Here is a 69321-nt window from a genome sequence, read left to right on the forward strand (position 1 = left end):
AAATCTGAGAGGCGATTGATTGTTGGCCTGGGTTTGGGTACAGTGGACCTGGATCCATAGACAAGGGCCCTTTTAATGAGTGCAAAAAGTAAATGTGAATATTTTCAGCAACTCCTTCACAGGTTTGTAATTGGGCTTGATCTGGTTGTTGGGTAATTAGGGCTTCTTGGGCAATACATTTAGGTATCTGTGTATCTTTGACTTTCAGACAGGCCGAGCATGAAAGTAAGAATTAGTGATATGTCCAGTAGGTATTTCAGATTGTCCGCTACCGTTGTTATACAGCACACCAGAGCCTGCCGAAAGACTGTGTCCTGTCTAAAATCCTCCAAGTTCAGCGACTGGATGACCTTGACATTGAAGGACTCTATCCTCTGTACAAACGTGTTGAGCGGCACCTAGTGGAATGCCCTGAAGAAAGGTATGTGGACTGCAAGCTGAATTTATCAGGGTACTGTAAGCATTTTGAATTGCCTCGTCTGGCTTGTAATGAGCCATTTGCTCCACTGGGGGGTAGACAAGTGTAAAGTTTAAATCGGAATTGTGCTGCATTTCAAAGGGTTCTTCGAATGTATCTTTTAATGTTTGGTCTCCTCATTTTGAGTGACTGGTCTCACAAATTTTCTCATAACTTCTCAGGACCAGATTGCAAATAGATGGGCCTTACAATGAGAAGTTTCTGGAGAGAATGAGACACTGTCCATCTGAAGATAATGGTTCCATCGAATATGCAGTGGGGAAGGTTAGTAGGACCTGACCAGAATTACAACACTGGCCCAACTGGGAATTTCAGAGTACCCACTGTTTTTACCCCTCGTAAACCAGCAATTTTAACACTGAAGATGCATCACTTAGAAATTGTTTTTTCTTGAGGTTCTCATTTGTTTAAATGTAAATCTGCTTGACAACCCACAGGTTCACCAGTACAGAGTTGCCATGACAGCCAAAGACTGCTCAATCATGATCACGCTTACCCCTTGTGAAGGGGATGAAATGTGAGTACAGCAGTGGTGTAACGGATCATGGTTGATCCTGATCCTGATCCCTACGGATCCTCCCATGAGTCATTTGGTTTTGGAAATGAATATTGAAAAACAAGTTTTTTTTTTTACTTTTGGTTTTATTTGGAAAAACCAATGAATGAATGATACAGATTCAAAAGTCATCAATATGGAGTTGGTCCCCCTTTTGCAGCTATAACAGCTGCCACTCTTCTGGGAAGGCTTTCCACAAGATTTGTCTGTGCAAATTTTTGTCCATTTATCCAGAAGAGCATTTGTGAGGTCAAGCATTTATGTGGGATATGAAGGCCTGGCTTGCGGTCTCTGTTCTAGTTCTTCCCAGAAGTGTTTGATGGAGTTGAGGTCAGCGCTCTGTGTGGGCCAGTCAAGTTCTTCCACACCAAACTCAGCAAACCATGTCTTTATGGGCCTTGCTTTGTGCACTGGGACAGAGTCATTCTTCTCCAAACTGTTATCATAAAGTTGGAAGCATAGAATTGTCCAAAATGTCTTGGTATGCTGATGCATTAAAAGTTCCCTTCAGTTGAACTACGGGGCTTAGCCCAACCCCTGAAAAACAACCCCATACCATTATCCCTCCTCCACCAAACTTTACAGTTGGCCCAGTGCAGGCAGGCAGGTAACATTCTCCAGGCATCTACCAAACCCAGACTCATCCATCAGACTGCCAGACAGAGAAGTGTGATTTGTCACTCCACAGAACATGTTTCCACTGCTCCAGAGTCCAGTGGCAGTGTGCTTTACACCACTCCATCAGACGCTTGGCATTGCACTTAGTAATATGAGGTTTGCATGCAGCTGCTCGGCCATGGAAGCCCATTCCATGAAGCTCTGTGGTTAATGCCAGAGGAAGTTTGGAACTCTGCAGTTACTGAGTCAACAGAGCATTGGCAACTTACACACTATGTACCTCAGCACTCTGTGACCCTCCTCTGTTACTTTACATGGTCTGTTACTTTACATGGTGTGGTAGTTTTTGTTCTCAAACGCTTCCATTTTGCAATAATACCACTTACAGACCATTGATTATCTAGCAGGGAAGAAATTTCACAAACTGACTTATTGCAAAAGTGGCAGACCATGTAAAGTACCACGCTTGAATTAACTGAGGGTGCTTTTCCACTGCACCAGGTACCATGCTTTTTGTATTTAAAGAAAGACTCAAATGTACGGTACCTTAAGGTGTTGGCTTTCGAATGGTGTAAAAACTGGTACTCACACTGAATGACATCACAACGTGAGGCGGGTATTTTTCTTTTTACTGAATTTGAAAATGGCTGTAATATATAGAGATGCACCAATACTGATATTCGGATCGGTATCGGCGCCGATCAAGACCTATTTGACGGATCGGGTATCGGCCATGCGTGACCGATCCACGTCCTATACTTACTTATTTAGTTTTTGGCAATCAATCGCACGACAGCTCTTTCCCATTTTGCATGTGTTTTTTTTGCGGCATTCAAATCGAACGCTATCGCTGCTCCTCAGTCTTTTTTTGCTACTCAGTGGGCGTGAGTACAGTGACTTCCGCCTGCTCTGACGTCATGCACATACCCTTCGCAGTACGAGGAGCGTAAAGATGTGATGTGACGATCTGGGAGTATTTTACGCGTTTAACAGAAATCAGCAGCAGAGCGATTTGCAATCTATGTAAAATGAAGTTTTACGGAGGGAATAGCGTTTAATGGACAATCCCATTTAAAAAAGCGCACGCAACTGCGAAACAAAACAATGCAATGGATGATTTGGCAGTCGCTAACTTAATTGGACTGTTTTGCAAACTCGCTGCAGCTTGTGATACAAGAAGGGCTGCCATCGCAACAAAAATGTAACTGCGCTGACGCCACTTGTCTATACTTCCTTTGAAGATATTCATATTGAACTGCAAATGCCTCAAAAACGCTTAAAACAAACGAGGTGGAACAGTACGTTATGTATGTTTGTAGTAGCCTAATTAAATATTTTTTGTTATACATTTTTTTCCATCTGTATCTACTAGCTTAAAAAAATAATATATAAAGTATAAAAAAGTAAAAAGACCTCTTGTATCGGAATCTGTATCGGTTTCGGCAGTTGTGTATCGGAAACGGATCGGAATTGAAAAAATGTGGATCGCCCATCTCTAGTAGTATATTATACGGCTGGACTATGTACAACATTAATACTAACATTGCATGTTATGTACATGCAATTCTTACATCACTAGTCATCTAGATATAGCATTTTCATACCTTCATATTGTATGGACATTATAGTGCAGGGCATTATAGTGAGCATTGCATGTGCTCAGACAAAACTCATTTTCATTCTTGCCGTTTTAAAATCACTCCAAGATGAGTTTGTGAGAAAATTGTATAAAATGCACCAGTATTTATTACAACAAAATCCACATCGCGATATTTGGAATTTTTCCAAAATCGTGATGTCCTACTGTATTATACAAAATACCTTTTATTTCTTGTCATACCATCATGATCTTGTATCGCAATTAAAGCTTGAATCTTATTTGACATAACAAGACAAATAAGATAATGATGGATGTCCTTTATGGACTTCCATATGAAAAGAGACAAAGCAGTTATGTGTTCACTTAATGGGGCATGTTAAAAGTGGGAATGCACATCAACAGAAAGAGAAAGCTAAGGGAAGGCTGCCCAAAGTCCAGGAAAACCCTGTTTAGTGGAAAATGTTGGTGACCTGTGTCTGGTATGGAAGTAAATTAATTAATAGAAGGGATTTCACAAGGGATAAGTTCCTGAATTAATAAAAGGAAAGCAAAGTTGTATGTTCCAGGTTTTTGTGATGTAAAAAACGAGAACACAATAAATCATTTTAAAAGTCTTCCCACCTTTAATGTGACCCACAAACCTGTACAATTCAATTTAAAAACAAACAAATCTGTTAGGGGGAAAATATTTTAAAAAAACATTCAATAAGCTGGTTGCATAAGTGTGCACACCCTTAAATTAATTCTTTGTTAAAGCACCTTTTGATATAATTACAGCATTTAGTCTTTTTGGGTAGGAGTCTATCAAAATGCCACATCTGGACTTGGCAATATTTGCCCACTCTTCCTTGGAAAAGCGCCCCAAATCTTCAGATTGCGAGGGCATCTCTTATGCACGGCCCTCTTCAGGTCATCTCACAGATTTTCAGTTGGATTTAGGTCTGGGCTCTGGCTGGCCCTTTCCAAAACTTTAATTTTCTTCTGGTGAAGCCATTCTTTTGTTGATTTGGATGTATGCTTGGGGTCATTGTCTGCTGAATGGTGAAATTCCTCTTCATTTTCAGCTTTCTAGCAGACACCTAAAGGTTTTGGCCCAAAGTTGACTTATAATTCCCTCCACCTTGACTAAAGCCCCAGTTCCAGCTAATGAAAAATGGCCCCAAAGCATGATGCTGCCACCACCATGCTTCACTGTGAAGTTGGTGTTCTTTTGGTGATGCACAGTGTTGTTTTTGCGCCAAACATTCCTTTTGGAATTGTGGCCAAAAAGTTCAACCTTGGTTTCATCAGATCATATTTTCTCTACTTCTTAATGACTGTGTTCAATGTTCCATGGTATATCTAATGCCGTGGAATTTTTTTTGTAGCCTTCTCCTGACTGATTAGTTTAAGAGATTAGAGATTAGTTTAAGGGTGTGCACATTTTATGTAACCAGCTTATTGTACATTTTTTATATATTCCCCCAACATATTTTTGAATTGTACAGGTTATAGGTCACATTAAAGGTGGAAAAGTTTTGAAATGATTTCTTGTTGTCTTTTACATCACAAAAACCTGCCATTTTAACAGAGGTGTATACACAGCCACTGTAGGAGACTATTCTAAACCACTGTATATCAACTCTCTGTACCCTTGCATTTGACATTGAGTATTTTGGATTGTCTTTCAGCCTCGGATCAACTCTGGAGATTCCACACTCGAAGCCCAAGTTTAGAAGCGCTGTGTCAATCGTAGACTTGGACCCGAAGCCATACGAGAGCATCCCTCACATCTACAAACTGGACTCTCAAATTGTCAGTAACTACGTGAAGAGCATGCAGTCTGAACCAAAGCAGGGGTTGCCAGAACTCTTCCTTGACGACAAAGACTGCACACTGGTGTTTCATCCTGTCTGAAGAAGCTTTCTATAGCCTGGGTTGCTGCACATCTTGCTTCAGAGATATAGACTATCCAGTAATGTGGCTGCTCTCCTCACAGCGAGGACAGGAGGCTCAATGCCAAAAACAGAGTGCAGCTCTGCTGTTCGTAGGAGGTTATGGGTGCTTGTCTTGGCAATTGCTATTTTCGTTTTGGGAAATCCTTGTTAAGGGACCTTCTGGAACACAAGGTGCTTTACTTTATGGGTTATAGCAGCGTTTCCCAACCCGGTTCTCAGGGACCCACAGAAGGTCCACCTTTTTGCTCCCTCTCAGCTCCCTGCCAGCCAGTCTGCAATTTTTGCTCCCTCCCTGTTCCTGGAGCTAAAACATGGACTGTCTACGGGTCCCCGAGGGCCGACTTGGGAAACACTGGGCTATAGAACATGGTCTGGGCATGTAGTTGCATAGAGCCCCCTGGTGGTACAGCATAGTTCTGTGTCCCCAAACCACTCTGTGTGCATGCATGCTTCATTGGGTGAATAAGATTGAAGGTGCAGAGTATATTTTGTTAAATGGTCGAACTGACTGTGTGTCTCAGATATTTAATGGTTTGAATTTCAGGTTTTCTAAGTAATTTATTTAAAAATCTACTGTTTCATCATTTGTACCTTACTGGGCTGGACCTTTTAGATAACCTTGTATCACTCACTAAGCTTGGGGAAGATTAAAATGCATCTTGGTTTCCTGTCTGAGGCAGACTGCAAAAAACGAGCTAACCTTTGTGCCCCATTAAGAGCTGGCCGGTGTTCCCACACTGCTTTGCTAGTGTGTTTATATCTGCATCATCTGCAGTGGGAAATTTTTAAGTAGTGATGCGTTTTGGCTTTTTATTTTTAAAATGTTTACCTTTAATGAAAGTTTTCTTGCCCACTCACTGTTCCTATTTTATCTTCCTGTTCAACTACATGGCATTTTGTGTTGAATGATGGTTTTCCAGTCTGCTGACTTCAATTTACACAATTCCTGTACAGTGCAGGTTAAACATTTTCAAGTTTTTCACAAAACATTTTTATCATCCATTGCACAGCACAGTGTGACAGGTTTATGGTCGGTTTCAGATTATGAATATTAGGAATTTTCTGATGATTATTAAATTATCGGCAACTTATATATTCTGTGTGGAAGAATGGCTTGCAGGTCCTTTTGTGGGCCAACAGTAAATTCACCTGAAATAAAAAATAAAAAAAAATCATTAAACATTTGGCTTAAGTGTTTGTGGTTTCATTGTCTGTGTGTCTTCTTTTACTGAGCATGTCACTGGGCGCAAAGACACCAGTCTCCTTCTGTTCAATAATTTAGCACTTTCATAAGAAAGAAACTTTTTATTCACTGGAAATGTTGACTTCAGTGTCTGTGACTGACTGGTCGTTTTATGTGTGTCTGCCTGTGATCTTGAAGGACCAGCTATTTGAGTTTACGGCGACTAAGTTCCACTGAACAGAAACGTGTGGTGTGGTCTCACTCCCCATCCTCCCCATACATTTCGACGCTGAGCTTAGTCAGTGGCTTGGCGTTCTGTGTGTAGCCAGTCACTGGATGCTGGAGAGGATCTTACGGTGTTCTGTTTCCTCATTTAACTAGATTGAAAGTGGTTCATGCTAATGAGCGCAGACACTTGGCCAGATCCTCTTGAGTATGAATATAGTAATTTTCCTTTGTGCCTGCGATAGATGGTAGGTATCCCTCTCCAATGTGGCTTTTTCCCAATGAATAAAGGAAAAACAGGATGACCTTTCCGACCTACGTACGAAATGGAGACATACTGAAGGTATTGTTGGCTTTCGCCTTTGTTTCCTGTTTGCCTGCTAACTGACCCCCATGAACCCGTAAGCTCTTCATGAAGGATGCCTCTGCCATTCCCCGCTCATGAGGATTTTATCACTTCAGCTTTTAAAACTATTGCCTGTACTTGTGCGGCGAGAGGTCAAATGTTTTTTTCTCTCCCTCTCCCCATGTTGGGGACTTGCCGCTGATTTCATCGGTACTTTCGAAGTTAGCATGTATGGGAAATAAGCTTGGATAAATTAAGAATGTGCTGATTTTGGAAAATTATAACAATTTTTTACACTTCAGGAAATGAGTTGTTTTGCTAGGAACAGATGTCTGGTCATAGCCAATTATTATGAATTATTGTAGAAATTGCTGAGTTATGCAAAATGAACAAAAATTAAGCAATGCATATGCCTGTTACTGGGTGTGTTGTGCGTGACACTATTGCTCTCTCTTGTTAGCAGGACTAAGTCTTTTAAACTCTTTGTTCTTCATTGCAACATTCAAGTTAGAAAACAGGTTTGGGTCTACTAGTACTGTGTGTTTAATAAATGGGGGATCTCCAATAAGGCCAGCAGTGTTAAATATGTGTGGTGAAAGTTTTGCAGCCAGGGATGCTGGCTGTTAGCATTTCATGCCCATTATCTCTTATCTGCCTGTATACACAGAAATAGAAGGGCTATACGATGAAACTGAAGCGCTTGATTTTAGACGACGACATTTTATTAGTGTGGCGTTGGGCTTCCTTTTGTGGCAATACAACATCAATTTTTCTTGGAAATCACAGATACAAGTCCTACACATTCTTGCATAATAGTGATAGTATGTGATGCTGGTGGAAGAAAATGTTTCCTGACTCCTCCAAAACACCCCAAAGTGGCTCAATAACACTCAGGTCATGGGACATGTTCAGCTTCACTTTCATGTTCATCAAATCACTCTGGCACCAGTCTTGCTGTGTGTATTGGTGCATTACCATAAAGGAATAGCATGCGTCTCATTTGTAAAGGAAAAAAAAAAAGTACGGAATCCAATTCACCGCTCAACTAAAGGCCAGTTTCCCACTGCACCAGGTACCATAATTTTGGTACTTTAAGAAGGTACCAAAACACGGTACTTCAAGGTGCAGGTTTTCCACTGGAGTAAAAACTGGTACCGGCATCAATGACCATCACAAAGCGAGGCATGGTATTTTGTACTGAATTCAAAGAATGGCTGTAGTAGGACTGTACGACGTGCGATATTATGCACGTTATGCACATCCAATTCTTACATCACTATAAACCTTCAGTTTGCTATGGATATTATACAGCAGGAAGTTTACATTTCGCTAAAACATTTTTACTCTGTCACTTGAAAAAAACTTTGTTTTGCAATTTTAATGATTATTCCTTTTCAAGATAATCGAGTATACACTCACCTAAAGGATTATTAGGAACACCATACTAATATGGTGTTTGACCCCCTTTCGCCTTCAGAACTGCCTTAATTCTACGTGGCATGGATTCAACAAGGTGCTGAAAGCATTCTTTAGAAATGTTGGCCCATATTGATAGGATAGCATCTTGCAGTTGATGGAGATTTGTGGGATGCACATCCAGGGCATGAAGCTCCCGTTCCACCACATCCCAAAGATGCTCTATTGGGTTGAGATCTGGTGACTGTGGGGGCTATTGTAGTACAGTGAACTCATTGTCATGTTCAAGAAACCAATTTGAAATGATTCGAGCTTTGTGACATGGTGCATTATCCTGCTGGAAGTAGCCATCAGAGGATGGGTACATGGTGGTCATAAAGGGATGGACATGGTCAGAAACAATGCTCAGGTAGGCCGTGGCATTTAAACGATGCCCAATTGGCACTAAGGAGCCTAAAGTGTGCCAAGAAAACATCCCCCACACCATTACACCACCACCACCAGTCTGCACAGTGGTAACAAGGCATGATGGATCCATGTTCTCATTCTGTTTACGCCAAATTCTGACTCTACCATTTGAATTTCTCAACAGAAATCGAGACTCATCAGACCAGGCAACATTTTTCCAGTCTTCAACTGTCCAATTTTGGTGAGCTCGTGCAAATTGTAGCCTCTTTTTCCTATTTGTAGTGGAGATGAGTGGTACCCGGTGGGGTCTTCTGCTGTTGTAGCCCATCCGCCTCAAGGTTGTGCGTGTTGTGGCTTCACAAATGCTTTGCTGCATACCTCGGTTGTAACGAGTGGTTATTTCAGTCAAAGTTGCTCTTCTATCAGCTTGAATCAGTCGGCCCATTCTCCTCTGACCTCTAGCATCAAGAAGGCATTTTCGCCCACAGGACTGCCGCATACTGGATGTTTTTCCCTTTGCACACCATTCTTTGTAAACCGTGAAAATCCCAGTAACTGAGCAGATTGTGAAATACTCAGACCGGCCCGTCAGGCACCAACAACCATGCCACGCTCAAAATTGCTTAAATCACCTTTCTTTCCCATTCTGACATTCAGTTTGGAGTTCAGGAGATTGTCTTGACCAGGACCACACCCCTAAATGCATTGAAGCAACTGCCATGTGATTGGTTGATTAGATAATTGCATTAATGAGAAATTGAACAGGTGTTCCTAATAATCCTTTAGGTGAGTGTATGTTTAAGTATCAGTTTAGCTTACCTCCACTGCTTTTGCATGTGCTACAAGTGTTCTCAGAGACAATCATAATCATTTTCATCCTTGCTGTTTAAATCACTCCACAAATAGCCCAATATTTATTTGATGAAATCACATTGCATTATTTGAAAAATTTCCAATAGCGCGCTGTCATAGTATATTATACAAAATACTTAATTTTTTTATGCTGTTCTGATCTTGTTGTATCTGTTCTTCCAACCTGATCGCAATTAAAGCTTGTGTCACTTCATTTGTTCATGCATTATTATTATTTTTACGTCTGTGTCGTAATAGGTCAATTGGAAGAAGTCCAATAATAACAATCTGAAAGGATTCATGTCACCACCTATCACAGCAGAGTTGGACAATCTTCAGTCAATAAATCGATTCTCCTCCCATGCATGTATACCAGGACAAAGACAGTAGTTCGATTAAATGACGTAGTCGAGCTATAATCGCAGCTTGACTTAGCTGTGCATGTAAACGTACTGAGTAATGCGCCCATCTAGAATAAGTAGTGGTCCTGGGGAATGCCATGATATTACAGTTACACCATCACTGATTCACCCCCATGCTGCAATCTGGGTATGCAACAGTACAGGTGGTAAGACTCTTTGGGACTTCTCTGTACTGTAACTGTCCTGGATGTGGAAAAGACAACAAAAGTGGACTCGATACATGTTTCTCATTGTCGAAAGTCCAATATTTGTGCTGCTGGCACCATTGAAACTGACGTTTGGCACTGACAAGATTGACTAAAGGTTTGGCTATAGCGGCCCGACCATGAACATTGACCTTGTGGAGCTCCAAAGGAACAGTTTTGGTGTAAAGAGGTGCACATTTAATTCTGCAGTGAGTTGGACAGCTGTGGTTTAATGTTTTTTGGATACAATCCGGGTTAGTGCCCGGACCTCCCTTTCAGACAACTTCCTCTGGCATTCACAGCTACTCCTGTTGGATGTGGTCCTTCCATCGTGGTGGTATGCCGACATTTCCCAGGATACCGTGACTCTCAATTCACCACAAAGACTTGCTGTCCTGGTCACAGATGCGCACCAACAATCTGTCGGCTTTTGAACTCTGTCTCCCTTTATGTTGTGTGGACTGGAATACTTTATATACAGCTGTGCTATTGCTCTGCTAATTCTACCTTCACATTCTGCTCATACTGATGGAATGTGGAATCAGTGAAGATTGGCCACCAGGCCGCACATATATAAGTGTGACACCTCAAACACTATATTGGCCAGTGTGTCAATTTCATTGTGCAACCCATGTACAGTAGGTACATTATGTTGTTTTTTCATTGTAATACTTAGATCACATGTTACACATCCCTAATCCTAGCTCTACCCCAAAGAAGGTGGGAAGAGCTAAAGTCATGTCCACTTGTCTGTTTGCCTTTGAGAAACTTTCTCTTTATTTTACTTTTTCCAAATTTTCGAAACCAGCTCACCTGGACAATACACTTGCGACGCCTGTTGAGATCTGGCTAATGCGGATGACATAACATAAAAGTCTAAAAATATATTTGGTTGGTAGACATTTATTTATTTATTTTGAGAGGTGTATAGTAACTAATGATTATTTTTGGTTTGTCAAAAAAAAAATTGACTGTGATAAGTGGCAGGACAATGGATGGATATTACATTAATGCTCTGACATCTGAGTCACGGTGTTTTCTGGCCGTAACTGCTTGGAAGGTGATTGGATGTGTAGAAACTGTAGTAAATGAACTATGAACACTTTGGAATTGTCTGAAATTTGGCATGAAAGTTACCTGACTGCATCTTGTTAAAAAAAAAAAAACTGTAGTGGGTCTCGGTTTTAATGCTGGTAAATACAACCAATGATTGGTTATGTTATTAGTAGAGAGGGCACAGGTTTGATTTCAACACTGGTAGGAAACAAGTCAGCACAGAACCTCTCGCCCCCCCCCCCCAAACACACACGGAACTTCTACAATATTGGTAGGAACATGTCCATACCGTCCACACACAAATCTATGCCGTACTTGCATATAAAGCACATAAAGGTCTAGCTCCTACCTACTCGACTGAATTACTTCAAGTTTACAAGCCGCATCGTCCACTCAGATCTCAGAATGCAGGTTTCCTTGTTGTTCCACATATAAGTAAAGTGACAGTTGGCGGTAAAGCATTCTGCTACAGGGCTCCAATATTGCAGAATGGTTTACCAGCCTATGTTTGGGATACCGATTCAGTCTCAGTATTCAAATCTGGACTTCAGTTTAGCTTACCCACAACCTAACACAACACACCGTAACTATGGCTGCTGGTGCTGCTGTACATGCCATTTTTTATCTACTATGTCCATTAATGTGTCAATGCATGTTCTGACCATCCATGCTCTCTTCCTTCCCACACGTCTGGGTGGTGCCCAGGGTAGGCACCATCTGAACTGGAGTCCTGGTTCGATCCCATGGAGGGGTGACATCGCGAATGGGATCTATGGACTGAATCATTGTGGGTGCTGCCTTCAGTCTGCCACCCTACACAGGCCAGCGTGGAAAAGACCCATTGATGGACTTTGTCTTGATCCTTAGTCACAGCTTACACCTTGCTTTTGTGGGGGGGGGGGGGGGGGTTTGCTTCCTCGCCTCCGTTGTTATCTGGCTTTCTTTATTTAATTTCTGATGTTGTAATGTATCACAACACATCCATGTAAAAAGCCTTGGAATGACTTGTGAAAGTTGCTATATAAAAATGAATTGTATTGTATTGTATTGTATTGAATTGAATTGATTAGTACTATGGTTTTATACAGCTGGAGAAATAGATTGTGAACCTTTGGGAAGAGTCCAGATTTCTTCATGGATGGCTTACATGAAAATCTTCATCTAAGTCATAAAATGAAGTCCTAACAAAAACATTTCACAGTGCTGTATTGAACAATTTGTTTAAACAGCCAAGGTCAGTGATGAAAAAATATGTGAGCCCTTATACTTCTGGAACCTTCTTTATTGGCAATAACCTCTATTTTCTACATATGCTGTTCAGACCTACACAGCAGTTAGGAGGTATTTTGACCCATTACTCTATATGAAATAGTTTCACTTAATGTATGTGTTTAGTATGTGTTGGCGTTGGCTTCCTTCAGATCACACCATAACATTTCAATGGGATGGAACTCCAGACTGTGACCTGGCTGGTCTATAATATGGAATTTCTTCTGTTTGAAGAACAGAAACCTGCTGTTTACTTCTGCATTTGGGATCAAGTTGCATGGCACAACTTATTTTGAATTTTACATCACAGACAGATGCCTTTTTCTGTAGAATCCATTAGCCCTTTATTGATGAAATCACCAAAGGTCAATAAAGCAGCAAAGCAGTCCTATGCCACTACGCTTCACGGGTGCAGTGAGGTCTGAGTCATGATGTCCAATGTTTTGTTTTCTCCAAAAAAGAAAACAAAAAAAAAAAAATCAGGCTTCTCACATCTCCGCAGAACATTGGTCCAGCTACGATATGGAGCGTCCAGGTGACTTTTAGCAAACACAAGAAGGGTAGAAATGTTATTTGAGAGAACAGTGGATTCCTCTACGGTAAGTTAGCATGAACACTGGTCGTGTTCAGTGTTTTTCTTGTGGTTGACACATGAATTCAGATGTTATCGGGTATTTCAAGAAACGCCTGAAGTTGCTTTGCCGTCACCCTAGGGGTCCTTGTCACTTGTTTCACTGACCTTTGAATGATTCCCACTCCTAGTCATTGTTATGACTTGAATATCCAATTAGTTTTAGGAGCCATTCATGCAAAAATCCACATAATTCTTAAACTTTTAATTTCCTCTCAGTTGCATTTTAATTACTCCTTTTTTATTTAAATGCTGTTTGACACAAAATCTGTTACCTTTCTTTTCTTGAATCGAGGGGTCACACGTAGCATTAGCAGTATATAAAAGTGGAAACAATGGCTCATTTTAACATTACAGGAGGCCTGTATTTAACACCTAATTACCACAATGCAAGCTCAGCCATCGGAATTGGTCCATTGACATTAAGAGCTTAGGTCGCTTCCTTAATCATCCAAATAATACATTGGGCTGGTAAGATAAACACGAGGAAGTGAACTTTGGCTGTGGAAACCTCAGGACTGATGATGGAGCAGTTTTGCAGTCTGAGACAGAGTGGAGGCTAACACAGCCTTGTTTGTTAGTGTTCTTAATTCATTAGCTTGAATGAATAAATGCAAATGTAAATGATATTGCATTAAACCTTATGTTAAATAATTTTGTCAAATATGAATAGAGAACATTGATGCTAATGAAGAGCAAATTTATATCACTTTCCTCTTTGACACTAAATTTGCATAGATAAATACAACATTACATAAATTATATAAACACTATAAACATAATACAAACCATGGAAATAAATATTCGGTTACTTCACTTTTTGGTAGAGCTATTATTTTCATTCACTTAAATAACTGTCTAGAGGGTATAATCACTTAGATATATAAGAAAACACAAGGGAAATGGGAAAATTAGAATACAAAGTGAAAGCCTTGACCCACTGTGCAAAGAAAATGAAGTTTTATTTCTGGGTAACAAATAGCTGACATCTCGTATGTCCTGTTGTTACCCCGTGCCAAGTTGTTCCAACTATTTGACTTGGAAGGATATCCGGTCTGTCACAGAGATGTTACAGAAGAGGAAACCTGCAACATTTCCCCATAAATCTCCTCCTGCAATTCACAGAAAGTCATCACATGTACAGTACGACTCAGCATCTAGCAGACGTAACACCGGACAATCCAAGCAATGCACAGTTAGACTGAAAAGACATCTTTCAATATTTTGGACTACAAGGTCTCTGACTCTAGCCTAGAGGGTGTCTTGGAGAGTGCTTCCACTTCTCCACACTCTGTCTGTTGCCCAAACTGTATGGAAAACAAACTGCATGCTGACAAGATAAGAAAGAAATGTTCTTCTTCATCATTCTGGGATTGATGGTGACCCATTCTGCTCAGGAGGTAAGTGTAAAGAAAATTCTGAATGATACATTTTTGATAGTATAATGTTGGAATCACTTCAAATCCCTCTTCATGAAGAGAATCAAGTGAATCAACTGGTTCCTTAATTCGCATCAAGCAAGAGACAATGGTCATGGTGGCAAAATGCACTTGAAGCATGAGAATATGAGGTAAAATGTAAATTTTATGTAGAATGAGGTACAGTGCCCTATAACCCTGTGCATGACAGATGGATGGATGGATGGATAGGTGGGTGAATGGAAGGATGGGTGGGTAGATAATCTTTTTAAAGATTACCATTTAAATGGTGTGTTTCACAGCTGTATTAATATTAAAAATATTACAACTGGCTTGTGTTTTTGTTCTGATTCTGTCTGATTTTTTCTCCCTTTTAATTATAGTTTGATTAAAGGATAGAAAATTCCTGTGTTTTGCAGAAAAACATTATTTTTTCATTTTTCTTTTGGCTATTTTGTCTCATCCATCTTAAGGCAGCCAACTTTTTATACAGTATGGAATGAGTATCAAATCATGCTCTTTATATTGTTTATATTTTGTATTATTTTCTATCCTTAATTACTCATCAGGGATTAACAAAGTCTATCTATCTATCTATCTATCTATCTATCTATCTATCTATCTATCTATCTATCTATCTATCTATATCTATCTATCTATCTATCTATCTATCTATCTATCTATCTATCTATCTATCCAAAAACCAATACTATAAAAACAGGAAATAAAAGCTGCAGCGTGTCATTTGGAATAATAATCTTTCATTGCCAAGAAGTGTAGTGAAACCAGTTCTACCCACAATGGACGTGAAAGTAAGTGTTGTAACCCAACACTTCTCTCTCATTCTCTCTTCCAGACGGCTGCCAACCGCTGTGATGAGCTGAGCACTAAGCGTTTTTATACACAGTGCACTTCCTGTGCTGCATCTCCCGGCATGCTTTGCCCCAGTGGCTCCAGAAAGATCACCACGGACATGGGAATCAAAGGCTGCAGGTCCATTGTTAGAAATGTCCACCTTGGAAAGGCTATCTCTGTCTGATTGGGCCCTGATGTGCTAATAGTATTTACTGACACTTACTTTGCCAGAACTATGTGTTTTTACACAGTGTAGCATTTTTTGTGACAGAATACATTGCCACAAGATATTAACTTGATGACCAAGCATCACTGTGCATGACATGCGTGTGATTTGGCCATCATGCAGCTCTGTGGGTTAGGACGTGTGATCGGAAGATGGCTGGTTCAAATCCTGTGGCTTTCAGAGTGATGCCTCTGCTGGGCCCTTGAGCAAGGCCCTTAACCTCAATCACTACAGGGAAACTGTCTGACCCTGTTCTCTAATCATCACTTTTTCACAAATGTAGTATGTTTCAGCATGAAGACCTAGATTCAGAATTCATGTCCAGTTTTTACCTTGTGGCTACAAACCTGCCCTTCTCCTTTTGCTATCTTTTCAGTTATGGTGTTGAAATTGGCGATGGGTGGGTTTTCCCAATTGGTTGCCGACACTCCTGCGAGACCCAGGTCATGGTCCGCAAATGCTGTTCCAACTTTTGGGGTCCTCTCTGTCTTCGTGAGTGCTGCTTCGTTTCTCTGATTTGGTCATCCGCGTTTGAGCTGTAACTTTACCAGCCAGGGCTAATGTGCATCCTGTTTTTCTCCCCAGCGTGTCCTAGCGTTTCCGATAGGATGTGTAACTGGCTTGGTTCATGCATGGATGGGATGACAGGAAATGGAACTTGCATTTGTAATGTAAGTGACCTTTACCCAAAATGATAGATAGTACATTGCTTTACTGCTGTATAAAACACCTTATCTGCATATTTTACAAAATCCATACTTCTGTTTTATCTCATTACAAAATATCTAAGATATTTCATAAATATATATTTAATAAGTATTAAACATACGGGTGGACAGTCAAAAAACTTTGAAGCCTCTTTTCTCAGTGTGACAGTGTAGTTACTGTGTTTTATCTTTGTAGGGTAGTATAGTACATCAAGGTAAATATTGGTGGATCACAACAAATGAACTTGGATGCTTTAGGTTATACTTGATGGGTAATGAGGTGCTTGAATTATTGTATACCGTAATCCAAAGTGTTATGTAAAGCAAAGTTGTCTCTTAGTTTTCATTTACTTTAATTATTATGACCTTTCAGGAAGGAGTAACTGGCTTCGCATGCGAACACTGTAAGAAGCAAGATGTTTATGGTTCGCAGTGTGCCTCTGGTAAATTTCCATTTCACATTTGTGTGGAAGACATTCTTCTGCAAAGCAACATACAAACAAGGCAGATAGCACATCAACTTTGAACTGCATGCATACTGTTATACAATAACCCAGGGCTATTACTAATTACTAATAATATTTTTTGTGATTGCGTTATTTTCCATCTACTTCCACTGTAGAGTGCACCTGTTCCAATAAAGGGCAATGCAACTCCGGTCCCAATGGAGATGGACAGTGTTACTGCCAGCCTCCATACACTGGATCTAAATGTCAGGAAGGTGAATGCTTCCCCCATTAGCCACTGTTTGGTTTGATGGTGTACATGCCAATGAGAATGAACAGGATAACATGTCCTGGTTGAATTAACCTGTTTTTTTATGGGAGATATATAGCAGTCTGCTCTGATAGCAAACAAGGAGTGCAATGAAAAAACACAGCACACATTTGAAGAGCGTTCAGATATAGGCTCTACATTAGGGATCCTCATTCCTGTTCCTGGAGTAAGGGATTCTCATTCCTGTTCCTGGAGTAAGGGATTCTCATTCCTGTTCCTGGAGGCCTACCCCCCCCGCAGAGCTTAGGTACAGCCCTAATTTAACACACGGGATACAGATAATCAGGTACTTCAGTGGCATCTCAGTATTAGAACCAGCTATGTTAACAAGTAAGGCTGCACCTGAGCTTGGCAGGGGAGCAGATCCCCAGGAGCAGGAATGAGCAGCCCTGCTCTATAAGTATTTGACTACCTGTGGTATATGTATATCCAAATGATTTAACAGATCTAACGTTGTTTAAATGAAAGTTAAAGAAAAACATTAAATAGAGATAAAACTGATACAATTTTATATAAAAAGTTATGTGTGCATCAAATTTTAATGCATCATTTACAGACTGTTTGTATGGCAACACAAAGAATCAATGATAAGAATACTTTACATTTGTTCAGAAGGGCGCCCAGAAAAAGAGCTTTCAAGCTACCTGGCCAGACACACTTCCTGGCTGCACTTTATACCTCTGCAAGCCTGCGTTGAGGTAGTTAGAATAACAGTAGAATGGCAATTACTGCTAACCTCCTTCTGCTCATGTTCATGCTCAGTGTCACATGACACATTACAACTCACTGGGCTTCCTCATATAGGAGCTGCTGTTGGATTTCTATCAATTTTGTCTAAGGACTCCCCTCCCCCCCCCGTTTTGTCCACTATCTAGTGAGCCAATCCTGCGCAAACTGTACAGGCTACTCCTACTGCAAAGGTAATGGTGCAAGTGCAACGTGCGAATGCCTCCCTGGGTTTAAGAGGACTGGCACCACCTGTTCAGGTAACAGTGACTGTGACTCTTTATGCTCAACTGGTTGGTTGAAACAAAACCTTGGTCTGGATTTGTACTGTCCACCTCTGTCTGTAATGGATGACTTTTTTGAGTAACTTCAACACTGCTGGTTGGATACACATTATGATCTAAGCCAGGGGTGTCAAACTCAGTTGCACAGGGGGCCAAACCTCAAAGCGCACTTTAGGTCGAACAGGATAAACATTTACTGAACAGACTAAAACTAAACATTTTTTGAACATAAATATGAATCGAAACAGACAGGATACAATATTATTCCAAAATAAATAAAACTTAAACTTAAAATAACTTAAAATATTTTGCTGTCCATAAAAATATCTCCTGTCAAAATTATACAAATTCAAAATATGAATATGCTACAAAAAAACCCTGAAAATATAAATAAAAATTGTGCTTTTAAGTTAAAGTTAAAATAATAACAAATCAAAACATTCCATTGTCTTTGCTCTTATGTTATTCTGTCAGAGTTGGATGCTTGGCATCTTTTCTTGGCATGTTTGGGGTAAGGTTCTGTGTCATGGAGATTCTCTCTCAGTCATATTTTAGCTCCACAAATAAGACACACGGGTTTTCCGGCAATGTCAGTAAACATAAATACATTTTTTAAACTTTTAAATTGCCCCTCGGGGACAAATAAAGTTTTTTGAAATTGAAATTGAAATATACTCAGCCACCCACCGGTTTAGAAAGGCTCTGTTTTCAGAATCAACTTTTCTCTTGGCCATTGTTAGGGTCTAGCTTTCACTTGATATTAGGGTTGCATACATCAAGAGACGCTTGATTGATCTGACGTAGTTGACGCGGGAATGATCGCAGGTAGCCTATCATTCGGTAAGGTAGCTGTTGCGATGCATTGTGGGATTTGTAGTTTGTATGTTATTGGCACTTCATATTACCGGGCCATTAAAAAGATAAATAAAATGATCTTGCGGGCCAGGTATAATTGTACACCCGGCCAGATGTGGCCCGCGTGCCTTGAGTTTGACACGTGATCTAAGCAATTTAGAATGTGCTGTGATTGCTGGTGCAAGGTGCGATGATCCAGCATCTCAGGAATAGCCACTTTCCTGGGATTTTCACACACTACAGTGTCTAGAGTTTACATGGTGTGATGAAGAACAAACTTCCAGTCAGAGGCAATTCTGTGGGGCAAAAAAAAACTTGTTAATGAAAGAAGAATGGCCAGACCTGTTAAAGTTAATAGAAAGGCCACAAGTGATAAAATAACAGTTCAGTACAGAAGTGGTATGCAGGAAATATTCCCTGAAAATACAACTTTTCTACTCTTGAAATCGTTCTGGCGGTAAAAGTGGGTCATATCCAGTGTTAATGTGGCTGTATACTTCACACGATGTACAGTACAGACAAATCAATCAAGTCAGCGAGAACATACTTTGGCATACTTAACAATATGGAGAGGCATATTACTGCAGCCAGGAACCGAGTGCTGAGTGGGAGGGGCAATGTCAAATAGGAGGGGCAATGTCGAGTAGGAGGGGCAATGTCAAATAGGAGGGGCAATGTCGAGTAGGAGGGGCAATGTCAAATAGGAGGGGTAATGTCGAGTAGGAGGGGCAATGTCAAATAGGAGGGGCAATGTCAAGTAGGAGGGGCAATGTCGAGTAGGAGGGGCAATGTCAAATAGGAGGGGCAATGTCGAGTAGGAGGGGCAATGTCAAGTAGGAGGGGCAATGTCGAGTAGGAAGGGCAATGTCAAGTAGAAGGTGCAGTGTGGGAGAGGTTTATAACTGTTATTATCTGATTCCTTAGCCCCAACCATACACCCCTCCTACCCCTCATGATAAACTCCCCCTACTCAACATTGGCCCCCCACTCGACACTCGGCTCCTGGCTGCAGCAATATATACTCGAAAATATGCCACAACCTTCTTCGTTCTATGTCATATAGATATAGAATGTTTCCGATGCAACAAACTCACATAGGGAGCACAACTAAATGCATTGTAGCATGTGCGTGAGTCATTTTAATAAAGGAAATGACAGCATTTTGAGATGGAAAATGCCGTCTTTATTAACAGCCACTATTAGTCTAATACTAACAGCACAGACATGGAAAACAACAATTTAAACAACATCCATGGTTACATACTGACGAAACGTGCATTCTATTGTATTAAACAGCTACAACACGTATTATCAACATACATACACAAAGACACATATTGATTTACACAATTTAAAGATACATGTGGTGCAATGCATAGCATAAACATAATTAGTCCTGTTGACCAACCTCACAGCGTCACATCAGAACAATAGCAAATGTTTGCCTTAGGGAAACTGCACAGACGATGCGCAGAAACAGTGATCACCGCAGTGTTTTTGCATCATACTGTGTTGATGTGGTGCTGTGTTGACAAAATGACGTTGATTTCGTCAGATGTATACGGCCTGCTTTAGCTAGGTGTACCTAAGAAATTGGCCACTGAGAGTATATATAAAACATGTGTTTCTAAATAAATCATATAATTGTTTTTACCAGGGGATGTGTGCTCTACAAACGTGTGTCACCCTAATGCTGAGTGTATGAACCTGGACGGGAGGAATTACCAGTGTACGTGTAAAGATGGTTACCAAGGAGATGGAAAGCTTTGTACCCCGATCAATCCATGTGACATGAACAATGGAGGCTGCCCTACCAATTCCACCAACTGTGTCTATGTCAGCCCTGCAAAGGTAAGACACATTCAGAACAAATGCATGCAGTTCACCCTCTAATAACAATGGGCATTGACTTCGAAGGCTGAGCCACTGAAGACAGACGTATATCATTGACACATGGACAGTGTTTGGAGGGGGGCAGTCCCCCATTGCCGAGTTGAAGTTGGAATTAATTGGCAACACGAGCATTGCGCTATGCTCTATGCTGGCACTTTGCATCTTTGCAAAAGTGATTTATTGGTTCCCAATAGGTAGACAGAATAAGAGGCTATGTGTGCATCAGATACGTGCGTTAACACATAAAGTAGGCATGATGTGGGTTTTTTGCCCCCCCCCCCCCAAATGCAAACTTCAGACTCCGCCTATGCAGTGATGGGTAATACAGCATCACAAAGGAAGTTGTCCAGAGTTTGCCAGGGAATTTTTAACTTTCATCAAGGGCGTAACTTTGGTATCATCATTGGGGAAGTTGAGGTCTCCACCCATTTAGGAGGAGATTATTGGGGGGGGGGTGTATTGGCCAGCTTTGATTATTGGGGTGGGTTGTATTGGCCGGCTTTGATCATTGGGGGGGGTCGGGTTACAACTCCCCCACCCCCCCCTGTAATTTACGTCCATGTGTACTATATATCACCCATACTTAACTGGCAAATACAAGCCTGCTTTTTACATTGGCATACATCTTGCCTACATTTGAATGAGATTCTGGAGACTGACAAGTGCACTTGACTTATCCCCTGAAAGCTCAGTTTTGCCTTGAGAAAAGAATAGCCCATGTATCTGCTTCACACACCCGGCTGAGAATTCTGTAGGTGTAGTTTGACATCCGCTCTGTAGGGAGGTGACAGTTTGATCAGCAGTGTATGACACATGACTGTGGCAGTCTTTCCTGATATGTTATCACTTCCTCTTTTCGCATGTCCTCTGAAGTCTCGATGTGAATGTAAAAGCGGAACGGAGGGCTCCTCTCCCTCACAGGGCTGCAGGCCAAAGAAAGGCTGTGATGGCAGCACATGTCACAGTACTGCCAAGTGCCAGATCGGTGCAGATGCTATCCCCATGTGCGTAGACGTTTTCTCCCATCAAACAGACTCTCAATGTCTTATCTCTGTTTCTATTATCTTCAACGGCGAGACTACAGTTTTGTGCCATTAGCTGGTTCTCTTTGTGTATCCCCCTCTTTGTTGCTGATAAATTGCCCAGTATAGCTTTAGCCTGTGCTCACTGGAGATCTCACATAAGTTCTCTTGCAGATGCTCTTGTGCTAAGGAGCAAATTGGCAATGGCAGACGTTGCTATGGCAACATCATGGAGAGGATCTTGGAGCTGGACAGAGGCGAAACCCTGAAAGGAAAACTCTCTGCCTCCATCGCCACATTCGGTAGCAACTAAGCCCTTGAACCAATACTAATCCACTCCTGTTGATTCCACATTTTCATGGTACCTTGACTGTCTTGTCAAGGACATCGGTGTCCTTTTGTCCTTCCATGTTTGTTTGCAACCTGCAGTGAAAATACAATCACATTTTGCATGGGGTCAATGTCCCTTCTCAATCTGCATCTAGTTTAAGGGCTGTCGTAGCCTTCGTATGTGTTTTGAGCTGATTCTGAGAACACTAACGCAGTGTTTGGTGGTCGTAGAGAATGGATGCCAGCTTATACTGACAAAACATGGACCATTCACTGTCTTCATTCCACTTCTCAGCTTGTCACCTACACAGGTAAGGATCGATATTCCAGCTGGTGCTATTCATCGCCATGAAGTGCCTTTGTGGAGTGGAGACGGAAGGAGTTTGACATGGGTGGCGTGGGGGGGGGGTGTGATGTATATTGTGACATCACAATGGGCACACATGCAATAGTTACATTGTGAAAGGATGCCTTGTAAGAATAATTTAAAAATAATTTTATAATAATAAAGATTTCATCATACAACAACAAATGAACAAAATAAGGCTAACTCTTTTTTAGCGGACAGTTTCACAACTAAGCATAAAAAAAACAAAACTGATCCATATGATAAAATGTGTTTGTCTGATACAGAACTACAGTCAGTACTCAGTATGAATTCATAAAAGATAAGCAATACATTTTAAATAATTTAATTTTTTGGGGTAGATGGGGTTTCCTGATGCCCCTGCCTTTGGGTATCCTTGTGTTGTTTTTTTTGGAAGGCTGTAGGTCTCCAGGGATCATCCCTTCATTATCACTATTAGTTTTTTAATTGCTAGTCAAAATAGATTTTTAAAAAGTTTTTAGTATAGTTTAAACATAATAAAGAAACAATGACACCAGAAACCAGGATGAACAAAAAGCTTTACAATAATTTTACACAAAACTGGATGCAAAAATTGGGTAACCTTCATAACGCATTCATAAAGCATTCATAGAACATTCATATGTATACCTTAATAACAAATATATGATAATAACAAATATTATAATTGTATAATTATATAGCATTTGTTATTAATGTATATTTAAGTTGTTAGGCATGTTAGGATATTAAGGTACATGTATATGCTGCTTATGAATGTTCTGTGAATTTTTTATGAATGCATTATGAAGAGGCACTGAATGTTCTAGGAATGCATTATAAAGGCATTTTGAAGGTGCAGTTTTTGTACCAGTTATCAAATATTATGTGGACGGTTCTCTACTTAGATTGCAATTTATTTTGTTTTTCTGGCCTTCATAGAACTATTTCTCGACTTAAAAAAAGACTTGGATGTTTGAAAGAATGTGAATCCTTAATGTTCTATTTGACTTGGACAAATAATCGTATTTCTGATTTACAGTATTTGATGAGGGTATCTGGAAACTATGTGGTTTCACATCCTTATTACTGAAGTAAATTATTATACTGTATATAAGTAAATCTCATGTTTTGTGCAGTTTCTTGTTTGAAGATCTGCTTCACCTGCTCGAAATATATAGGTTGACTTGCATGAACGACCAATGAAAAACCTTCTTAATACCCTGCCTTAGCATTCCTGTTGGGTTGAGGGCTACATATAGACCTCTTCTTTGTCATTTTAATAGAATATTTAGGATATTTGTCACTCTGGCAGAACCATTTTAGCCGAACATCAACTCAGAGCTTGACGTAATACTTCAGAATACCAGTACATAACTCAGTGTCAAGTTTTAAGTGCATATAGGCCAAACATAGCACCAGACTAAAGTCCTAACACCTCCTTGTATGATAATTATGACAACTTTAGAGTTATTTTTGGAGTTATGTTTTGATCAAAACTAACATTATCAGCTGTGGTCAAGAGGATTAACTCAACTGTCCAGAGAATTTTTTTCTAAAATCTGTAAGATCATTTAGATGCTTATTTTCTACAATGTTATTGTTTGAAAGTGAAGATCCAACCTAGCCACTTCTCCCATTTATGCCGTTATTATTCAGTTTACATTGTATGCCCCATATCCGTCTCCCTTGCTGATTATCTGGTGCATTGCCATGGTGATGTGTTGTGTTGGTGAGATATAAACTTGCATATCGGCGGCTGACAGGGAGGCCTGCAGAAGTTTGCATTTCTTATATTCTGTGGGATAATTTTGAAAGACATCCACATTTAGGTAGACTTACCATGGCACATTTTTAAACTGCTTCCTCTACAGTGGACATAGGAGTTCACTCACCTTTGAGTGACACTGTATCATAGAACTTCACAAATGCTTTAAGTATTATGGTTCTTATGGGGTAACATTTCTCATTTGCTTTACATTGCACATGTAACAATTTAACATCAAACTGGACCTTAATTGTTATAATGAAACAATCACTATATTATAATGTACATTATAATTATATTATAATGAAACAATCACTAAACAATCACTATAACAATCATTATTTCTCCATCAGTATTTAACTTCACTTCCCCTGTTCATTACTTACTTTTGTGAATTCTGCTCTTCTTTTTTGTGCCTCAAGGATGTCCCAGATGCTGTCTTTTGCAAGAACCACATAATTCTTGGGCAGTATCTCATGAGTGAATTGCAAAGCAAGGAGTACTGGCTGCTTTCCGGAAAATCTATTAATTTCCAGAATAACAAGGTACTCTGAGACAGTAAACAAGCTGGCAATTTTGAAGATATGAAATGTGTGTGCAGGATACTCCGATATAGTTATTTTGTCCTTTTGTTTAACAGAAATTCACCATTGCACAGGCTTCGTTCCAAGATTTCAGTGTTGTGCACAGTGACATTCCAGCAGCCAATGGGATTATCCATATCATTGACAAGCCAATCATCAAATCGTACCCAAACAGGAATATTGATGAGAAGGTATGGTTTTTAATCTGAACTTATTGACTCTGTTGTGACTTGATTTCATGTCTAGTGTTTATTTTATGAATGTCTTCATTTTCAGTATGCTAAGATGAACATCGGGAGTATTGTTGCTTCAGAAAATGATTTCAACCGTTTTCAGTCATTAGTAGATGTAAGTACCTCTTAGCTGGAAATTAAGTATAGGTGCATGGCATTGTTTCCAGACTGCACAGTCTTACACCACATTACTAAAGATGCTGAGCTGTGTATTAAATTCATATGTGTGGAAATTATTTCACATATTTTCTCTTTTGTTTTGCATAACTGATGTTTTCAAACAGTGCATAATAAGTTTTATAATATTCAGTGCAGTCCTTAAGTTTTTGGATAGTGACACATATTATACATTACAATGGATTTGAAGTGAAACAATATTTATATACAGTGGGTATCAAAAGTGTACACACCCCTGTTAAAATGCTTTTTGTGATATAAAAAAATGAGACCATGATAAACATTTTTTTTTTAACTTTTACAACCTTTAATGTGACCTATAAACCTGTACAATTCAATTGCAAAACAAACATTAGGGGGAAAATATAAAAAATAAGGAATGTACAATAAGCTGGTTGCATAAGTGTGCACACCCTTAAACGGCTACTTTGTAGAAGCATCTTTTGATTTAATTACAACATTCAGTCTTTTTGGGTAGGAGTCTATCAGAATGTCACATCTTGACTTGGTAATATTCCTTGGAAAAGTGCTCCAAATCTGTCCGATTGCGAGGGCATCTCTTGTGCACGGCCCGCTTCAGGTCACCTCACAGATTTTCAGTTGGATTTAGGTCTGGGCTCTGGCTGGCCCATTCCAAAACTTTCTTTTGGTGAAGCCATTCTTTTGTTGATTTGGATGTATGCTTGGGGTCACAATTTCTTTTTGGAATTGTGGCCAAAAAGCTCAACATTGGTTTCATCAGATCATAATACAGCTTTTCACTCCTTTTGGGAGACGATATATTCTTTTTGTAAAATTGAGCTGAGCCTGGATGTTTTTCTCTGTAAGAAAATGCTTCTGTTTTGCGACCCTACTCAATAGTCCAGACATATGAAGAATATGGGAGATTGTTGTCACATGTAGTACAGAAATTCCTGCAGCTCCTTCAGTGTTGCCTTGCTGTAGGCCTCTTTGCTGCCTCCCTGACCAGGTTTTGTCTTGTCTTTTAATCAATTTTGGAGGGACATCCAGTTCTCAGTAACATCACTGTTGCCCCATGTTTTCTCCACTTCTTGATGTCTGTCATCACTGTGATCCATGGTTTATCAAATGCAGTGAAGTAGCCTTCCCCTGATGTCTGTCATCACTGTGATCCATGGTTTATCAAATGCAGTGAAGTAGCCTTCCCCTGATGTCTGTCATCACTGTGATCCATGGTTTATCAAATGCAGTGAAGTAGCCTTCCCCTGATGTCTGTCATCACTGTGATCCATGGTTTATCAAATGCAGTGAAGTAGCCTTCTCCTGACTGATACCTTTAACAATGAGATCCCTTTGATACTTTGTAAGCTCTCTGCAAACCATTGCTGTTGCTGTAGGATGCAGCCGAGTAAAAGTCAGGAAAATCCTACTAGGACAGCTGAACTTTATTTGGGGTTAATCAAAGTCACTTTAACTGATGGCAGATGTGTACCCAAAAAGACTGAGTACTGTAATTAAACTGAAAGATGTTTCAACAAAGTATTTATTTATTGTTGTGCACACTTATGCAGCCAGCTTGTTGTAGTTTTTTTAAATATTTTTCCCCTAACAGATTTGTTGGTTTTTCAATTGAATTGTACAGGTTATAGGTCACATTAAAGGTGGGAAATGTTTTGAAATTATTTATTGTGGTCTCATTTTTTACATCACAAAAAGCATTTTAACAAGGGTGTGTACACTTTTTATATTCACTGTAAAGTGCAGTCTGTCAGTTATAATTTAATACTATGGATAGGATGTGTGCAGCAATTATAGCTATTTTTATACAATGTTCCCTATTTATACAATTACTTTCATAATGCAGTATACAGCATTATTAATTCTTATGTTGAACATTATAATGCATTATGAAGGTATCTATAGTGCGTTATAGGTGAGTGATTCAGATGACATTCATAATGCATAATAAACATGGCTATAATGTGTTATGCCTTTTTATAAATAGTTATAGCCGTGTTTATACTTTTTGAATGCATTATAATGCATTATGAAGGTATCTATAATGCATTATGATGACTTTAAGTGTTACCAAAAGAATATACTTATGCACTTATAGACTTAAAGTCTACTTATAGACTGCGCTGTTCTTTGTTTAGTAGTGGCTATGTTCATACGATGGTCATATGTGTTCATATGATTTCAAGCCAATTAATTTAAACTCATGTTTCACTGGTGCTGCAGAACTGTGGTGCAGATATTCCATTAAAGGGTCCTGGGCCCCTCACCGTGTTTGTCCCCACAAACGAGGCTATAGACCGTGCCAGGGATGGGAGTTTCATATACATGCTGTCACAGGTGAGAAGGTCAGGGGTCATCGGAGCTATTTGATACTGACCTTCACAAACCGGTATTTGCCACAGTCAGGTATGATGGATGGTAATCTGTAATAACCTTCCTTCTGACCTTCTACCTGCCTTGAGTGATTCTGCAAACCAGATATGTGTCTAATCTTGATTAAGGGATTAAAAATCAGTACTTATCTGATTTCAAATGATACTTGTGAGATGGACTTGCCTCCAATAATGTTAGTTCTCTTGTTGCAGGCCAAAGACAAGCTTCAGAAGCTTCTGAAGCATCACATCTTCTCCATGGCAGCGGTAAATATTCCAGCTTTGACCACACTTTAATTGGCCACCCGCTGAATAAGTGTGATAAGCATTTTAAAAGCTGTTCTGTGCTCCAACTGAAATACCATATATCAAGTTTAGAAAAGTGCAGCAGCAAGACAAAGAAGTATGATACAGGATTGGACCATGATTGAAGGGTTCATTGGCAGGTGTGATGCTAGAATTTTTTTTAAGGAGGGTGGGCATAAGAGGGGCCATAATTCATACAGAGGAGTCAGCCTTACCAATAATTAACCAAGGGTACGTTTTCGAATGATTAGTTACAGGGAAGGGGGCACTCCAGCGGCCAATCAGCTTTCAGCCGGGGCTATTTCCCCTGTGGCCTGCTCCTGTATACCCCCGTTTATTTGGCACAGCAGGGGTTTTCTTTGACAGGGATTGGGTAGGCGTTTTAGTATAGCATGAAAGGTAGGCATAAAAAAATAAAGAAGCTATTTCAGTAGGTTTGGGTAAGACTCTATAGATAAGACCTCTATGGACTAAATCAAGGTAATGTAATACAAAGATTTGAGGCAGAGGATCTGTGCAGTTATGAGGCTAGCCTGACATACTGAATAGCTAATCTTAGCCCGGCTGTGAATGATTACGTGATGGTACTGAGAAGCAGCTCTGTGGTCAGATCTTTGACAAAATGAGACACATTACTGGACGACAGCAAAGCACAGAGCTCTAGACTAGCAAAAATTCTTTCAGAGTCGTGATAAAAATGGAAAGATTGTAATCAGCCTATAGCAAGACAGGCTGCTAGATCCATATTAGGCTTCTTGGACAAGGTCTTTGAATACAGCTACTGTAAGTTATCCAGGAGATCAATATAAATTTATTCATTCCTATCAGTGGTGACAAACCAATTAGGAAATGAGCATATTCAGCAAAAAGATTGCATGACACATAATGCATGATAATGCATTAAAAGAAAATCTACTGCTGTGTGATATATAACGGTCATTAATTATATTGGGTATATTTCATACATTGACATGGAAAAGAACACTACCATGAGGAATTATATTAATTGGTATCCACAGAAACTTTTTTATGTTTGAATTTTTACAGGCTTGGAAAATGCTGTTCTAACTTTGGATGCTATAAAATGTTGATGAAAATGGTTGGCGTTTGATAAAAGAATGCAAAATGTCTATTAATATCAAGCCATTTTCCTCTCTTTCCAGGTTACAGTGGAACAACTGGCTACCATGACAGAATTCCAGACCATGGCCCATGAGACCATCACAGTTAACATTGCCAAGAATGTAAGTCAATGACCCATCAATCTGATCGCACCGCGTCATGGACATTACAGAGATCCTCACTATTCATTTCCCAGTGGACAGAGGACACATTTTTATGGGTGCCCTTCTGAAACTGAAATATGGTATGAGGTTTATATCATCTCTTGCATTTATTTTCCAACAGGCAAGAATCTTTCTGACTGAAAAAAAGATCAATTTAGATTACAGAGAAATTGTAGCATCCAATGGAATCATCCATGTCATTGACGGTGTCTTCATCCCTCCATCCATCGTTCCTATTTTGCCACACAGGTGTGATAAGAATGAGAGCCAAATACTTGAGGTAGGTTGTGTTGGCTGTGGTCTGTGATGCCACATGTGAACTTTCAGAGTGTTAAATAGTTTTTGCCTTCATAGAAGTACTTTTCCATGCTTTGTTTTTTAGGGAAGCTGTACAAGATGCAGTCACCTGAATGAGACTCACTGCCCATCTGGAAGCACTGAACTGGTAATAACAAATACACTTGGACTTTGTGCAGTGATTCATTGTTATTGTTGTGTACTGTTGTCTTGTTTTATTTTTTTAATTTACCCCTCCAGTATTTATTGTCAGTGGTTATTTGTTGTAAATGTCTGATTCTCATTTCATATGTGTGAGATATCAATAAAGTGATGTGACTTGACTGCATCATCAATGTTCCTATTGCTTGCTTCTACAGACAAGTTATCGAAGGGACTGTGAATACTCAACCTCTCCTGACTTTCTGATGCTCAGCAGTGGGGGCTGTGCCAAATACTGCAATACGACTCGAGTGGTAGGCCCTCTGTTTGTGCTTTAACATCATTGCCTGACTTGCATTTGCCGTGACCTTGTTGATCACGATAAATACTGCATGACACTTCTGCGTGGTAGATTCTGACCAACATTGGGGGTTTTTTGCAGCACTGATTTTTAGTGACAGGCTTGGTCCTTCTTATGTTTTCCTAGCAACCAGACTGCTGCCCAGGCTTCTACGGACCTGACTGTAAACCTTGCATCGGTGGTTTTGAAACCCCTTGTTATGGCAAAGGGACTGTAAGTAAGACTACCCATTTGGGTAAAGATACTCAGCCCAGAGTTTCTGCCTATTTGAATTCTGTGGCAAGAGCAACTATAACTGTATCTAGTCTAGGCTCACTTGTCTGTGTTGTGGTGGTAACTTTGTCTGGTTTGTCCATCTGGAAACTCTGACTTGTTTTCCCAAAGTGCGATGATGGCATTAATGGCGATGGCTCCTGCAAATGCATCCCAGGCTTCACAGGAATTGCTTGCCACCTCTGCTCTGACCCGAAAAAGCATGGAGAGAACTGTAATGAAGGTACGTGAGATAGATGTAGCTGCATTAGGTCACCACTAAGAATACGGCACGGTTTGATAGCCGCTGAGCGCGTGTGGCATCTGTCCACAGACTGCCGATGCGTGCATGGAAATTGCGACAACAGGCCGAACAGCAATGGGGTGTGTCGGGCAGGGTCCTGCCAGGAGGGGTACCATGGTGATTTCTGTGAGCAGGAGCTCACTCAATGCTCTGCCACATGTCACCCCAATGGTTATTGCCATCGTTTCGAGAATGGGACATCAAGGCAAGTTCACGTCAAAACCAACAGATCTTTATTGTCAGGTCATCAAGATAAATGTATACATCTGGGATGTCAGATCATCTACCAGAGCCCAATGCTGCATTTTACAATTTACTGTACTGTGCAGAAGTCTTAAGCAAAGAAAATGATGTTGTGTTGGTGTGCAACTATGATATTATGTCTGTAAAAGTGTGGCAGCCATTTCAAAACCTCTCATAAAGTCACTCTAGTATTTGCGGGAACCATCCAATATACACACGTAGTTTTTGACATGACCACTTTCAATCATTGTTTAGCTAATAAATACGTCAAGTTATTTAACTAATTAAGGTACTAAAATAAGAGAGCTGGTGGTGAAATTTAACAAATACATGGAACGGCTCAGGTGCCGTGGGGAGAGGTTGGGAACTGAAGTGGTGTTTATCTAGCCATCCAACACCAGAAGAAATTCTTGTTGGTTTTTATTGCGTTTCTGTTCATTTGCATGTGCTCTAATGTTAAATTGTGTTTTTGTCGGAGCAAATGTACACATACTACTCCGATAAATACTGTAGCTTTTAGACAATTTCTTTGCCTAAGACTTTTGCACAGTACTGTACTTCACATTTACACCGTGACTAGACAACATTTGTTCCGAATCGGAATGGCTGTGGTTATGTCCCTCTGTACCATGATTCTCTAATGCCATTTCCACATTTTGTGAATCGCAGCTGCATCTGTGAACCAGGGTTCGACGGCGATGGATACTCCTGTCTCCCTAGCAACCCTTGCCTCAAACCTGACAGGGGCGGCTGTAATCTAAATGTAAATTCATATAGCCGTACATGACATTACAAAATAGCACCTGCTGCTGTTGTTCCTTTTAATTTGCACCAATCAGACTGTATCTGCCCCCCCCCCACCACCCCCCACCAGGCCAAGTGTGTACATGCTGGCCCAGGGAACACCTCGTGTATTTGCAATGAAGGCTGGATGGGCGACGGGCTGGTCTGCACTGAAATAAACAACTGCCTCCTGAATGACAGAGGGGGCTGTCACCTCCAAGCGGACTGCAAGCCCACCGGCCCCGGTCAGGTACCAGCTTCAGGGACCAGCTGGATTTCCTCCTTTTCCCACTTAGCCCTCCTTGTGTCACCACCCATAGCAAAACCTTCACCTCTCCACTTCCAAAGAATCTGTTATGTAGTACATTTACATTACTGTCCCCACGACCCCCAAAATAACAGTGCCAGCCATACTCAGCCCCCAGTTTTGCTGACCAAATGGGGGTAGAGTCCCACTCGATAGATTTCTCAGATTGGAAGTGGTACCCCTCAGTTGATTTCGTTGATTGAAGGGGGTCCCGCTCAGTAGTTTTCACTGATTGGAGGGGGGGTTCCCCCCAGTAGATATCACTGATGGGAGGGGGTCCCCCTCGGGAGAGTTCACTGATGGGAGGGGGTCCCCCTCAGGAGAGTTCACTGATGGGAGGGGGTCCCCCTCGGGAGAGTTCACTGATGGGAGGGGGTCCCCCTCGGTAGAGTTCACTGATAGGATTGGGTCCCCCTTGGGAGAGTTCACTGATGGGAGGGGGTCCCCCTTGGTAGAGTTCACTGATGGGAGGGGGTCCCCCTCGGTAGAGTTCACTGATGGGAGGGGGTCCCCCTATGTAGATTTCACCAATTTATCGCAATTGAATGCTTGCAGTCATAGTTAAAACATTTGAACATTTTGCAAACATTATCCGAAAATTCTCTCCCCCATTTTAGAAATCCCAGTGAGGTATTCTTAATAAAAAATTGGTTTAAAACATCCAAGATCAGAGGACTCGTTCTGGATTGTCTAAATGTGGATATGGTTATTTTGGTGCTTCAAAGCCACGGGAGAATTGGATTAGCCATGCTGGATTAAATGATCCAAGATAATTGCTTGATCCCATGGACACTGACTAGGCTATATTTATCACCACTTGAAACCATGATCCACCAATCTGTGATTCACTATCTAAAATGGTGAGAACGAGGGTACAATTCTTACGCATTGTTGGGACTTTGCAGACTCTGTAAGAGAATTGTTAGAGCAGGCCCAAGATGACATTTTGTCAGGGGGCCCAGACTTTCTAACCCTGCTCATGTACATTTTGTCCTGGGTGTGACGTTCATCTACATCCAGCCCTGCAAGCAGGTCCTCCAACTTCCAGGGAAAATTTGGGCGCTGGTGGCAGGATTGGCACTCCAGCCACCAGAGAAAAACTTTACACTGTTCCATTCCATTCTAATTATTCTGGTGCTGAGGTACCGGCCACCCCACAGCTGCGCTCAGGTTCTCATGCCTGAGGTGGTTCGTCGTGTGATGGGTGCAGCAACGTGGTGTAATCAGCGCACACTCCTTATCTCTCTCTTTCTCTCTCTCCTCAAGTACAAATAATGGTGGCACCTCTAGGCAGGTTGCGTTTTCTTTTTGTGTCATGCAGGTTTCTTCTGCTCCACTGGCTTCTTCATACAGTCCTTTGGCATGGTATTAGGCTAACTGGCATCTCTAAATTGCCTATAGGGCACGATTGTGTGTGTGTGTGTGTGTCTTTTGATGAACTGGCATCCCATTAATGGTGTATCTCTGCTAGAGATCGGCTCCAGACCCCCTGTAGTGGGTGGATGATGTTTGGTTGTATGAACAAAACAAAAATCATTATTTATAATATCAGTTACAGTCCTACAAATGTAATGTTATTGTATTATTTGCTTGAATATTCTGACATTCTGACTATCATGTATTGTGCAGGGTATGTTGTACAATACATACGCAGTGTAAGCGACATTCCCCTCCACATTCTTTGAATTTTTCAGAACAAGTGCACATGTAAGTCTGGCTACATGGGAGATGGGCGCAGATGTGACTTGATCAACCCCTGCCGCACAAACAATGGAGGCTGCCATAACCTGGTTTGTATAAGATGTCCACCATTTCACCTCACCAGAATAAATACTGCTGATCAGATTAAACCTGAGAATCGGCTCTGTCTATTGAAGGCATTACCATCTACAGAGAACCTGACTTTAGCATTTAGTTCTGTTCAACATAAAACCAATATTGACAGCAGCTGACAGTGAGGACCACATACGCAGGTGTGATAGATAGGGAAATAAATGGAAATAAATGCCTTTTTATGCAGTTGAGCAATTCTAGCTAAAAGTTTGCAAATGGCTGGAAAATGCAGGCAATATATACAGAGTTATGTAAGGGTTAATGCACTCTGCTGCGTGTCAAGTGGTTCCTTGCTTCTGCAGCTGTGCAATTAAATACATAATACACAACCTGGATTGTGTTAACCTGCTTATACCACGGCCACTATACATTTGGCTGATATGTTTCTACTCAGAAAATGCATTTAATAATAGAACTTTTTTTCCTGCCAATTACTAAACGTTTTGGTTTCATTTGCATTCATTTTAAATTGCGTTTTATGTCTACAATTTTCAGTCACATTAGTTAAAATTAAAGTATTATAATACCGCATTGATTTACTACTTTGATTTGCCTTACTAGCACTACGTGGCCGGTTATAGAAAATGAATCAGCACCTTTCTGACCAATCAGATTTGAGAATTCAACAGCGCCGTGGTATAAATAGCAACAGTTAACAAGACATTCACTTCTGGTAGGAATCTCCTATTGGGTGGGGGTCGTTAGGGAGCCTTGGGGGTGTGTATATCTTGAGTGGGTCAGATGTTTTCCTTTCAGCTCGCTCATTTGGCTGTTTTATTTTCACTGAAGTGATTAACATTCTCAAGACAATCAGAATCACCTTCTTTTGACATATCATTCCATGTTACATGTAATAACTAGAGATGGCGCAAGGTAATTTTTTCTGGTCTGATTCTGATTTAAAAATTTTGAGTATCTGCTGATACCAATCCAATGTTTTTCCCCCTTTACCAACTACTAGGGATTAAGTGATATACCAGTATTTTTATCAGTACATTTCAATTGAGATGGCAAGCTGTCTGCATGTAGTGTTGTAGCTGAATTGTTTGAGTTTGCTAAGAACAGGAAAATACAATGGACACGTTGCTCAAACAAAAGCCATGCTAGCATGCTACAGGAGGAAATCCACGGGTAACATGATTTATGCAGATGTGCGCTTGCTTGTTTTATTCAGTAAAAACGTTAACAAAAATGAACAAATATATAATACTGCAAACTTCAATCTGTTGTCAAATGAAATATAATAAGGAAATCAGTCATAAAAAATATTACTGTATACCACAACTAACTATTCCTAGTCAAAAAGTACACATAAATCTGCAGTACAATATATACAATGGAGCACAAAAGAAACTCTTAAGTAGTAATTAACCAAACTTTAGAAAGAATACAATACTGAAGTTTGTATACATTTTACTGTGTTTGGAGTTAAGAAAAATCAGCACTAGCTTTATGGACATGCACTCTGCAGTTTTGCTTTTTTTCCTTCCTTCAGCATAAAATACACCCTCTTCGTATTTGCAAGGGTTAGGGGTGGCCCCAATGTGAAAATAATAATGCTTGCCCCCCCAGCCTTAACCCAAAAGTCTGCTAGCCTGAATGATAACATAAACGTCTAGTTATTACCAATTTCTAAACAAACAGCACTGTGCTGTATACTTTGCATATCAAGTTGCATTGTCATTTCTTATCAAGACCTTTTTATATAATATGCGAACATCTAAATTATATTCCTGTACGTACAACGTTACTAATGTAAGCACTGGGAGCACTACGTTTTGGACTCATTGTTAAAATTGCAAACTTAATGGCACTGAAAATTTTAAATATACTGCAAAAACTGCAAGATTCCATGGTCACAAAGACAGCAAACACATGAGTGAGGCTGCTTAACCAGACCAAGATGCATGCAATAGCCAAGCCAAGACTTTTAATAAAGATATAGTGTACACTAGCAAATATTATGTATCACTAATATTTATATAGTATATGATTTTATGTCATTCAAATCATTTTCAGCATTGTTTTTGGCCTTTTCGTTGTCTCCAGGGTTCTGCCATCAATCGGCAAGGTCCTAGAATATTCCCATTTAATTGTTTATGACTTGCAAATAACCAAAACCATGATTGTCAAATAAGAACCAAAACATTCAGGATGTTGGCAAATCATCAACAATTAAATCCGGATAACCCATTAATCCAAGTCTCCTCCATGTCTGATCCAGCATTTTTTGCCATTAATAGCCCAATACCGATAGATAGCATTGGACCGGTGCCGTCTCTAGTAATAACTATCTTGCATCAGCAGATGTTCACTTCAGGTCAGACCTGCTGTTTTGTCCCTGTCTAGGCCGCTTGCAAACTGCAGTCGAATGGGACAGCTGTGTGTACCTGTTCCCCTGGCTTCTCTGGGAATGGAAAAGTGTGCTATGGTGACTTATTTATGGTGAGTGACTGAGGTGACTCTAGAATTTTTTAATGTTGGGAATGCCACTACAGGATCTATGTAAACCTTGGATGTGTCGTGCATGCGCCAGCATTGAAAGCCAAATACAAAAGCAACTGAACTCAAGTGTCAGTCCAGACAATTAAAGGTAATCAGCCATTTTTATGAAAATTTGTCCAAGTACATGAGATGGACCTTAAGTTTCTATAATTGATAAGGGTGCAAGTTTGGCAGATGGTCTACAGTCCAGTACTTGAATAGTTTAATACTTTAATACAATTGACTCAGATTTGCAGCGCATGCATGATTCACATCCACAGTTGACTGTACAGTTGATACTGTAGTGACAGGGAGCATAAGAGGGAGCATGCAGAGAAACCAACTTTATCATTAGCCAGTGATATCTTTTGAATCAGTGAATGACAGGGGATGGTGCAATTCTGGAGGCCAGTCAGCCTTTAGCTGGGGCTAGTGTGTACCTTGTCTTCCTTGTGTACCTATCCCTGTATAAACCCGTTTGCAAGTGATGAAACGACACACTGTAAGGGAAGCTGAGCCATTGTGTAAACATGTCGCCTAATGGAATTTACATACATGAGACAAGTTTCTTTTTATTACTATTTAACAATCTAATGAAGTTTGTTTATGTGTATTGTTCAGGAACTCGTTTTGAGGACAGAATTTTCTCATTTTTATAGCTTGATACAGGTACGTTCCCAAGTTTATTTTTAAAATGAATTTGTGGTACTAAAGGGAGAATGTTAAGAAATACCTGTAGTATAAACTCACTCTGATACCCAATGCCTGTGCCCTCATGCAGAAATCCACTGATTTTGATACCCTGGAAAATGTAACGGCCCTGGTGCCTTCATACAGGGCTTTTCGGAGTTTAAGCAAAGCAGAGGCAGACTTCTGGCTTGACCCATTCAGACTTCCATTCTTTCTTAAGTGAGTAAAAGGCAATTCAGAGGTCTAAGATTGCATTCTCCTAGGTGGCATTTGCACAGTGGGTCCTACTTGGCTGACTTTAATTATTTATGGTTCCAGGGTGCACTTTTTAGATGGTGTATTTACCCTTGAGGACATGGAGCAGAGAGTCAACACAAAATTGTCAACACTTAACGAAAAAACTAAATGGGAAATAAAGAATAAAAGCGGGGTAAAAAAATTGCTTCTTGTTTACATATCAAGATCGTCAACATTTCATTTAGAAAAAAAAACAACAAAATAAAACAAACCCAAACAACTGTATCTTGGCTTCTTATAATAAACTGTAAGATTAAAATTCGTCGTAGAGAAACATGAAGAACTATATATACAAAATACATGTACAAAAACTGACAGTGTACTAAGTACCGCATATTGGTTGAAATGTCAATGCTTTGGCAATGTAACATGTAGGATGCATTTTTTCTTCATCGGTTATTGTTATTAATATTTTGTAATTGTGAACTTTTTAGGAGATCATGGTGGAGAATGCCACTATCGTCGCACCAGACATAAAAGCCACAAATGGATTCATCCACATCATTGATACGGTAACAGAAGTCTTCAACATTACACTAAAACTCATTTGTTCTTAAACAGATAATTCCTATGGGGCATGCTATGTATGGTTGCAGGTATTAAGACCCCCCCTGTCAGACATTCCACCGGACCCCCCTGGCTTGATGGAGTTTTTCAACAGTACCCCAGAATTTAGCCTCTTCCAACAAGCAATTGTGGTATGATATCAGGATTATCATTAACACACTGATTCTTGAGACAGGGAAGCTGCAATATGCTGAATTCCTACTAGATTTGATTTTAATTTGATAAGCAGGCCTGCTTGTCTGCAATTCAGTTTGAGCTACATTCCATTGATTAAAACTGATATAAAGATATTATGCAGTATGCTGCAGAATTATCAGTCTCTCAGGGTGATTGTTATGATTTTATATTATTATGGTAATTTACTGATAGAATTAATTGTCAATATGTAATGATGTTACCTTTTTTCTCCCCAGTTTTACAACCTGACAAATGTAATTCATGAGAAAAAATACACCATCCTCATACCAACAAATGAAGCCATCAAACAGTATTTCAACAGTACAAATGTCACGCAAATGGTATGTTTTCATGGTTAAGAAAATCAGCACACTTTGTCTTGTGCAAATGATCCAAACATGATCTGTAAATGATGAGAAAAAAACAAAGCAAAGAAAGGTGGTGGTGTTTTAAAAACAATGTTTTATCTTCATTCAGGATTTAGATTTGGTTAAATACCATGTTATTGTCAATGCTGTACTCACACCGATGGATCTGAAAAATGGCCTCATGAAAGCTACGCTACTGGGCTCCACCTATGAAATGATGTTTCACGCTAATGATCAAGGCGAGGTACAGAACAACATGGGCAATGGGACACTATCCACATCTCACTCATGAATCCCTAATTTTCCTCAGTACATTCATGCATTAATCGCTACTGACTGATGAAACGTGTCTCCCTATTGGGTATGAAAATCTAAAGGGGGAGGCGATGTATACATTTTGATTTAACTTGCTTTGCAGATTTTCGCAAATGATGTTCTTCTCAATGGAAACTTCAATGCAACCAAAGATGGAATTGTCACGGGCATTCTTCACGTTTTAGAAATTCACAAAAACTACTGTAACAAGGTGGTTTCCATAAAAACCAAGGTAAGCATTTCATATCTTCGTCTTGATGTATTTAAATATAATTTGATTAAAATTAAATATTTTCCCTGCTTATGTTCATCAGGGAAAGTGCGGCGCTTGTGAGGAGAAACCCAAATGTGCATTCTTCAAAGACAAACCGGTGAGATTTTAAATTTACTTTTAGATTTAAAATTTGTAATTTTACCATCCATCCATCCATCCATCCATCTCTGTGGTAGCCAGTGCCACCTTCTACACTATTGTGTGCTGGGTTAACAGTGTGAAGGTGATAGATGCCAACAGACTCCACAAGCTGATCAGCAGGGTCGGTTCTGGGGGAAGAATCGGAAACAATTCAAACTGTTGCAGAGATGAGGATGTTGTCCAGACTTGGGTCAATCAGGGACAACCCTCTTAGCAGTATAATGTTTTGGTTGGATAGAAGAGCACATTTAGTCATAGACTCCTCAACATATGATGTTCCACTGAGCACCTCAGGAAGTCATTGCTTCCAACAGCAACCAGTGAATCACACTGGGCACATGTGCAATATTACCTAATTATATACATTTCTATCTGTTTTTCTTTTGTGTGATAATTACAGGCAACTTTGTATTTGTTACCTCAGTACTGTATTTGTTTTTATTCTCATCTACTTAATTTATTACCATATGTATACTTATTCATTTTTATATAGAATTTGTATGTGGCATTGTTTATTTTCTATTTTGTCTGTTTCTGGGTACTGTGCAGTCTGTAACTACAGACAATTTCCTCCAGTGTTGTGATTTTGATTTCCCACCTGCCCATCCTGTACAGAGTCGGGGACTATATTTATTTATTTTGTTAGTTCCATATTTGTTTATCTGAAAGTAATTCACATAGAATTCCTGTAAAAAAAACATGCTGCATGGTGTTTCAAGTTAGTGACTGCTGTCCATTGTCTGTAGCTGGATATAAAGTTTCCTTCAAACATGAAACCCAACTGCAAATACACGTCCCGAGGTGCATTCAAGAGAATATCCGTCGCAGGCTGTATCATGGAATGCCTGAAGACAACTGTGGTGAATTTTCAGTTTTTTCTTCCTTTGAGTGTTCCCTTGTAATCTATGTTTATTCATTTAGCGGACACCTTTATCCAAAGTGACATACAACTGAGAAAGCAGAGTCAGTCAGGCCCTGGAGCAATTTGGGTTAAGTGCGCTGCTTAAAACCCAACAGTGACATCACCGTATTGACCATGAGATTTGAACCAGCAAACTACTGCTGAGTCACACACTGCCCCAATCAATCCAGGGACTGAACAAATATTTAATGCTTTATGGCACATGCGAAAATGGTTGTGTTTCCTGATGCACAACAAGAACAATATCATATATAATAACATATATTCATTCCATCTTTATTGTACCCTTTATCTTCAGGATCATTCTTGCTGTTCTGGGTACTTTGGTCCCATGTGCCTCAAATGCCCAGGAAAGGTGGAGAAGTGGTGTTCTAACCACGGCAAATGCCTAGACGGGCTCCATGGTAGCGGCAAGTGCGAGTGTGATGAGGGGTTTAACGGCACCGCCTGCGAGACATGCAAGCCAGGGAGATACGGTCCAGACTGCAAATCAGGTAAGGTTGCCCTTAAAATGTTGCTACCTTATATTTTAAATATGTTTGTTTTAACAAAGAAAAAAAGAAAAATCAGATGTGCACAAAACAAGGGTTGTGATGGAACAAGCGTTTAGTACAGTGGCAAGAATGACACTAGCTTCCATATGAGACTTACATGGAAACAGCAGGGAGACATGTAACCCCTGTTCAAGTGAATAATGAAATAATAAAAAAAACACGAAAAGCCCTTTTGTCCAGGTAATCCATTCTGCAAGACTTTTGTGGAAACCTTGTCAAACTTGAACGGGTAAAAGACCGGGCTTGTTGAGTGAAATATGGCTGAAGCTTGATTTCAAAACCACATCAGATGTATATGTTATAGCGTACCCTAAAGGAGGCCCTATCTCACAGTATATCCTACCAAAAATGATGATGACTTTGAACAGTGATTTGTTTAACTGCTTTTTGAAATTTTTTCCATCCAGGTAGAAGAAATGTTATAGGTCATTATATGGCCCTTATGGTGTATTCCAGTTTAGAGGTGCTCTGACTGCCGTATCTTCTCTAGTTTGTCAGTGTGATCATGGGCGGTGTCAGGACGGCATTAGCGGGGATGGGCGTTGTCTCTGCCATAAAGGCTGGAAAGGACCCTCATGTTCTGTAGGTAAGTGGGGTGTAATAGTTTAAGGTTCTTCAGTGCTATTTGTATTTAATCTCCTTTGTCCACTAAGTTAGGGGATCCCAAAGTGGGAGAGGCACTGGCAGGGGGGGTCATGAGATGAATTCCAGAGTATGTTAATAAAAGTTGAAGAACTTCCATTGTAACTGTAACTGCAACCGGTCTATTGTGATAAAAACTAATGAGGGGGACCCTCGCTGAGATCGACGAAATCTATCGAAGGGACCCTCAGCCCGATCGGTAAAATCTATCGAGGGGACCCTCACCTCGATTGACGAAATCTCCCAAGAGCAACTGATTGGAAATGTACACTATATTGGCAAAAGTATTGGGACACCCCTCCAAATCATGGAATTCAGGTGTTCCAGTCACTTCCATAACCACAGGTGTATAAAATCAAGCACCTAGGCATGCAGACTGCTTCTACAAACATTTGCGAAAGAATGGGTTGCTCTAAGGAGCACAGTGAATTCAAGTGTGGTACCGTGATAGGATGTCACCTGTGCTATAAGTCCATTCGTGAAATTTCCTCGCCACTAAATATTCCACAATGCATGCTGAGGCACTTCATGGAATGGGTTTCCATGGTCGAGCAGCTGCATCCAAGCCTTACATCATCAAATGCAATGCAAAGCGTCCGATGCAGTGGTGTAAAGCACTCTGCCACTGGACTCTAGAGCAGTCATGCTTCTCTGTCTGGCAATCTGATAGACGAGTCTGGATTCCCATAAACACACTCCTAAACCTCGTGAACAGCCATCCCAGAAGAGCTGTAGCTGCAAAGGGTGGGCAAACTCCATATTAAAGCCTATATATTGTGTGTAAATGCAGGTGTCCCAATACTTTTGGCAATATAGTGAATTTCTGCACTAACATCAGTGATTTCACATTTGAATCGTAATCAAATGCTGTCATGTTAAGTTTCATTGTAAATGTATAAGATGCTCTATCCCTTCTCAGAGTATGAATAGAGTGTTTTCAGTTTTCCTTGTCTGATACATTGAAAACCCTTGACTGCCCCTATTTTTCATTCAGTTGCATCTGCACTTTTACAAACAGAAAAAAATGGACAGCAGTTATATTAAATATTTGTATTTTTAGACAGATCTTGCAGCTTGAATTTAACTGTGATCTATTCATCTATCCACCATCTAAGCCATCCATCTATCCAGCTTATCTTGGTCATGTTCACTTTGGTTCCTGGAGCCTATCACAGTCAACATAGGACACAAGACTGAGATACATCCTGGTTGGGATGCCAGTCTATAACATGCAGGAAATTTAGAGATGCCGCTTGAAGAGCCATCCATCCATCCATCCATCCATCCATCCATCATCCAGCTTCCTCATCATATGTTACTGTAACTAAAAATCCACAGAAAGTATTTTTGAAAATGTATCCTGTGAACTGATTGAGTTCTGGAAATTTGCTCTTCAACTGGTACTCTAATCGCAAGTCTTTGGACTATGGAACAGTTCTCACCATTGTTAGCACCCAACAATACAGAAATCATGAGTGGTTTTTTTTTTGTTTGTTTTGCAGTTATTGATATAATAAAACACTTTACCCATTTTTAAATCTATAGCTATTGTTTATATGGTCATCATAACCAGCTCCATTTTTCACAGAAATCAAGAACGATGAATGTGGTGGCACTTGTCATCAGTTTGCAAAGTAAGTTGGAAGGTTGTACTTCAGCATCGTCGTAGGTAATCAGGATCAACAATTGAACTAATTGTTGCTGCTAAACTGACTGTCAACAGGCTTGTACCAAGTGAATCAGGACACACATCACTTTGCACTTCTTTTTATTTAGAATGAAGTATGTTGCCTAAGCCAGCATTTTTCTTTATCAATATCATTTTCAGCTGTATCACGGGAGTACCAGGAACAGCTCCTACTTGCTCCTGTATCGCTGGTTACCAAGGTAACGGAACATCTTGCAAAGGTGAGAAGCTTTTTTGCTTGATTTTGCATGTTCGAGATCTGCACAGATAAATTGGTCATTATTATCGATTGAAACAAACTCAATAGTCATGATGATACTTAATTGTGATGGCACTGACTAATTCATTGGGAGAATTATTTGCTTTTGACATGAGTTAATTGTTTTGAGTAAGTTGGCTTTTGCGGCCAAACCATAGTGTTATGCTATATGCGTAAACTGTTTTGAGAATTGCTCTTATAGTCTTGAGAATGTTAAGCATGTTTCATGAAATGTGCCAAAGCAATCGAGAAAAAGTGTAACATGGTTAGTGTAGTGTTGGTGCTAGGGTCATATGGTTAATATGGGTTGGTGTATGTAGGACAACCTTCTTAAAATGACAGACTTTATCCAGTAAGCTACTAGTATGGTTTAAATTAGCATATCTGTTACTGAGCGGAATCAGAAAAGCTAACGCACCCCAGGACATGTGGTGGGAAAACCCTGCAATGTGGCTCTTTTTCCGGACAGAGATCAATCCATGTGATAGCAACAATGGCGGCTGCTCGGAATTTGCAAACTGCACCAAGACGTCTCCAGGGGAAAGGCTCTGCAAGTGCCAGACAGGCTACACAGGAGATGGCCTTGTGTGCCTGGGTATGTGCTCGTTTCTACAACCAAAAATCAATACCTGATGTTGTATATTTAAAGTCAAGATTTGCTTCACATGTGCATTGGAGCAAGGATTAAGTATACTATCCTGCAGAGAAGAATGTAATTTTTTCATATAAAACCCTACTCGTCATATACCATAAAACATGGCATACTGTCGATAGATAGATAGATAGATAGACAGATAGATAGATAGATAGATAGATAGATAGATAGATAGATAGATAGATAGATAGAAAGCTAGTTACAATAAACAATGATTAACAATAACTGGTAACAGTCATGAAAAGTCATGAAAATGATTACACGGTAATCTGGAAAATGGTACATTACCTGAATTCAAATAACATTCTGAGGGATAGTCAACATGGATTTAGGAGAGGTAGATCATGTTTAACTAATTTACTTGAGTTCTTTGAGGAAGCTACAAGAGAAATTGATCACAAAAAGGTCTATAATGTGATCTACTTAGATTTCCAGAAGGCCTTTTGATGTTGTCCCCCACAAACAGCTCTTGCTTAAGCTCAAAGCTGCAGGAATTTTAGGAACTGTAGCAGTTTGGATCGAAAACTGGTTAATAGACAGGAAGCAGTGAGTAGCTATTAGAGGCACAATGTCACAGTGGGCCTGCATTCATAGTGGGGTACCGCAGGGTTCAATTTTAGGACCACTATTGTTCCTAATTTACATTAATGATATTGACACCAAAACATACAGTAAACTGGTTAAATTTGCAGACGACACCAAGGTGGGTGGTGTAGCAGATACTGATCTAACAGGACAGAGGCTACAATGGGATCTTGATTTCATTAGCGACTGGGCTGATACCTGGCAGATTAAATTTAACATAGACAAATGTAAGGTACTCTATGCAGGGTGCAGAAATATAAAGTACAGATATTTTATGGGTTCCACTGAAATAAAGGTAGCTGATTATGAGAAAGACCTCGGTGTGTATGTTGATGATTCCATTTCCCACTCTCGCCAGTGTGGGGTAGCAATAAAAAAGGCCAGTAGGATGTTGGGTTACATCTCTAGATGTATGGAGTTTAAGTCAAAGGAGGGGATGCTACAAGTATATAATTCCTTGGTAAGACCCCATCTAGAGTATTGTGTGCAGGTTTGGTCACCATACCTTAAAAAGGACATTGCTGCCTTGGAAAAGGTGCAACATAGGGCTAAAAGAATGATTCCTGGTCTTAGAGGAATGTCTTATGAAGAGAGGTTAGCTGAGTTGAATCTGTTTAACCTCGAGCAAAGGAGACTAAGGGGGGACATGATCCAGGTATATAAGATTCTAGCAGGTCTGGATGCTGTTCAGCTAAATGGCTACTTCAATATTAGTTTAAATACTAGAACTCGTGGCCATACTGTAAGTGGAAATTAGCGGGAGAACATTTTAAAACAAATTTGAGGAAGCACTTCTTTACACAGCGTGTAGTTAGAGTATGGAATAGTCTTCCTGCTAGTGTAGCGGAAGCTAAAACCCTGGGTTCCTTTAAATCAGAGCTAGATAAGATTTCAACAACTCTGAGCTATTAGTTAAGTTCTCCCCAAACTAGCTTGATGGGCCGAATGGCCCCCTCTCGTTTGTAAATTTCTTATATTCTTATGTTCTTATTCCATAGTGATGACTCAGAACCTTATTACCTTAACATTGGACCCTACTAAATTATGTTCTACAAATGCAAATTATACTGGTATATTATCTTAACTATAATTGAACATAGAAATAATATGTAGTCGGTAACTGTAGCAGAATGCGTCATATGTATTGAGCTCAACAGCTTCCGCAAAGTGGTTATTGGGTTATTGACTATCTGATGTGCCCTTGTGCTGTTTCTCGGTTATAGAAGTTGACCCGTGCTCAGAATACAATGGAGGGTGCCACGAAAAAGCTGATTGCGTTAAAACTGGCCCTGGCCAAGTAAGACGTCTTTTCACGTCTGTGATCACCACAGACCGATGCCTTGCTTACACTTTGACTAATGTGAGAAGTTTGGCAGGAGTGACAGTTCTTCTTATTCTCAGGCGGCCTGCATTTGCAAAATGGGCTACAGTGGAAATGGGCGTTACTGCTACCCAGTGAACCCCTGCAGAACGGTAAGCTGGTGTCACCGCACACATGACCGTCTCTCTGTACTGCACACCTCCGCCTGATCTGGCTCCTGCTTCCAGGCAAATGGGGGCTGTGATAGGAATGCCTGGTGTGAGTATTCAGGCCCAGGGGAGAGGACCTGCAAGTGTAGAATCAACTTTATAGGAGATGGTTTAACCTGCAAAGGGAGCATCTTTTACGTGAGTTTGGTCATTTCGCTCTCAAGTTTGCTCTCATTGAAGATACTAGGGCTGGTTGTTAGTGACGTCTTTTCATTCAATATTGTAGGAAATCATGCATCACCCAGTTGCATCCTGGTTCAACAGGAAACTGACGGTACGTAGAAGATCAGGAATGCCATAAGAACTGTATTGTTTTTTTAAAATGTGCTAAGATGTTATGTCATTAAGACATTATTTTAATTTTGCATACCATTGTCTGTTTTTGTAGCTTTCTAAGCTCAATGAATTATCAGGAAGCGGACCTTTCACGGTGTTTGTCCCATCTGGATATTTCAGTGACAATTTTACGGTATGGCTTCCTGTTCTCGTCATTCATCATTTGTTAAGTTGGTTATTTATGCGAGCCAGGGCCGTGCAGAGACGTTTAAAGGGGCGGGTGCTCAAAGTTAAAAAAGATAGAACAGGCTGAATAACAACAACTCACATTCATGACGAATCTAATATGGAATTATGTGGATATCCATATTAGATCGTTTTTAGTGAAATAAAAGCCCTCCAGAAAAGAAGGGAAAAGTCCTGTAACTTACTTTAAAACAAAACATGTTCCCTAAAACGGTGGACAGAGCTACAGACCCCCTTGTAACACCCTTACCCAGTTAGCTAGCAGTTAATGACCACCACTACTTGTGCAGTTCATAAAAGGACAGGTAATGTTTGTCGCGCTGCTCATTTATTTCAATTCATTTGTTGTTATAGACTGTAGTGTGCACTGTACACCCTATTTACTGTTTTGTTGCAGTCTGCACCTTCCAATTAATTTGCCTGCTTCTCCTCCAGCTCCGCACCACCCAGCCTGCAGAAGATGCGCGTGCACTTTTTGCGAGCTCGTACCCGGCTCGTAACGAGCGCGCTCTGCCCTCAAGGGCGAGCATTGGTTAATGGCAGTCATGTGACTGATGCAAGCCAGATCCTTTTATTTAGCAAAATTGAGATTAATAGTTACATTTTATTGTTGAGGGGCAAAGACAGGGCTCCATACACACATACACATTAAAAAAAAACAAACAACAACAACAACAAAAAAAAAAAACCCAAGAAAAGGGCACGTGAGGCATCCTGGAGGAAAGGGGCGGGTGCTCAGGCACCCTCCGCCCCCCCCTCTGCACGTGCCTGATGCAAGCATCTAGACCAGAGTTGTTACCAAAGCAGATTCCATGGAATGACTGATGACATTTCAAAGAGTGAAGTTAATCTGTTTTTTTATGTTTGAACCGAACAACCTTGAGAGTGTTGTGTTCCGGGCCTCGTCTCTCGATATACCAGTGGGACCTCTGATGCCTCTTTGTGTCAGCAGGCAGCTTGGGACAATGCCAGTCGAACTGCAGACCTGCTGAGGTACCACATAGTGAGCTGTGAGCAACTGGATGTATCCAGCCTCAAGTCAATCGACAAGGTGGTCGCCGTTTCTGGACACCAGCTGACTTTCAATGTCCGAGAGGTACTTCATAATGAGTGGAATGGTTTATGTGCTCTCCGTACTCCTTGTCTGTAATTCAAAAGGTAACAATATTCAAGATACAAAAAAAAAACCATTTTGATTACTTTCTTATTTCTGGCAGGATGTTGTTTACATCAACAACAAAACAAAAATCATCACCAGCGACTACATCACAGCTAATGGCATCATACATTTCATTGACAATGTCCTGATCCCCTATGACCTTCAGAACAAAAGCACCTTGCCATCTTCGTCTGTAAGTCGTCCTCGTGCGTAGCTTTGATTAATACGTTAATGAGAAATTTTGTGGATTAAGGATTAGGCAGAAAATATCTTCAGTGCAACTAAGATTTAATAATACCAGTGTAATGTAATACTGAAATATAATTAAATTTGTGGTGGTTTATTCTGAACGTTGAAAATTTTGACAGTAGAGAAACAATAACCAAAATGTGAGCATGTGTGTTGACAAACCTATTCTGTGATTATTGACAAGTATATAAAATCCAATAACTGTTTCAGTGCTCTAATAGTAATGCTAATTACATAAAACAATCTAAATGCTGTAATTCTGTGCCTCTCCAACCGCAGTTGAACATCACAGCTGCAGCAGAAGCCTATGGGTATCACATCTTCAGCAAGCTGCTCCAGGTACAACAACCTCTATCCAAGAACTGTGCAGTTCCCAGCAGCCAGTATAAGGTCACATGGCTGAAATGTTACCAGTGGGTGTCTTAAATATGTCACACAACTGCAGCACGCTCCTTTCTTCATTTGGAGATTGTCACTGGAATTTATGCAATGGAATATTAAATAATATTGACCTATTACCGGTATAGTGTCCAAACTGTGTACTGCTCAGTCATCCTTCACTGATGTGAACGATGACTTTAAGGTTCTTGTTGTTGGCAATGGGGACTGTGTTTTTGATCTCATGTTCGATATAATTTGCAATGTGAATAAGAAAGCAGGGAGAAAATAATTTAAAAACTGGGGGAAAAGGGGAATCAGTTGATATAATATTTATAACAATATATGGTTTAATTATTTAATCTATGTGAATAAATCAGTTTTACCTGGATTAGTAGCTGTTTTCCATAAATAATTGTAAATTTGCACGTGTCTTCATCTGTCTGCATTTGTCTGTTTTATGAAAAAATAGAAATCAAGTCTACATTATACAGCAGTTATTTTGAAAATCAAAAATATATCCTTGTGCATATCAACAGGATGCTGGTTTGATGAGCATGATCGAGAATCAAATACATCACCCATTCACGATGCTCTGGCCATCTGACGAAGTCTTCAATTCCTTTCCTGAGGAACGGAAATTATGGCTGTACAGTGCTGACCATAAGGATAAACTGGCTGCTTACCTCAAAGCTCATATCATCCGTGGCACCAAAGTGAGTCGTTCTTACTTCAAACCTTTGTAACAACGTATTATGTAATAACAGAGCATTATCTTAACAGAATGTAACACATTGAATGACTATAATAATAACAATGATGATAATAATAATAATACAGTGGTACCCCAGTTCTCGAACTCATTAAAACTCAAATTTCTTAAAAGTTGAATCAACCAGTTCGGAAAAAAATTACCTAGAACTCGATCTGAATCTCAGAAGTCAAACCGTGAACGCCGACCTAAGATAACTTGTACGCGCGGGGAAATGAGTCACGCCGCACGTCTCTCACTGGAAACAAAGGGTAATGCTTCAGTCTCAGCCTCACATTCGCTGTGATAGCATCGTGTATGTTTACACTAGCTGAATACATATATTTAGACAGTAAAAACACATTTAGACAATGATAGACAGTAACAGTAATTATTATTATATAATAAAATACTTTTAAAAATAAAGATTTCTTATTAATTATTTTAATATGAATAATAAACCATTAATACATTTAATTTTAATAATGTTGTCGTGCCCAGCGGGGACAGAACGGAGACAAAGGCGCAGACGTCAGGGTATCAGGGAATACGGGGTTTAATTACAGGTAAGGCAGGCAAAACGCAGATGGACAGCTGATCACACAGGGATTCCACACGGGGTTAACGAGGGGGCGTGGCACACGGAAGGAGCGGACGATCGGGGCAGGACACATTGTTTTTTTTTTAACTTTACACATTGTTTGGATACATTTATTTTCTTACTTTAAAAATTACTGTTTTGTTAAATGTGCTTAGATGTGTTTAGTACAGTATATGCTCTTTTTGTTTTATCAGGTTCATTTTGTGTTTAAATGCTAAAAAAACATATTTCGGTGTATTTTTTTGGGGCTGGGAACCAATTAAATGGATTTTCCATTATTCTTTATGGGGAAAATTCGATCAGAACTCGAACTTTTTAGGATTCGATCCAGAGTTCTGAACGGATTAAGTTCGAGTTCTGAGGTACCACTGTTGAGTTTGTTGATAATAATAATCATCATTAATAATTATCATTAATAATAATAGTCATCACACAACGCGGCAATGTTACATAATACATTGTTACAAGCCTTTCAGTGAACCGGTAATGTCAGTGGTAGTTAAATGACTTACTGATTATATTGCCCAGATTGCCAAAACGAGTACCCATCTTCTCACCACTTATCCTGACGGAGTTGTGAGAAGGCCTGGGGCCCATCCCAGCAACATAGGGCACAAGGTTGGGGTTCATCCTGGACAGGGTGCCAGTCCATCACTGGGCACATACACACGTAAACATAATCTACAGCCAATTTAGATACATCAGTTAGCCTGTTCGCATTTTCTTGGAAGCTGGATTTCAGCCCACCGTGTTGGCAGTGCGATCCACCAGGCCAACCACAAATGCACAAGAAGATCTCACAAAACAGAAGCATCTGTTCATGTATCTGTATGAGGAAGCCTAATGGACAGTGCGGCCACTCCTTTACTTTCATTGTGGTTTGTCTTCACATTAACTAGATACCGAGATATTGAAGTTATTTCCCTCCCGGCTGAAAAATGTGAGATTAGCTATTGAAAGATGAACTCCTTTGTTATTTCATTTCAGCTCAAAGCAGTGAATCTCCCCAGTGATGACAGTGTCAGGACCATGTATGGTTCAACTGTTACTTTCAGCTGTGACAGACAGTTAGTTGTAAGTAATAAATATATTAATATGAATTATTGTTATTGTATTATTAAAAACATGCGATTCTAAATGTCTCTGGCCTATTTCTAAATGAATGGTCATTTTGTGAAGTCATGTAGTGAAGTTTTTTCTTTTCCTCTTCTAGGGAGGCATTGTGGTTGACAATGGAAATGCCAAAATAATCAGTCGTAACCTGGAATTTGATGTGGGAATCGCCCATGGCATCGACGAGCTCCTTGAGCCTCCCGATCTAGGAGCACGTTGTGATGCCTTCAAAGAGACAAAGGTTCAGGTGAGCGGCCCTCACCTTCTCGTGAAACATTTAGCACTATTAAATAATGAAGATATACATCTATATAGATATGCATCAGATTGAACATCAGTCTGAAAATTAGATAGAACACTGAGTGTTTGTGGGAGCATGGTGGGGGGAGGGGGGTTCCCAAAATTTACAATGCAAAACACAGCACAGTGCTACTGGATAGGTAATAAATGAAATGACCATTTTTCTGCTTATTGTAAGACTTTTGATTGGGTCCCTCTCAGGGTAGGTGCGGCACCTGTATGTTTATACCCTCCTGTCCATATGGATTCACATTCCTTGTAAGTATTTACGTGGCGGCACATCTACATATGCCACGTGGAATTTCCGCCCTAAACACTCAACCCAATGTGCCTGATCTTCCAGAGCAACACGAAGACGTGCATGTATAACAGGTACTCGACGCTGCCGATGTATTCCAGATATCGGTACAACAGGCTCAGCTATGACATATACCATAGGCTTAATAGTAGAAGGCAGACTGGGTGTAGCAGAGAATGTGGAAAGTCAGATTGGACTCCCCAGTGTTGCAAAAACCACTATGGAAGAAACTGTCAAGGTAAGAAAGAGACGTCGATTCACCACTTACTTTAATTGTAAATAAAGGAGTGCAGTGGAAAAGTATGTTGTTATTATATGTGTATTCTGGTGATTATATAAAGAATATGCTCAAGAGCAAGATTCCATATTTGCCTTTTGTACATCTGTGCATCCCCATGTCCTCTTGGGGATTCCTCTGGTAGTTCAAAAACATGCTAAGATGTAGTTACTAGACTCTCTGTAGGTGTGAATGTGTGAATGAATGAATGGTGTGTGAATGCGCCCAGTGTTGGCATTGTTTCCCAATCCGGTCCTTGGCAACCCATAGGCAGCCCCCATTTTTGTTCCCTCCCAGCTTCCAGAGGGAGCAAAAACATGCGGCGACTGTGGGTCCCCGAGGACCGGATTGGGGAACGCTGCTCTAAGGTGTGACTGTTAGGGAGGAGCTCACTATACCTTCACATTTCAGTGTGTGCTGGGGGGTTGGAGGCTCCCTGTGGGAATCATGGAGCCTGTGATGATGGCTGGCAGGGCACTGGGAACTGCACGTGCGACGCTGGCTTCAGAGGCACCGCCTGCGAGTTGTGTATACCCAACCACTACGGTCCCGACTGCAGAGGTGTGTGGCTCTCACCTCTCCAGGCTCCTTAAGCCTCAGCTTCTCACACATGATTCTATCTCAGCCCCAAGAGTGTGATTACATATTTTCCCCCAAGCCCCGTCATCTTCAGGAGTTAATCAACCTGACCAATCTTTTATTTCACCTGCAATATGAAATATTAAATTCTTTGAACCCCCACACCTTAGACTGAGCGGCATCCATTTCGGCTCTGAAATAGAAACCATTTCCAACTGATCAAAGTCAAAATCAAAGTATCTTTTTTTGTCAGCTTCAGATTTACGATGCATAAAATGAGGTATCATTCTCATAGGTCAGAGTGCAGATGAGAATGTTATAAATGTGATATAAATATTGAGACATTTTAAACCAAGGGTGGCCAATCTTATCCGCAAAGGGCCGGTGTGTATGCAGGCTTTTGCTGCAACTCCCTAATTAGGTCACTAATTAGAGGACTGATTGGCTGAAGAGTCCTCACACCTGGGTTTGAACAGCTGACCTAAAGGTTATCCCAAAAACCTGCATACATACCAGCCCTTTGCGGATAAGATTGTCCACCCCTGTTTTAAACAGTAATTTTAAGACATGGACAAAAAATACAACTGCCTAATTGGTTGAGAGGGATTGTACAAATGAGCATGGAAGCAGAATGCGCAATAAACAAACAGGTGTAGTTCCAGAGTTATACACCCTTGTACAAATTAATTGAAACAAGTTGTCATACAAACATACATGCAGTGGCCTGGGACCTGCTGGTTTGCACAGCCAACAGGGCAGAGAGTACGCTGAGTGGATGGAGAGAGGAGGCACTGTGCCCACAGACCGGCAGGCCTGCTCGGGTGGGGTTAGGGCTGAGTGGATGGAGAGAGGAGGCACTGTGCCCACAGACCGGCAGGCCTGCTCGGGTGGGGTTAGGGCTGAGTGGATGGAGAGAGGAGGCACTGTGCCCACAGACCGGCAGGCCTGCTCGGGTGGGGTTAGAGCTGAGTGGATGGACAGAGGAGGCACTGTGCCCACAGACTGGCAGGCCTGCTCGGGTGGGGTTAGAGCTAGGTATGACTGTGCTGCAGCCATCCATGTATGTTTCCAGTGAATGCTCTGGGGGGTTGGGCACCTCCCAGTATTGTTATGATGGTGATGATGAAAACCTTTATTGCTGTTGCAATACACCATGTCACTAGTCACAAGTACCAGCGAAAAACTAGCCATCAACCTGACCATACATATACAAACATCACATTATAGGGGGTAGACAGGTCAGGAAGATGGGGGATATAGGAAGAACAGAGAAAACAGAATTACATGAGGGGAGAGAGGAGGAGAATAAAAAAACAGCCCCCAGACTGTACTCCAGTAGGGAGTACAATGTAGGAACAGAAAAAACACCTCAGCAACATAAACACATAGTTACTACGCCTTACAACATAAAAAGTCGTGACTTGCAACAGGGGAGGGAAATGGGGAGGTGGAGGTAGTCCAGCATAGACAAACAGCCATCCGGTCCTGCAGCCAGAGGCGCTGGTCACAGACCCGCCTGTTCACGGTGTTTTCTCCAGGTTCTCTGGTTTCCCCCCACAGTCCAAAGACATGCTAAGGTTAATTGGAGTTGCCAAATTCCCTATAGGTATGAATGGTGTTTGTGCACTGTGATGAACTGACTCCCCATCCTGAGTTATTCCCATACAATTTTCAAACCAATCAAACCACAAGATCTAAAATCTGGACCCGAGGCGATAAGTATGAATCAGTGTGACGGTGATGTCAGTCTTAACTGTGGTCAGTCTGTCTGCATGTAGATGCGACAACTTGTTTCAATTAATTTGCACAAGCATGTGCGCTCAGCTCTACCCCTAATGAGGCACACAAGGTGGCAGTGATTTGGTGTTTGTCCTGCAGAATGCGCCTGTACGGTCCACGGCGAATGTCAGGATGGCATGCAGGGAAGCGGGAGCTGCTTCTGCCGCCAAGGCTGGACTGGGGCGCACTGTGAGGTTGAGATGGGTAAAAACAGGGGCGATTCTCTGATTTTTTTTTGGGGGGGGGGGGGTGTAATAAGAGGGGCTATAATTCAATTAGCCAATGATATGGAGCAGCCCCTGTATACAAGAATTCATTACCCCTTTCTGCACCATACCATGGCCTGTTGAATATTATGGGATAGGGTCTGGGCTACAGAAGTAATGTTTATCTTTGCCTATTTTTATTTTACAGAAGTGATACCTGTTTGCACCCCAGAATGTCACCCCAATGCAGTGTGTCAACCCCACAATACATGCCAGTGTGACTTATTGTATGAAGGGGATGGCTGGAACTGCACCGGTATGTGTCGTTTCTCATGCCTAGCAGGGATGAATGAGCAGCAGTCTCGCTGACACTATCTTTGGTATTTCTTTATGTGGACAGCCCCTGATCTGTGCAGTGACCATAACGGCGGCTGTCACATGTACGCGAACTGCACCCAGACCGGCGTCAATGTCAGCTGCTCATGCCGGTCTGGCTACACCGGTGACGGGGTCTTCTGCTCCGCCATCAACAGATGTCTCATGGAGGAAAATGGTGGCTGCAGTGAATTCGCCACGTGCATATTTACTGGTCCAGTGAGTCAGTTATGTTAAAAGTCATTCACTTCGGAAATATTAAGAAAATTAGTATTTCTGGCATTATTAATATAGCATTGTTTTATTGCTTATATCCCAAAGGACTCGTATATTGTGTCACAAATCCATGGTTGCTTTAAAACTGAGATAAACAATGGATAGAAAGAGAAGGGTTGAGTGAAAAGAAACATTTTGAATAAAGGTTTAAAAGATGAACTGGTAGGTTGCACGGTGGTGTAGTGGTTAGCACTGTTGCCTCGTTCTTTTGGGATCAGGATTCAAGTCTCCACCATGGCTCCCTGTGTGCGGAGTTTGCATATTCTCCCTCTGTGAAACCCCTGTGTTGTTGTGCGGTTTCCCCGAGGTACTCTGGTTTCCCCCCACAGACCAGCAACATGCTGAGGTTAATTGGAGTATCCTGTAGGTAATACCCACCCCCATTTCATCTTTAGAATCTTACATTTTTTGAACGGTGTGTGTGTGCTGCGATGGCACTCCATCCTGGGTCATTCCCTGCCTCGTATCTGTAGCTTCTGGAATGGGCTCTGGACCCCTTGCGGTCCCGAACAGGACAAGCAGGTACAAAAAAATGGAAAAACGGAAGATGAAATGTAAGAACGTTCATGGAGAGATTGTGGTAGTGCAGTGTTTCTTAAGCCAGCCCTTGGGGATCTCCCAGGCAGGTGTGCTGCGAGCTGGGGGGGAGCAAAAACACGGACTGTCTGGAGGTTCCCGAGGACTGGGTTTAGAAGCGCGGAGTTAGAGAATTCTGCAGTTTGCGGGCCATAGCACTGAATGACCTAGTATGTGTAACTGCAGCCAGTGTTTGTGTTGAGGGGGATATGGGGCGTCCTGGGACCCCACATAAGAAAAAAAATATGATTCGATGTCCCTCCCAACCCACTTTGACCCCTCCCCCCATAAAAAGAAAAATCTTGCTTTATACGTTGTTTTCTTTGTATAAGTAGCTGTCCTGTCTTAAATTTATGCAGACTTGTTGCACTTTCACATCATGGCTTCACTGCCCAGCAGGAGATACTGAGGCAGCAATAAGAGCTATAAGGGTGAAGAAGCTGTAGAATGCATGACCTGAACCATTCATGGACTCCTATACATATAACCATATATACATATATTTTTTATTCAGAATGAAAGGAATTGTGAGTGTCTTCCTGGCTTTGTCGGAAATGGCATCCAGTGCTTGGAGCAGATGGTGCCCCCTGTTGACCGCTGTCTGGAAGACAATGGGGACTGTGACCCAAAAGCAGACTGCAAGGACTTGCACTTCCACGGTAAGACGACCTCGAACGTGCCGACGCGCCGCTTCATGTTAGTGAAGAGGAGCAGCTGGAGCGCACACGAGCCGGGCTGTTTGTTGGATTCTCCGGCTTTCTCTGTGAGATCTCTCCCTCTCTCTCTGTACTGATGTATGTGACCCAGAAAACACTGCGGGGGTGTTTCATCTGAGATCACCTGCGGGAAAGTACAAGCTGAACTACACAGAGGCCAAAGCGGCGTGTGAAGATGAGGGAGCCGCCTTGGCCACCCTCTCCCAGCTGTCGGCTGCTCAACAGGTACCTCCCCTTTGTAAAGTATCTATGTTAAGTTTCCCTTGCATGTCCAAAATCCATTTGCAAACTACCTAAAATACAAGCAAATAAAACCTCTCTTTAATCTGTATACTTAGTGCAGTGTTAGTCAACCCGGTCCTCAGGGACCCTGAGACAGTCCACATTTTTGCTCCCTCCCAGACATTCCAAATTTTTGCTCCCTCCCAGACAGTCCACATTTTTGCTCCCTCCCAAACACTCCAAATTTTTGCTCCCTCCCAGACAGTCCACATTTTTGCTCCCTCCCAGACACTCCACATTTTTGCTCCCTCCCAGACAGTCCAAATTTTTGCTCCCTCCCAGACAGTCCACATTTTTGCTCCCTCCCAGACACTCCACATTTTTGCTCCCTCCCAGACACTCCACATTTTTGCTCCCTCCCAGCTCCCAGCACACCGGTATCTGGTATTAGGTATTCTTGATTCTTGATAAAGGCACAGCATGTGGCTCAGTGGGCTAAGCCTCTATGATCAAAAGATCGCCGGTTCGAGCCTGGCCTTGGCACATCTGTAGGTCCTTGATCAAGGCCCTTATCCCCTAGTTCCCGTGGGGGGCTGTGCAGCCAGCTTGTTCTCCCTTATAGAGAGCAAGTTGGGGTAGGCAAAAAGAGAATTTCCCAATGGGGATCAATAACATATTAATTATTATTATTGATTGTTTGGTTCAGGTGTGCAGGGAGGGCCAGGTGTGGACTGTATTGGGGTCCCTATGGATTGGGTTGAAAAACATAGATCTATATACAGTACTTAGTGTCTGTGCATATAAGATGCACTGCAATGCGAGTGAATGGTGGCACTGGTTATTTCTAGCTCGGGATGCACTTGTGTATGGCCGGATGGATGAATGGCACCCAGATCGGCTACCCCATCACGTCCCCTTCCACTAAATGTGGTGACAATCACGTGGGCATTGTCCTGTACAGCAATCCGACTGCGACCAGCAAATATGATGCATACTGCTACCGGATGAAAGGTACAGTGGAGTTCTAGAGGCTTAGCCACATTCCATTAATATGTCCCCTTTGTTTCCATAATGAAGGTTGAGCTTGACTTGCCAAGCTGTCTTTTTAGATGTGTCCTGCAAGTGTGGCTCACAATACATAGGAGATGGGTACAATTGTAATGGAGACCTGGCAAGCGTCGTGGCCACAAATGCGAATTTCTCTACGTTCTATTCTGTGAGTACACTATGCAGATAAAGTATATATAATGTATATTACAATCTGTATTTGATACTGTATATACTCATGGATGTTATTAATGTCTATGAGATTTGTAGAAGATATTTGTAGTTATTTATTGAATTAACATTGTGGCTATTCATGTCTCTTGCATTGCATTTTCCTTTCTGTTAGATATTGCTGAACTACTCAGATTCTGCAGAGGGACAGGACGTCTTGACTCTGCTGTCAGCCAATGGATCGCCTGTAACGCTGTTTGTGCCACACAATTCAGGATTTTATAATGAGGTGATGGACTTAGTACAATTCGTTAGCAGAACATCAAGGACGTTCCATGGTAAATGTTGTTGGTGGAATGTTTGACGTAATAATCTAACCTCATTTCAGACTTTGTCATTGAGGGATTTGGAGTATCATATCTCTGCAAACAACAGCATTCACTTCTACAATGATCTGAAGCACAATGACATTATCGCTTCTCAACTGGGCTACAATCTCACAGTAGTGGTGTCTTCTTTTACGGTAGATTACCCCATCTGTGTGCTGACTTCATATTCAGTGGACATCATATTCAGTGGAATGAGGAATGAATTGTATATATTAATAATGCTCTTCTTTTCGCCCAGGCATCCCAAGACACCAAACTGGTAAACGAGAGGCTGATAGTTGACTGGGATATCCTAGCAATCAATGGAATCATCCATGTCCTTGACAGACCCTTAAAAGCTCCGCCTCCCCCAGTAAGTATCAGTAGATCCTGCTTGCCTCATATCTTCACGACATAGGTCAGTAGCTTTAATAAGATAATATTGTCCCAAATGTCTGAAGGGTGAAGAAAGTCAGCAACAGTGTATTCATTCCACAATTATGTTTGTATCACTCTAGTTTAAACTACTTCATCAATTTTTATTGGCTTGGATTGGAGTGTGTTGCTGGAGTAAGACTTTGTATGCAAAAGTCTTAGACAAAGAAAACGAACATTGGTAGTAAACTATGATGAAATGTCTGTCAAAGTCTGTTATTTTACCCATTTCAGCAACTTTCCTAATGTCACCGGAGTATTTGCAGCCTTCACCTAGTATACCCATGTATTTTTTGACTCTACCACTATCATACATTGTTTGGCTAATCAATAACTCATTTGGACAATTATTTGCTTCCAACCAATTAAATGTATTAAATAAGTGAGCTGGTGGAATTTAACTACTACACAGAAAGGCTTGATTTTTTGGCAAGACGTATAAAACAATTGCTAATAAGTGTATGGCATTAAAAGTCAGTATGAATTAGGTCTAATTATCAAAATACTATATTCTCATGTGTTAAAATGAAAACATGTATAATTCTCTCATTATCTCAAGATAACAGTATTAAAAAAAAATTTGAAAGCACGGCCATTCTTGGCTTCTGTAGTTGATAAATTCTTGTGAATTAAATTTTTATATTTTTTATATTTTATTATGTTTTATTGTTAAGTTATTTTTCTGGAGTAAATATACTATTACCCTAGAAAACGTAAAACATTTTCAACTGCCTATGACTTTTTGCACAATACTGTACCTTCCAGACATTTTAGGAGAAGACAAAAAGTAAACCAAATAAAATATTTAAACTTTGAAAACATGGGTGGGTTTATAATATAAAAATATAAAAATAAACAGAGACTAACTAATCTGTGATACAGGTGTTGCCCCAAGTTGCTCCTGCCTCTCCCTACACATCAAAGAAGGCAATATTAGCGTCTGTCTTCACGATATGCCTCGTGGTCCTGATTGCTGGACTGGGGTACTACATCTTTAAACAGAAGAATGACCCCTTCCGCTTTCAGTACTTTAAGGTAAGAAAAACCCCCCTCTGCTCTGTACTGGCCTTTGCATTTATAACTGGCTGTTCAATGGTGCAAAAATACACAGCTAACCAGGCTGCGGAAACACAAATCGAGAAATACTGGGAAAAGATAATAGCACCAGAAAAAAAAAATCTTTCTTTGGGTTAAGATCATGTAACGCAAGCGGGTTGTCTGGAGGATTGCGTAACGAAATATTAAAAACAGATCGGGGGATCAAAACACAAAGCACCGCCGCAGGCTCGACTCAACACAGCCACCCTCCACCCGAAATCACACCAGCTTCACAGACTGTGGCTATGGCAGCAGGGAGTGTGAATGGTTCTATCTCCATCCGCAGCGACGACTGCCTGCTGTTCTGTTCAGTAGAATTTTAAGTGCTGTGGAAAACGTGCTAATGGGTAACAGCTGCGTCTTGTTAAGACGGTTCTGGGTGACAACCACTCCGTGCATAGAAAGATCAGGTGAAGTTTTCACATACTGGTGTTGATTCTGTCCTTCTCTCTACAGCACTACATACTGAGTCATTTATTGTCTCCTGAAACCATCCAGTAGGGCAGTGGTTCTCAACTGGTTTAGCCTCAGGATTCACATTCTTCCTTGGTCACGACCCAAATAAAAAAAAAATATTAACATAATTTACTTTTGCAAAAAATAGTGCACAATGCCTTCATGCGCTGTTAGAAAAACCCCAAAAAGTCTGACCTTACAAAAAATTGGGGCCATGACCCACTAAGGTATACCTTTCCTTTAACACCAAGAATGTTGTTCTTTTTTTGTCCAGGACTATGCAGAGGACGATACAGCAGCCGGAGGTGATTGCAGTCCAACCCTGATGTCGATTCCTAACCCGCTGTACAGTGGCCAAAATGCGTTCCTCGAACCCTTTGATGTCAGCGAGGATACAGAGTTTCATTAAAGCATTTCATTCTCAATACCTCAGTTAGCTTCTGCTCTGAATAAATACTTGTAAAATGTGAAAAGAGCTTTTACGCGTTCTGTAACATTTATTATTCTTAGCATTGTTTACAATTGTAACTATTCAAGTAATGAAATGCTGAAATTTTATTTTTCATAATTACATAACTAGTGATGATTGACTGTATGAGGAACAAAGTGTTCTGCTATAAAACAAAATTGCACATAAATGAATGAAAATGGCATTAAAACAAGCAGAGTGCGTTGGGGTGGCACTGCCCAGTGAACATAACATCAAGATGGTATTCTTTATATGTTCATAAACTACATGACATGCAGTAATGCAATGGATAGTTTGGAATAACAGAACAGAAAGGTCAGTTGTGAGGCATGTAGAACCATATAAGAGTCACATTTTTTTTCTGATTTAATTGTGTATTTTATCAGGCTGGTATGTGCACAAATGTGACACAATTAAACCAGGCTGCAAATTTGTAAAAAGAAACAAGGAAATTGTGTTAAGATAAACGGTATTAAGTGTTAAGATGGTATTCTTTACTTGTGCCAAGTAAAGTGGTGCTTGATACAGACAGGCCTGCATAGCCCCAACACACACAGAGCCTGGGTACTATGCAGTCTAAATGGACCCAGGGCTTCTTGAAACAGAAATGGGAAAAGAAACACCATATCCTAACTCCCCCATGACCACCATGATTCTGTAAAACTCAGACACACACTTCACTACCACGGCTCAACCCAAACCACGGGCCCAAACTTGTAACCCCAATGAGTATTGCAGAAGACATCCGATTCCAAACATCATTCCAAGGACCTGTAACACAAAGCAGGATTTCTTGATTACAACGGGAACTTTTCAAATTTTAAGGTTATCCAATTTAAATTGAGTTTATCTTCTTTCACTTACATTTAGCCCAGACTACCTTAACCACTCAACAAGATATCTGGCTAAGCAAGGAATCCTGGAGCCTGTATTACGAAGCTGGGTGGGGGGGGGGGATAATTCTTTGTCCACGGATTAACGAGTTGTCTGGATCTAACTGTTGACGATTTGACAAAATCCCATATTTCTCGGTTCTTCGAAACTCTTGTTGGCTTGGTTGTCACAGCAACCAGTCCGTAAGCTCAAGTCTGCTTGGAGCAGGGGGGGTGTTCCACAAAGTCGGATTTCCACTTTAGGTGGGCTAACTTAAGTTAGACGTCATGATTGTCCAACTGGAATGCTCCTTACCTGGATGCAAATAACATTCAACATGGATTTAGGAGAGGTAGATTCTGTTTAACGATCTACTTGAGTTCTTTGAGGAAGCCACAAGTGAAATTGATCACAAAAAGGCCTCCGATGTGATCTACTTAGATTTCCAGATGGCCTTTGTTGTTGTCCCCCACAAACGGCTCTTGCTAAAGCTCAAAGCTGCAGGAATTTTAGGAACTGTGGCAGCTTGGATCGAAAACTGGTTAACTGACAGGAAGCAGCGAGTAGTTATTAGAGGCACAATGTCACAGTGGGCCTGCGTTCATAGTGGGGTACCGCAGGGTTCAATTTTAGGACCACTATTGTTCCTAATTTACATTAATGATATTGACACCAATACATAGAGTAAACTGGTTAAATCTGCAGACGACACCAAGGTGGGTGGTGTAGCAGATACTGATCTAGCAGCAGAGAGGCTACAACGGGATCTGGATTTAATTAGCGACTTGGCTGATACTTGGCAGATGAAATTTAACACAGATAAATGTAAGGTATTCCATGCAGGGAGCAGAAATTACAGAAATTACAGATATTTTATGGGTTCCACTGAAATAAAGGTAGCTGATTACGAGAAAGATGTCGTGTGTATGTTGATGCTTCCATGTCCCACTCTCGCCAGTGTGGGGAAGCAATAAAAAAGGCTAATAGAATGTTGGGTTATATCTCTAGGTGTGTGGAGTTTAAGTCAAGGGAGGTGATGTTACATTTATATAATTCCTTGGTAAGACCCCACCTAGAATATTTTGTGCAGGTTTGGTCACCATACCTTAAGAAGGACATTGCTGCCTTACAAAAGGTGCAACAGAGGGCTACGAGAATGATTCCTGGTCTTAGAGGAATGTCTTATGAGGAGAGGTTAGCGTAGCTTAATCTGTTTAGCCTTGAGCAAAGGAGACTAAGGGGGGAAATGATCCAGGTGGTGAATGGATACAGTGCAATTATTAATAAAGATGTATAGAAATACATAATCTGAAAATCACGTGGTGTGTATTATCCCCCATAGTCCATTGCTTAAACCACACTTTATTGAACACAAATGTGTTTGTCTCAGTTAGTTGTATGGTTATTATTCCATTTATTCTATACCTTTTCACTTTGAATTGTATACATGGTTTTCTCTAAAAACTGTCAACACTTTTGTTGTCTTCACTGGCCACATAGCTATGCTTTGTGTGTGTGTGTGTGTGTGTGATGGATAAAGGAATATTGAATAGGTTTGGAAGCGTGACAAGTTAATTTAATACTAAATAATAAAAAGGGATTATGAATATGAATAAAAAGACTAAGAATATTAATAAAAACCACAAGCACGTCTGGAAATTACTGACATTTTTTTAATGACAGTCACACTGTATGTATGCATTTATGCTGTCAGTGTCTGATGCCAGCATGCCTTTCTACCTTTGCTAGTAGCCACAGTGTTGCTCTTCACAATTACTGTACTTTTGAGTTCTTCATATTTTACCACAATAATTCTTTGTTCTGCTGCATTGACATACATAGCCCTGTTGCGATCATTGCTTTTATATGCATGTGCTCAGGAAGAAATCTTGGTTTCAATAAGAAAACCTGGCTTGACATTGATTGTTGATAGTCAGCATAGTGATACCGATTATCTCAGATTGCATTTGTTTGGTTTAGTCAAGTTTGAACATACTTCGAAGCCTGACTTTGTTGAACCAGCTTCATGTTACAGGTCCCAGCTTTGTGATACAGGCCCCAACTGATGATTGGAAGTTATTATCCTGTTACCCACCCAGCTGGCCCTACTTAACCCTTGCAAGGTAATCAGTCTTTTCAGAGCTAGCTCAGCTTGATTACTTAAAGTTCCTATTGGCATATGTCTGGTGATCAAATCACCATGGAAACGTGACATTGCATATTCTGACCTCTGCCTCTTGTTTGATCACATTAGTTGAATCAGCCCCAAAAACAAGGATATAGAAAAAGACCACCTAATGAGGCTAGGGACATTGCTAATTAGCCACAATGGTAATCAGACCACTCCAGGCTGGGTAACCCCGTGGTGATAAACCTTGATTAACACCAATGGGGATACTCTGTGAACTTGAATATAAAAGTCCAGGGAAACATGGGAATACTACATCGTTCATAAACATACAGCCATTGATGTCCTGGCACCATGTTTTGAATTTGACTTCTTCCATGAAGCTCATTGTTTGTTATAATCTTAGGCCTGTGATTGCCATAAACTACTGAACAGTCGCCACATTGAGGGGAAACAATGAACGCTATAATTCAAAATGTGTAATTAAACGGCGCCATGTGATAAAGCCCTGTGATTAGTGTGGGAAAAGACTAGTTTGGAGACTATGCTACAATGATAGTGGATTAGGATAGTGGTTTGACTTTGTGCCGATCTTAAAAAGTGTTCTGAACAGGATACAGAGGCTAAAAATGGACTTACACAGATGCAGATGATCCTATTCTCTGTTGTGTTTCACTTTTATACCATAATGGAAAATAAAACAGATGTCCATTGCAGCCAAAGGCAGGCACCTGTCACTCGTTTGCTGCATGTATTTGTTTGTTTAATGTAATGTGGCTTTAATATAAGACATGGTCACTAGGAGGGGTAAAGGAAGAAGGACCATGAGGACAATCATGCACCCGAGGGACCTACACAGAGACAGATGGTGTCTACCAGCTGACTGCAAGACTCCAGTCTGTCTGCAGCCTGCCCGACATATATCATTAACTATGAAGGCAATTTACCAGTTTTTTTTAATATATATTTGAGGGGGGGGGGGGGGGGGGCTGTTTAATATGTGTAGTATAGTAGAAACATCATTTCAATGCTCAATGATGGAATCTGACTGGCCAGCTGAACACAATGCATGCATATAGGTCTTTCCTCATGCTTCTGAAGAATAGTACTCACATTGAATTTCTAGAATTTTCCATAATCCAATCTGCACCACGTTAAATATGACTCCACCTTGTTTTAATTTATGAACTGTTCTAGAGTATTCTGATTATTCCTAGATTTCACTTACTTTTACTTTACTCATTCTGGAATCAGGCATTGCACTGGATTCACTTCTAGCAAACCTAAGCAATATTCAATGAGCTGTCATGAATACAGTTTGATTTTGGTTCAGGGAGCCAGGGATTGCAAGGAAGATCACTACCTAGTAATTTACTAGAAATAGCAGACACACAAGAATTAATCAAAACATTTTTCTCAGTGAGAATATTACACATCAATTACAATTCAAATTAAGGTACAGTGATCAGTCTAAAATGGCCACTTAGCTACATAATGCAGATATATGTGAAATGATACAAAGAGCCAGATGTCAATAACCATGCAGGTGCTTTTACTGCAGAGTGACCCTTCTGTAAATACCAGACAAATTGAAAGATATTGCCATTGAACTGGGTAGAAGAAAAAAAAAATCAATGTTCAGATATACAAGCTGTTATTTCCATAATGCGAGGTAATCAATAAACAATAAATACAAGGATCAATAAACAGCCAAAAGAAAAGAGTGCCGGTCAGCTGGAATTTTAAATAGGAGTTAAGTTTCTTTGTACATCCAGAGGACCAAGCACTCTCACAAATCAAGAGTTTCCTGTCTTTCTATAACATTGTAATGACATAAGATACTGTTTTAAGACTGTGCTGCATTGAGATCATTCGAATGAGACCAAACATGAACATGAACAGCACTTGCGTTGACATTAAACAATGTTTATTGCATAAAAGTAGTCTGTGTGGAATTATAAGATCTGGGTCATGAGACAAAGGGGCAAGAGGAGAGAGGAAGAAGGAAAGGATGGGTTTATGAGCAGAATGTATGCAGGAATGTTCTTGTCAGCCACTTCTCACTCTGTGGGGGTTGTGACAACCCAACAGGTATGAGGGAGTGGAATGTGTGAGCCCAGTCTTGTTGGAGCCAACTTGACAGCTCCCCCTAGGGTGAATACAGATGCAAGGGAATTCAGGATCTGAGCAAGCAGCCTTATACTATTATGAGGGGAAATTAACGTTAATTTCTGTCATTAGTTTTCATGCAGGGACGGACTAACTTCTCTGGGGGCCCTAGTCTTACATGGGTAGGGGGCCCCCTAAGTGCACCATTTGATGTATTTTTTTGGAGCCGAAAGAGAAATGAGACGGAATTAGAAATGATGGAACATCAATAATATGCTAATCAAAGTGCGGGATGACAGTGGTAACACTTACTGATCAGGGTGGGGGCAGGAGTGCTGATGGTAAAATCCACTTATCAGAGGGAGGGGGGTATCATGTCGGAGGATCAATCGACCAAATTTTAGATATATTACTGTAGATTATAATATTTTAGCCAAAATTCTTATATACATGGGTTGGAGTGGACATTTGACCGATGTGATTTGTTACTAAAATAATAATAATAATTTTGAAAAAAGTCAAGATCAGCAGGGCGCCCCCTAGAGTGCGGGGCCTGGGGTTGTTCTCCCCTCCGGTACCCCCAAATTCCGCCCCTGACATTACACCTTCTGTGAGTGCACCATACATGCCAATGAATTTAACTGAACAACAAATTTCCAAACTTCACTCAGTCCATGAGATACATTTTCCAGAAAATTTCTGTCACCTTAATGAGTTTTGCAAACTTAGCAAAAGCTCTTCATTGGATTACATGAGGACTGATTGGGTTTTGGTTCCCGATACAGTAATATATGATGAGGAAGCCTGAGCTTAGTCAAAAAACAACAAAAAATAGACTGAGTGAGTTTTGGAAATTTGCTCTTTAATTATAGGCATACAAATGAGCAGTGTGATTTATTAAGGATGGTGGCCATTTCAGTATGATTATCAACACCAGCCATTTATCACCTATGGAAATAAGACAATGTATTTTCAAAGATGCATTACAAAAGATGTATTTTCAAAGCACTAGCACCTATGAAAGCATCACATCACAACAGCTCTCTCACCTCTTCAGCAGACCCACCCACGCATTTTAATCTCTGGCCAGCTGGCTTTTTATCTGCAAGATGGGTCCATTAGTTCAACAAGAGCCAGTTGGACATTGCTAATTTGGAACAATCGGCACTGGACATATGTGGCAGTCAATTGTGAAAATCCTGCACTGTTCTCAGACTGATTCTTTAAATAAATAATTCATGAATCTTAGCAGACTGTTAAACCACAAAGCAACTGATGGTAAGTTATTTCAGTGTCCGTCACAGTGAGCTGGAAAACAGGGGAAAAACTGAATTGTTTATGAGCTACATACACAATAAAATGAATTATTGACAGCTGTGAGACGCGTTTATTTCTTTTAAGATCCATTGCAAGCTATATATAATAAATATAAACTATATGTCAGAAATTAGTCTTTTTATGTAGTGTTCATTAATACAGATTTTTGCCAAAATATCCCTGCCAAGCAAAAAATATCAATGACATGGTCACATGATTAAAGCCATCTAGGCCCAGCTGAATAGTCCCTTAAGGCCAATTAAAAAGGAAACTGCAGGGGGAGCCAGGTGTGGCCCTGCTTTTGGTTTAATATCAAAAGCATCCTTTTAAGAGATAAAGTTAAAATATACACTCACTGGCCACTTTATTGAGTACACCCGTTCAACTGCTCGTTCAAGCAAATATCTAATCAGCCAATTGTGTCAGCAGCACTGTATATAAAATCATGCAGATACAGGCCAGCGGCTTCAGTTAGTTTTTACATCAAACACCAGCATGGGGCAGAAAGGTGATTTAAGTGACTCTGAATGTGGCATGGTTCTTAGTGCCAGATGAGTATTTCAGGATCTGCTGATCTACTGGGATTTTCATGCGCAACCATCTCTAGGGTTTACAGAGAACGGGCCGAAAAAGAAAAAGCATCAAAGTGAGCGGCGGCTCTCTGGGCAAAAAGGCTTTGTTAATGGCAGAGGTCAGAGAAGAACGGCCAGACTGGTTCAAGTTGATAGAAAGGCAACAGTAACTCAAATAACCACTTCTTATAACCAAGGTTTGCAGAGGAGCATCTTTGAATGCACAACACATCAAATCTTGAAGCAGATGGGAGCAGCAGAAGAAGACCACACCAGGTTCCAGTCCTGCCAGCTAAGAGCAGGAAACTGAGGCTACAATGGGCACAAAAACTGGACAAAATAAGACTGGAAAAACGTTGGCTGGCCAGCTCTAGGGGTGCTGCATGTTAGCTGACCCTGGACTGTAACCCCCAAGCTATGGAGAGCAAGATGGGATAGGCAAAGAGAATAATTCCAATGAACTTGTGCAAATGGCAAATAAAGAGTGTTTGCTTTGTTGTTTTTGAACTTGACAATGAGCTCACTGTATTCACATGGCCTCCACAGTCACCAGATCTCAATCCAATAAAACACTTATGGGATGTGGTGGAACGGGAGATTCACATCACGAACGTGCAGCCAACAAACCTGCATCAACTGCCTGATGCTATCATGTGAACATCGATCAATGTCTCTGAGCATCTTGATGTATCTATGCCGTGAAGAACTAAGACAGTTCTGAAGGCAAAAGGGGGTCCAATACGGTAATGGCAAGGTGTGCCTAATAAAGTGGCCAGTGAATGTATGATGGCGTAAGGATATATTATAGGATGGATGGATGGATAAATGGATTGATTTTAAAATTTACAGTACTTAGTACTAAAAAGCCCACAATTAAAAAAATTGCTTCTGATCTTTAATATTTAGAGCAGAAATATAATATGAAAAAATGATTGAACATTATATACACACAAACAAAATGTTAGTAGTCATATTTTATATTTGGTAAACACCATAATCAATGCGGCAATTAGATTGTATTAGAAAGCAGCCTTTCAACAGCCATTGTATTTGTATTTTCTAATTGCCTTTTTGTGTGTTTTTATCATTTTAACAAGCAAGTGCTATTTATACTTTGTGCAAAATACAAATAACACATTTGATTGTATACATATAATTGTATACATAAACAAAAATGTGTTGATAATGGGAAATGTGAACTAGGCCAAAGTAACTATGCTCCAGTGATCTAGCGGATGAAGGCGGGGGACCAAGAGGAGGCCGAAGTGGACAGCTGTACCTCGGATCATGCCAATGTTCACCAGACAGTGCTACACACTTAGCTGTGCGAGTCCAGTTGATCATTTTTAAGCTCAGAGCCAGATGGCTCCAAGTGTGAGACAGAAGGGGAAGCAGAAATAATGAAGACAGTCAACTTCAAATGAAGGCATAACCCTCACCCACCCATATCCAGCACTATCCACTTTACTTTACTTTGCATACTGACCTACAACAGTCTGTAAAACAAAAAATGGCTGCTGTCTACATTTGCACTATGAATCTACCATATTTTCACTGCCCAATGTCTATTGCACAAATGATTTAATCTAGTTTTATTCTTGCATACATGTATATGCTTGAATACTTGTATGTGTCTTGCTTGTCTGTCTTGCTTGTTGTTGTGAGTGCACTCACTGTGGGATCTGAGAGTAACGTAGTTGCAATCCTCCGTGTGTCCTGTATATATGGAAGAATTGACAATACTTCTGACTTTGACTTGAGGAATCTCTTGGGTGGAACGTGTACAATGTTAGAGTAATGGAAATAACAGATAAGTTGGCCGGAACCATTCCTCTACTTGAACTATAGGAGGAGGATGTAAAGACCACACACTGCCTACATTGTACTGTACCCAACACACAACAAAC

General features: G+C 40.6%; 2 protein-coding genes across 2 annotated transcripts in view; both read left to right on the forward strand.

The window, feature by feature from the left end:
* Positions 1–6375, forward strand: part of LOC111855777 (inositol-pentakisphosphate 2-kinase-like) — a 17763-nt gene extending 11388 nt beyond the window's left edge. The window contains exons 10-13 of the mRNA XM_023835142.2: positions 286–421; positions 640–742; positions 916–995; positions 4923–6375. Coding sequence (XP_023690910.1) covers positions 286–421; positions 640–742; positions 916–995; positions 4923–5148 — 545 coding nt within the window. The 3' untranslated portion in view covers positions 5149–6375. The remainder of the gene's footprint in view (positions 1–285; positions 422–639; positions 743–915; positions 996–4922) is intronic.
* Positions 6376–14288: 7913 nt separating this feature from the next.
* On the forward strand, positions 14289–60646 carry LOC111855798 (stabilin-2-like). Its single transcript, XM_023835192.2, has 68 exons — positions 14289–14582; positions 15457–15593; positions 16058–16173; positions 16267–16352; positions 16762–16831; positions 17011–17109; positions 18041–18151; positions 20688–20881; positions 21797–21927; positions 22120–22247; positions 22507–22586; positions 24812–24934; positions 25030–25164; positions 25250–25321; positions 27586–27699; positions 27948–28001; positions 29204–29284; positions 29448–29606; positions 29709–29771; positions 29983–30078; positions 30252–30338; positions 30510–30621; positions 30712–30886; positions 31594–31687; positions 31799–31957; positions 33709–33804; positions 36197–36292; positions 36953–37000; positions 37113–37240; positions 37340–37451; positions 37753–37830; positions 37915–38016; positions 38299–38403; positions 38540–38674; positions 38849–38977; positions 39060–39116; positions 39907–40020; positions 40381–40576; positions 41127–41222; positions 42867–42912; positions 43107–43186; positions 43694–43819; positions 45688–45761; positions 45866–45937; positions 46013–46132; positions 46221–46268; positions 46383–46463; positions 47469–47612; positions 47734–47868; positions 48204–48263; positions 48842–49018; positions 50642–50728; positions 50868–51014; positions 51269–51325; positions 51411–51603; positions 52054–52203; positions 54100–54204; positions 54415–54522; positions 54607–54800; positions 55948–56092; positions 56241–56374; positions 57220–57382; positions 57481–57587; positions 57765–57878; positions 57978–58112; positions 58217–58330; positions 59275–59427; positions 60221–60646. The coding sequence occupies exons 1-68, from the start codon at positions 14532–14534 to the stop codon at positions 60353–60355; spliced, it is 7623 nt and encodes a 2540-aa protein (XP_023690960.2). The 5' UTR covers positions 14289–14531; the 3' UTR covers positions 60356–60646.
* Positions 60647–69321: the final 8675 nt, after the last annotated feature.

This window comes from Paramormyrops kingsleyae, chromosome 6 (assembly GCF_048594095.1).
Source record: "Paramormyrops kingsleyae isolate MSU_618 chromosome 6, PKINGS_0.4, whole genome shotgun sequence".
Taxonomy (NCBI): Eukaryota; Metazoa; Chordata; class Actinopteri; order Osteoglossiformes; family Mormyridae; genus Paramormyrops; species Paramormyrops kingsleyae.

Excerpts from the sequence above, each read along its gene's own strand:
- LOC111855798 (XM_023835192.2), top strand. The coding sequence starts at position 14,532 with ATGTTCTTCTTCATCATTCTGGGATTGATGGTGACCCATTCTGCTCAG. Across the intron at positions 14,583-15,456 it reads TGACCCATTCTGCTCAGGAG|ACGGCTGCCAACCGCTGTGA; the intron begins GTAAGTGTAAAG and ends TCTCTCTTCCAG. Across the intron at positions 51,015-51,268 it reads TCAAAGAGACAAAGGTTCAG|GGTAGGTGCGGCACCTGTAT; the intron begins GTGAGCGGCCCT and ends GGTCCCTCTCAG.